Source organism: Coregonus lavaretus, assembly GCF_964263955.1.
Source record: "Coregonus lavaretus genome assembly, chromosome: 38".
NCBI classification, from domain to species: domain Eukaryota; kingdom Metazoa; phylum Chordata; class Actinopteri; order Salmoniformes; family Salmonidae; genus Coregonus; species Coregonus lavaretus.
The window spans coordinates 15471807-15543895 of NC_140025.1; the positions used below are offsets into that span (position 1 = coordinate 15471807).

General features: G+C 44.1%; 2 protein-coding genes across 2 annotated transcripts in view; both read right to left on the reverse strand.

Moving 5' to 3' along the window:
- Positions 1 to 1052, reverse strand: part of LOC311112547 (ATP-binding cassette sub-family B member 6-like) — a 37642-nt gene extending 36590 nt beyond the window's left edge. The window contains exon 1 of the mRNA XM_084155683.1: positions 805 to 1052. The gene's annotated coding sequence lies outside the window, so the exon portion shown is untranslated. The remainder of the gene's footprint in view (positions 1 to 804) is intronic.
- A 9926-nt stretch (positions 1053 to 10978) lies between these two features.
- On the reverse strand, positions 10979 to 54156 carry LOC311112548 (ATP-binding cassette sub-family B member 6-like). The gene is made up of 20 exons (XM_084155684.1): positions 53966 to 54156; positions 52140 to 52676; positions 49959 to 50102; positions 46974 to 47163; positions 46615 to 46707; positions 44852 to 45044; positions 34855 to 34976; positions 34501 to 34610; positions 34151 to 34216; positions 30748 to 30873; positions 22665 to 22741; positions 22336 to 22399; positions 21837 to 21922; positions 21601 to 21658; positions 21334 to 21438; positions 18890 to 19064; positions 16986 to 17098; positions 16519 to 16613; positions 14337 to 14405; positions 10979 to 13480 (listed from the first exon to the last, which is right to left on the reverse strand). The coding sequence occupies exons 2-20, from the start codon at positions 52662 to 52664 to the stop codon at positions 13321 to 13323; spliced, it is 2571 nt and encodes an 856-aa protein (XP_084011810.1). The 5' UTR covers positions 52665 to 52676; positions 53966 to 54156; the 3' UTR covers positions 10979 to 13320.
- Between the last annotated feature and the right edge of the window lie 17933 nt (positions 54157 to 72089).

Genomic DNA, 72089 nt, shown 5'->3' on the forward strand with positions numbered 1-72089 from the left:
CGTGTTGTACTATGAAGCAAAACACAGCAAGCATCTCTTCCTAGTCTATAATGATTCAACAGACTTGAATAGGCCTAAGAGATCCAGGCCAGCCCTGCTATATCAGGCTGTGAACTTTACAATATGGTTAGTGCTTCAGTCATGGCTCCTAACAGCACCCCAGCCAGTCAGGCGAATCCACAACCCATAGTGTCATCTGGAGTGGGCGAAGGACCAATTCTGATTCAGTCAAGGAAGTTATGACACATAATATTTCATCAACTGATATTCATTCAAAATATCACACTAGAATTAGGTTACAGTGGTATGCCGACACATGGCTAATGTACCATGGAGTAGCTTGGCATGTTGGAACGAAGCCCTCACAAGCTCCAGTTCAGAGAGAGGTCAGAATGCACATTGTAATTTCAACTAATACAATTATTCATTTGGATGTATATGATTTATCTTAATGAAAGAACAACTGTACCTTATTATCATAACCCCCCAAAACGATTAACCCCTACTACTCCATTGTTTATGTTTTCGTTGTCATATGATATGGAACTTTGTAAACAAATGTTTCAGAAGATGTTTTACAAAAAGGTTGTTGCTCTCATGGAATCATTTCTTGAGCACTACAGATATTATCATAGGAATCAAGATGCATTTGCCCCAGTGGAATTGTTTAGCCTATGTGTTTCTTAGTTGCCCGCTCTTTGACAGACAGAAGCTACCATTTGTGGCGTTTCTGTCTGACCTATCAAGATAGCTAGCTAGCTAAATTAGCTAGATTAGATCTGTTGCTGTTATTACAACACTCACCTTCTCAAGACAAGCTGGCGCTGGAAAGCGATTTAGTGAATTGAAACTCCCAACAAATAACCAATTTTACGCGAAGAGTTATTAAAAGTCAAAAATAACAATAATGGTAACGTTGTTGTATTAACTTGTAAATTGTCATTATTCTTCTTGCGGCATAAATGGAACAAAGTAATCCATGACTCGGCAATCGACACTTTCTTACAAAACTCTACTGCCTGAACCGGGTTAGCGCCCCATGGCTCACACGCATGTTCAAAACGAATGTTACGCAATCTCGTATATGGCCAGTAGATGATAGTATATACAAAGACATCATACCCGGTGGAAAATCATTTGTTACTATTAAATGAATACTAATAACTACATTATTTATGTTGCCATTTGTCATTATTATGTATTTTACTTTATTTGTATTGCTGTGTTATGCTGTATTATAATGTTGTATAATAATGTTGCATAATCACCTTCTGGTGTAAAAACCATGGAAATTAAAAAAAGTAGGCATTGGTCTGAAGCCGAAAAAGAAAGGAAATTGACATGAGCACCACAATGCGTACTCCAGCCACGCTCTACCAAGGTTTACAAGCACAAAGCTTGGAACTACTACAGTGGCTATGTTGGTCTATTGTACTTCAAACAATGTGTAGGCAGATTGCTTAGGATTCAAACCTTCTTCAGAGGGATAATGAACTTTACAGTGTCCTGCTATTAAAATAATGTATACAGCGCATTCGGAAAGTATTCAGACCCCTTGACTTTTTACACATTTAGTTACGTTACAGCCTTATTCTAAAATGGATTAAAGTAATGTATATCCCCATCAATCTACACACCATACCCCATAATGACAAAGCGAGAACACGTTTTTAGAATTTTTTGCAAATGCATTAAAAACAAAAAACAGAAATACCTTATTTACATAAGTATTCAGACCCTTTGCTATGAGACTCAAAATTGAGCTCAGATGCATCCTGTTTCCATTGATCATCCTTCAGATGTTTCTACAACTTGATTGGAGTACACCTGTGGTAAATTCAATTGATTGGACATGATTTGGAAAGGCACACACCTGTCTATATAAGGTCCCACAGTTGACAGCGCATGTCAGAGCAAAAATCAAGCCATGAGGTCGAAGGAATTGTCCATAGAGCTCCTAGACAGGATTGTGCCGAGGCAGAGATACGGGGAAGGTTAGCAAAACATTTCTACAGCATTGAAGGTCCCCAAGAACACAGTGGCCTCCATCATTCTTAAATGGAAGAAGTTTGGAACCACCAAGACTCTTCCTAGAGCTGGCTGCCCGGCCAAACTGAGCAATCGGGGGAGAAGGGCCTTGGTCAGGGAGGTGACCAAGAACCCGATGGTCACTCTGACAGAGCTCCAGAGTTCCTCTGTGGAGGTGCCAGAACCTTCCAGAAAGACAACCATCTCTGCAGCACTCCACCAATCAGGCCTTTATGGTAGTGGCCAGACAGAAGCCACTCCTCAGTAAAAGGCACATGACAGCCCACTTGGGCTTTGCCAAAAGGCACCTAAAGGACTCTCAGACCATGAGAAACAAGATTCTCTAGTCTGATGAAACCAAGTTGCCAAGCGTAACGTCTGGAGAAAACCTGGCACCATCCCTACGGTGAAGCATGGTGCCAGGTGAAGAGGCAACAGCACCTCTTCAAGCTAAGGAGGCTGAAGAAATTTGGCTTGGCACCGAAAACCCTCACAAACTTTTACAGATTTACAATTGAGAGCATCCTGTCGGGCTGTATCACCACCTGGTACGGCAACTGCACCGCCCGCAACCGCATGGCTCTCCAGAGGGTGGTGCGGTCTGCCCAATGCATCACCGGGGGCAAACTACCAGCCCTCCAGGACACCTACAGCACCCGATGTCACAGGAAGGCCAAAAAGATAATCAAGGAACACAACCACCCGTGCCACTGCCTGTTCACCCCGCTATCATCCAGAAGGCGAGGTCAGTACAGGTGCATCAAAGCTGGGACCGAGAGACTATCGCAAGGCCATCAGACTGTTAAATAGTCTCCACTAGCACATTAGAGGCTGCTGCCTATATACATAGAATAGAAATCACTGGCCACTTTAATAAATTGAACACTAGTCACTTTAATAATGTTTACATATCTTGCATTACTCATCTCATATGTGTATACTATATTCTATACTATTCTACTGTATCTTAGTCTATGCCGCTCTGATGTTGCTTGTCCATATATTTATTTATATATTCTTAATTCCGTTGCTTTACTTAGATTTGTGTGTATTGGGTATATGTTGTGAAATTGTTAGATATTACTTGTTAGATATTACTGCACTGTCGGAGCTAGAAACACAAGCATTTCGCTACATCCGCAATAACATCTGCTAAACACGTGTATGTGACCAATAATATTTGATTTGATTTGATTTGGTGGTGGCAGCATCATGCTGTGGGGATGTTTTTCAACGGCAGAGACTGGGAGACTAGTCAGAACTGAGGGAAAGATGAATGGAGCAAAGTACAGAGAGATCCTTAATGAAAACCTGCACCAGAGCACCAGGACCTCAGACTGAGGCGAAGTTTCACGGCCCTAAGCACACAGCCAAGACAACGCAGGAGTGGCTTCGGGACAAGTCTCTGAATGTCCTTGAGTGGCCCAGCCAAAACCCGATCGAACATCTCTGGAGAGACCTGAAAATAGCTGTGCAGTGGCGCGCCCCATCCAACCTCACAGAGCTTGAGAGGATCTGCAGAGAAGAATGGGAGAAACTTGTAGCTTGTAGCGTCATACCCAAGAAGACTCGAGGCTGTAATCGCTGCCAAAGGTGCTTCAACAAAGTACTGAGTAAAGGGTCTGAATACTTATGTAAATGTATATTTCAGTTTTTTATTTTTAATAAATTAGCAAACATTTCTAAAAACCAGTTTTTGCTTTGTCATTATGGGGTATTGTGTGTAGATCGATGAGGAAAAATAACAATTTAATCCATTTTAGAATAAGGCTGTAACGTAACAAAATGTGGCAAAAGTCAAGGGCTCTGAATGCACTGTATAGGCCAATATATAATAATAATAGGCCATTTAGCAGACGCTTTTATCCAAAGCGACTTACAGTCATGCGTGCATACATTTTTGTGTATGGGTGGTCCCGGGGATCGAACCCACTACCTTGGCATTACAAGCGCCGTGCTCTACCAGCTGAGCTACAGAGGACCACATATATATATATATATATACCAAACAAAAATATAAACGCAACATGCAACAATTTCATTGATTTTACTGAGTTACAGTTCATATGAGGAAATCAGTCAATTGAAATAAATTCATTAGGCCCTAATCTACGGATTTCACATGACTGGGAATACAGATATGCATCTGTTGGTCACAGATACCTTAACAAAATGGGCCTCACAATGCTCCTCAGGATCTCGTCACGGTATTTTTGTGCATTCAAATTACCATCAAAAGGGGCCTACCGAGTGGCGCAGCGGTCTAAGGCACTGCATTTCAGTGCTAGAGGCGTTACTACAGACCCGGGTTAATTCCCGGGCTGTGCCACAACCCGCCGTGGCCGGGAGTCCCATAGGATGGCGCACAATTGGCCCAGCGTCGTCCGGGTTAAGGGAGGGTTTGTCCGGTGGGGCTTTACTTGGCTCACCACGCTCTAGCGACTCCTTGTGGCAGGCCAGGTGCCTGCGGGCTGACCCTGGTCGCTAGTTGTACAGTGTTTCCTCCGACATATTGGTGTGGCAGGCTTCCGGGTTAAGCTGGTGGGTGTTAAGGAACGCGGTTAGGCGGGTCATGTTTTGGAGGACGGATGACTCCACCTTCGCTTCTCCTGAGCCAGTTGGGGAGTTGCAGCGATGAGACAAGATCGAGAAAAGGGGGGTAAAAAATAAATAATTGTTCATTGTCCGTAGCTTATGCCTGCCCATACCATAACCCCACAGCCACCATGGGGGACTCTGTTCACAACGTTGACATCAGCAAACAGCTCGCCCACACAGTGCCATACATGTCGTCTGTGGTTGTGAGGCCGGTTGGACGTACTGCCAAATTCTCTAAAATGACGTTGGAGGTGGCTTATGGTAGAGAAATGAACATTAAATTCTCTGGCAACAGCTCTGGTGGGCATTCCTGCAGTCAGCATGCCAATTGCACGCTCCCTCAAAACTTGAGACATCTGTGGAACTGTGTTGTGTGACAAAACTGCACATTTTAAAGTGGCCTTTTATTGTCCCCAGCACAACGTGCACCTGAGTTATTCTCATGCTGTTTAATCAGCTTCTTGATATGCCACACCTGTCAGGTGGATGGATTATCTTGACAAAGAAGAAATACTCACTGACAGGGATGTAAACAAAATTGTGCAAAAATTAGATAGAAATAAGCTTTTTGTGAGGATGAAACATTTCTGGGATCTTTTATTTCAGCTCATGAAACATGGGACACCAGTGTATGTACAGTGGCTTGCAAAAATATTCACCCCCCTTGGCATTTTTCCTATTTTGTTGCCTTACAACCTGGACTTAAATTGATTTTTGGGGGGTTTGTATCATTTGATTTACACAACATGCCTACCACTTAAACAAACAAGAAATAAGGCAAAAAAAAACAGAAAACCTGAGTGTGCATAACTATTCACCCCCCCCAAAAGTCAATACTTTGTAGAGCCACCTCTTTGGGTATGTCTCTATAAGCTTGGCACATCTAGCCACTGGGATTTTTGCCCATTCTTCAAGGCAAAATTGCTCCAGCTCCTTCAAGTTGGATGGGTTCCGCTGGTGTACAGCAATCTTTAAGTCATACCACAGATTCTCAATTGGATTGAGGTCTGGGCTTTGACTAGGCCATTCCAAGACATTTAAATGTTTCCCCTTAAACCACTCGAGTATTGCTTTAGCAGTATGCTTAGGGTCATTGTCCTGCTGGAAGGTGAACCTCCGTCCCAGTCTCAAATCTCTGGAAGACTGAAACAGTCTTCCAATTCTGACCAGTTTCCCAGTCCCTGCCGATGAAACACATCCCCACAGCATGATGCTGCCACCACGCTTCACTGTGGGGATGGTGTTCTCGGGTGATGAGAGGTGTTGGTTTTGCGCTAGACATAGCGTTTTCCTTGATGGCCAAAAAGCTCAATTTTAGTCTCATCTGACCAGAGTACCTTCTTCCATATGTTTGGGGAGTCTCCCATATGCCTTTTGGTGAACACCAAACGTGTTTTCGCTTATTTTTTTCTATAAGCAATGACTTTTTTCTGGCCACTCTTCTGTAAAGCCCAGCTCTGTGGAGTGTACGGCTTAAAGTGGTCCTATGGACAGATACTCCAATCTCCTCTGTGGAGCATTGCAGCTCCTTCAGGGTTATCTTTGGTATCTTTGTTGCATCTCTGATTAATGCCTTCTTGCCTGGTCCGTGAGTTTAGGTGGGTGGCCCTCTCTTGGCAGGTTTGTTGTGGTGCCAAATTCTTTCAATTTTTTTATAATGGATTTAATGGTGCTCCATGGGATGTTCAAAGTTTCTGATATTTTTTTATAACCCAACTCTGATCTGTACTTCTCCACAACTTTGTCCCTGACCTGTTTGGAGAGCTCCTTGGTCTTCATGGTGCCGCTTGCTTGGTGGTGCCGCTTGCTTGGTGGTGCCCCTTGCTTAGTGGTGTTGCAGACTCTGGGGCCTTTCAGAACAGGTGTATATATACTGAGATCATGTGACACTTAGATTGCACACAGGTGGACTTTATTTAACTAATTATGTGACTGCTGAAGGTAATTGGTTGCACCAGATCTTATTTAGGGGCTTCATAGCAAAGGGGGTGAATACATATGCATGCACCACTTTTCTGTTATAGATTTTTTAGAATTTCTTGAAACAAGTAATTTTTTTTCATTTCACTTCACAAATTTGGACTATTTTGTGTATGTCCATTACATGAAATCCAAATAAAAATCCATTTAAATTACAGGTTGTAATGCAACAAAATAGGAAAAACGCAAAGGGGGATGAATACTTTTGCAAGGCACTGTATATATCATTAGGCTGTATGTATTTTTAGATATAGGCCTATTGCAAATGGGTATTATTGTAGCGTCATCATCTTCTCTGCAAAAAGAAATACAATTACAAACATCACTTCAAGGTACATATTCATTTGACAGAGGTAATGAACTGTCCATTGGTCAGCACAGCAATTGATAAAACAGGAACATGTTTGCAAAACAAGTGGTTCTGAGCTTATGTCAATATTTGGTAAGCTAACGGTTACAGAAATCAGGAATGCAGACAGGCTAGCTCATTATATCTATATGAGTGCCTGTGATCAACACACCACCACCAGTTGTTATGATGGGCACCTACTGACAAAAAAAAAGGATGGTATTATAAAAAGAATGTCTCAGTGACATGTATTGCTAAAATAAAGGTTTAAGGAAATACAGACAGGCACAACATTACTACAAGATAAAACAGCTCACTTGAACAAGCCTGATGGTCTTGTAAGTATAAAAGAAAAGCTTACTTTGGTAGTGGAATGGGATAATGTCTTAGTGTGGTGTGTGAAGAATCCAATTGTATGCGGTACAAAATCACATTATTGTGAATTAGGCAGTTTTTTGTATTTAATAACCTTATAGTTTGGGTTATGATGATTGGGTAAGAAAGTTGTACTAAGCTCATGAGGCATTATATTCTATTATCTGGGTATATATCCTTATTTGAAATGACAAATCAAATGACGTGTAGGACATCTTCTAGATTGTTGCATTAGCAAAATTCCTTAAAATTAATTTTACATAGAAGTATTAACAAAATCCTTGAAAGCAATTTTACATATAAGTAACAAACTAATAACAAGAATCATTAAAAGCAATTTTACATAGAAGTAACACATTATTAAAGTAAAGTAACATTTTTCAAAGAAATGTTAAAATCTTTTTTCTCAGGTGGAGCTATTTTTAACAATTGGACCAATCAAAACTTACTCAATATCAATGCTTTATGTCTAAAACACCATCCAATATATATTCATAAGTGCAAACTCCAAAGACAAAGTCACTGTACAAGTTGCTTTGAACATACTTAAAATTACTTTCAAATGTATTTTTTGCACTAAGGTATAGCTGCCCTACGCAATTACATTAGCTATGTTACATGCACAAAAATATTAGCCAGAAGCTACTGAAAGTAAGAAAACAACCCGAATGTGCACTTTAAACCTGTCTGGATCAATTGAGCAAGTGAAAAAACAGATTAAAATGTTAAAGTCCTCTTTTCTCTTCCCTTAATTCACTCACCTCTCTCACTCTCCTCTTCCACTCTGCTGTTCTGCTACCAAACGTCTTGGCTGCAGACAATAATGTTCTTCAGGGAAGCCTGGTTTCTTCTACTGGTCTTCAGGGAAGCCTGGTCTCTTCTCCTGTTCTTCAGGTTCACAATGATCACAGCAAAGACCATCCCCAGCAGAGCACAGCCCAGCAGTCGACGCCAAACGGATATCTCTCCCCTTCGATCAAGAGGGTTGTAGTTATTGATAAACAGACCATGTTCTTCTGGTCAGAGATGAGAGCACACCAGTATTCCCCACTGTCCTCCAGTGAGAGGTTAGAGAGGACCAGAGAGAGGTAAGGGCGAAATACATTCATTCTGCCCTCCAAATCTTCACGGAATTGTATATACTTATCCATATATCTTGTGTCCAGAATAACATTGCCCACCTTTGTAGTCTTTCTGTACCACATAACCATGTCATACTCTGGGACATCAGAGCTGCATGTGAGGGCAACCTCCCCTCCCTCTGAGAATAACTCTTTGAGGGGCTCAGACTTAGGGCACATCATTAGACAATATGATATGATGACTCTTGATGGCGGCTTCTTCTGGCGATCATAAAACCCTGAGTGGTTGAGCATCAGTGATGGAATGACTAGGGAGTAATTTCCTCACAATCTTCCATCCACAAAATACAATGTCTGCTTCCCTTGATGACTGAGGATTCTCCTCCACCATGTCTTTGTCCCAGGGTTGAAACAGGGAAGCACAGCCTTCTCTCCCACATAATACTGACTATACAGTACGCTGTCTTATAGATCGCTAAGATGGTCTGACTGTAAACACAACACTGTCCCTCCACTACCAGGCATTAAATGTGAAGTTGGTCATATGGAGAGAGGATCCGTTGGCAGCCAGCAGCACTCGGCCCCTTTCTTCCTCCATGAAGGGCTTTGCGGATTCGTTCATGTCCCAAAAGTGTTTGCAGAGCCATCTGACCGTAAAGTTACCATCCCCCCAGGAATCTCCACACTGGTCTAATTTCACTCCCAAATGAGCATACATATAAACTGATGATACTGCAGACACTGAGGTTGATGCTTTTCTGGAGTTTCACTTTGCCAGATGTCCAGCACTCCGCCCTGTATTGTCCAGTGTCTGACAGAGAGGTTCTGGATCAGGACAGTTGAAATATTATGAATCAATTTCAGTTTCAGTCGATCCCTTAATTCTGCATTCAGTGTGGAATTTTCAGGTGAAGTGTTAGAAGTGTTCCACAAAAGCAGGCTCTCTTCAGCTTCGGATTTAAAGATCAAACTGTTGTCTTTTCCCACATTATTGTAAAAAGCATCATTTTCTCCTTCTGCTTTAATTTAATAGATTTCTTGGACAGCATGGATGGTTCCCATCAGAACAGCCAGTAGAATGTTCATCTTTGTGACAGAAGTCATTGTACACACCGTCTCTGCTGATGTGTTGTGACAAACCACTAGCTTTATATCTGCTTTTGCTCAGTTATCTTATGCCTCGATGTTGCAATACTGGTGACCCCATGATGTTGAGTGTAATATCTACTCATATCTTTCTCTGAAACGCTGAGGGCCTGACATGTCATTGAAGAGAGAGCAGAGTGCAGTGTTAAAGGTCACTGATAGGTCAAAATGCTGATAGTGGCAAAACCAGAGCCAAATGGTTCTTCGTAAACCATGGTTGCATTATGGGCCTGTCCCTGTCAACTGAAAGTTTCCACTTTCTTTAAACATTTGCCCAACACTTTATTTTAGTCTTACACAAAGAGATGTTGTTTAAGAAGTACACATGAACTATGATTGCATCATGGGACTGTTTCTTGCTTCAGTAGCACGTTTCATTTACATATCTAGAAAAGCCAGTAGCACTTTTCATATACAGTGCATTCGGAAAGTATTCAGACCCCTTGACTTTTTCCACATTTTGTTACGTTACAGCCTTATTCTAAAATGTATTAAATAGTTTTTTCCCCCTCAATCTACACACAATACCCCATAATGACAAAGCAAAAACAGTTTAGAAATAAACTGAAATACACATTTACATAAGTATTCAGACCCTTTACTCAGTACTTTGTTGAAGAACCTTTGACAGCGATTACAGCCACGAGTCTTCTTGGGTATGACGCTACAAGCGTGGCACACCTGTATTTGGGGAGTTTCTCCCATTCTTCTCTGCATATCACCTCAAGCTCTGTCAGGTTGAATGGGAAGCGTCGCTGCACAGCTATTTTCAGGTCTCTCCAGAAATGTTTGATCGGGTTCAAGACCGGGCTCTGGCTGGCCCACTCAAGGACATTCAGAGACTTGTCCCAAAGCCACTCCTGCGTTGTTGGCTGTGTGCTTATGGTCGTTGTCCTGTTGGAAGGTGAATCTTCGCCCCAGTCTGAGATCCTGAGAGCTGTCATAGTTAGCTAAATAACTAGCAAAAAACTAGCCAACTCAGCTAGCGTCAACGTAGCTAGCTAACTAGCCAGCTACTGTAGGCTCAATGACAGGCCAAGGCGAGTGAAAACATAACTTTCCTGAAAGTCAGAAAATGGAAATGTTCGTTCACTAAATAATTCGTTGAAATCCATGCTGTCTATCCAACATTAGCCAAATACTAGAAAGAGAGAACTCCAGCTGAATATCTATAAAACGGCACCTGGTCTTACTCAGGCTAGCTAGCTAGCACAGCATTAACCCCCATTGTGATGGCTGACAAGCCCGCTTAGAAACCAATCAACAGCTGAGATGAAGGAGGGAGGGAACAGTCTAGGGAACAATTATGCAATGTACTGTGTGCAATGCAATGTACTGTATGGCTACAAACAATTGTCTAATAATATAAAGCTAGCAATATGGTAAATTAGTAAAAAACAGAGCCCACTTTGTTATAATACACCTTTAATTATACCCTTTATTAACATATAAATACAAAGAAAAAACAAACCATTTATGTATTTGACATCCAGGCATGGACTGATGCCACAAACATTGGAAGAGTGACAAAGGCAAAGAACACACTAAAAACAAACTATGCTCCCAAATCACATACAAAACAATTTGACATTGTGTCAAAGCAGTTAATATCAAAACAAAAACGTTGCATTTCTTTAGATTTTGGTTGGGTGCATTTTTCTCTGTGTCAATCAGTGGAGGCTGCTGAGGGGAGGACGGCTCATAATAATGGCTGGAATGGCGTAAATTGAATGGCATCAAACACATGGAAACCAATTGTTTGATGTATTTGATACCATTCCACTTATTCCGCTCCAGTCATTACCACAAGCCCATCCTCCCCAATTAAGGTGCCACCAACCTCCTGTGGTGTCAATGTCACTCATTGACACAGAACGTTTTAAACTCATGGTGCATTAGTGTAAATAATTTGACTGCACCAGTTCACAGTCTGACATAACGCTTCATGATGTAAAGTCCGCTGTGCACTATACGGATGGTAAGAATGTCAGTTTTCACTTCCGATTCAACCCCAAACCCATAAACCTAGGGACTTCACGAAGATATAAAGTCTCCATTCTCTCTCAAATAACTAAAGTTCAGCTAAATGGCTAGATCTTCCCTTATGACTCTTTTTTAAATAAATGAAACAGAATTTGACAATATGTACTGTAAATGAAGTGTGATTATTATCAACAGATATTGACAAACTCCACACTGCCTTGGGAATGCAAGGCATAGATATTTACAAATTCAAATACAGACTAATTTCTTCCATTAAAATAAAGATACACTGACAGTAGTTCTTTACTCAAAACGGGTAGCAGCATAGACAGGGTTGAGAGTAGAGTTCATTCATAGATAAAGGTTTGCTTTTCCGCTGGGAATTTTGTCAACTCTATTGATTCTGTTCTCTTTAATATACAGCCAGTAGTTCTTATTGATCACCATTGGTGACAAATAAAAGTTACAGCCAGGATAATTTTGCATGTATCAGTCAACACCTAGACTGTACATGATAATGCCAGAGTCTGATTGGAGTAAAATTGATGCAGATTGGATGTGAAACGGACCAAATACAGACTAAATATCTGTTTTACTAATAACCAAATGTATATTTTCAAGTTGAAGTTCTCGTACACATACCTTTGTACTTTGTAACAATTAGAGTACAATTGATTTCTTTGTTAAACATTCAAAATCGGTCTGAATCTTTTCATTAAGTCTATAAAGTATAATGTAAGTCTATTGCTTGTATAGTAGATAACAAAATAAGGTTAGTGGGTATAGTAAAAACAAAAACTAATTTACAATGAACCTGTTCAATAAGACCATCTCTAGATGTTGTAAATAAAACTAATATTTACATTTCTCAACCCCTAAAAATTAGTCAACAATTCAAAGTGTTGTGAGACACTGTGCCTAACTGCCTATACCTGCGCTTAAGGGTAGGTATTCGTCTACTTTGGACTTCCTGCCATTTCTCTGGCCGGCTGCAGTCAATCAACTTCAGACAGCAAGAGGATGGATTATACTGAGTCCTAGGTCGTGTTAATTAGGCACTAATCTCTCGTGGACAGACGCATGTAACATAACTGGTATCGTAGTGTCTGTCAATGCGATAACAGCGAGGAACTTTGTTCCGGTGTACAGATTTTTTGCCACTGATCATTTGGAGAAATCATGACTTTGCAGGTGTTCACATTTTTCAAATATTGGAAGGTGAGGGGACATTTGGTCAATATACTAGCCCGTAACTTGCAGAGAGGGGTGGGGTCGGGGGGTAGGGGAGCTACTGCCCTGCTTCTGATACTCGTTGTAGTATCTTTTCCCACACGTCTCCCCCCAGAACTTTATCGAGCATCTGACTCAATTACATATTTGGGGGGTTCAGAGATTAATTATGTACTAAACGGATCAAAACAGACTGCAATAAGGAGGGACTACCTGAACAGACTGCAATAAGAAACACACATTTTAATTTTCCATTACAAAACGTTTTAAAACATTTTCTGTTAGTTGCCCTAATGAACACGATCCAGAATACACTTAAAAACAACTGGCCTGAGGCATTCATGGCACAAACATTTTGACTGAATGATCAAACATAAAATACCCAATAAATATGTGCTTAAAACTTCACTCATAACAGACTGAACCTCAATGGACGGATACCCTAAAAAAGTGCAGAAAAAACAGCCTTTTGAGGCATCTAATCCTCTCCCTGCATCCCTCGTCCACCTCCTCACAATATCTACATGTCCTTGACCTCTCACTCTATCCTCAGTGGCTCCTGTGGCCTGCAGTGGCTGATGGGGGCTGTAGTTTCTCAGACTTTCTGTCTTTGGCTTCTGTGTCAGAGGCTGAGTCCGAGTCCTGGGCCTGTTGCTGATTCATCCACATGTCACAGTACAACCCTCCCTTAGCCAGCAGCTCATCATGCCTGGGAGGGAGAAAGTGGAGAATATGTAGTTAAAATGGGGACATACAATCACCATTAACATCATCATCATGTACTATGCCGACATGTTCCCACATGGGCACTGAATGGTTTTGAGAATAGGACTATAGTGTGAGCAGTGGTGTAAAGTACTTAAGTAAAAATACTTTAAAGGACTACTTAAGTCGTGTTTTGGGGTATCTGTACTTCACTATTTATATTTTTGCCAACTTTTACTTCACTACATTCCTAAAGAAAATAATGCACTTTTTACACCATACATTTTCCCTGACACCCAAAAGTACTCGTTACATTTTGACAGGAAAATGTTCCAATTCACATACTTATCAAGAGAACATCACTGGTCATCCCTACTGCCTCTGATCAGGCGGACTCACTAAACACAAAATGCTTTGTTTGTAAATTATGTCTGAGTGTTGGAATGTGCCACTGGCTATTCCTCAATAAAGAAAAACAAGACAATTGTGCCATCTGGTTTGCTTAATATAAGGAATTTGACATTTTTACTTTTGATACTTAAGTACATTTTAGCAATTACATTTACTATTGATACTTAAGTATATTTAAAACCAAATACTTTTAGACTTTTACTCAAGTAGTATTTTACTGGGTGACTTTCACTTTTACTTTTATTTTCTATTAAGGTATCTTTACTTTTCAGTACTTTTTCCACCACTGAGTGTGAGAAGCATCATAAACATTGGTCTGTCCCATTTTTGGCGTTTACATACATTCTTTAGATGTTTGTTTCTTGAACAGCATAAAATAATATTTTGATTGGAATAGGCTTGTGGAGTGTGCAACAATAGAACAATCACTCTTTCAACCATTCACTCACCGTCCTCGCTCTGCAATCTGACCGTCACTTAGAACAAGAATCTGGTCGGCGCTGATGATGGTCGACAACCTGAAGACAGACAATTCACAATCAAACTACAGACCAGACAGATCCAAACCATACAAACTTAGCATTAGAGGGGAGAAATGTGTGTGTCCTAATCACAGGAGGTTGGTGGCACCTTAATGGGGGAGGACGGGCTCGTGGTAATGGCTGGAGAGGAATGGTATCCAATACATCATGATGCCATTCCATTCGCTCTGTTCTAGCCATTATTATGAGCCGTCCTCCCCTCAGCAGCCTCCACTGATCCTAATGTACAGTGGCTTGCGAAAGTATTCACCCCCCTTGGCATTTTTCCTATTTTATTGCCTTACAACCTTGAATTAAAATAGATTTTTGTTTGTATCATTTGATTTACACAACATGCCCACCACTTTGAAGAAGCAAAATATTTTTTATTGTGAAACAAACAAGAAATAAGACCAAAAAAAACAGAACTATTCACCCCCCCCCAAAGTCAATACTTTGTAGAGCCACCTTTTGCAGCAATTACAGCTAGCCACTGGGATTTTTGCCCATTCTTCAGGGCAAAACTGCTCCAGCTCCTTCAAGTTGGATGGGTTCCGCTGGTGTACAGCAATTTTTAAGTCATACCACAGATTCTCAATTGGATTGAGGTCTGGACTTTGACTAGGCCATTCCAAGACATCTAAATGTTTCCCCTTAAACCACTCGAGTGTTGCTTTAGCAGTATGCTTAGGGTCATTGTCCTGCTGGAAGGTGAACCGTCCCAGTCTCAAATCTCTGGAAGACTGAAACAGGTTTCCCTCAAGAATTTACCTGTATTTAGCGCCATCCATCATTCCTTCAATTCTGACCAGTTTTCCAGTCCCTGCCGATGAAAAACATCCCCACAGCATGATGCTGATGGTGTTCTCGGGGTGATGAGAGGTGTTGGGTTTGCGCCAGACATAGCGTTTTCCTTGTTGGCCAAAAAGCTAAATTTTAGCCTCATCTGACCAGAGTACCTTCTTCCATATGTTTGGGGAGTCTGAGTTCCATATGTTAGGTCTCCTGAGTGGCGCAGTGGTCTAAGGCGCCGCATCGCAGTGCTAACTGTGCCACTAGAGATCCTGGTTCGAATCCAGGCTCTGTCGCGACCGGGAGACTCATGGGCGGCGCACAATTGGCCCAGCGTCATCCAGGGTAGGGGAGGGAATGGCCGGCAGGGATGTAGCTCAGTTGATAGAGCATGGCGTTTGCAAAGCCAGGGTTGTGGGTTCGATTCCCACGGGGGGCCAGTATATAAAAAAAAAAAATGTATTCACTAACTGTAAGTCGCTCTGGATAAGAGCGTCTGCTAAATGACTAAAATGTAAATGTAAATGAGTCTCCCACAGGCCTTTTGGCGAACACCAAACGTGTTTGCTTATTTCTTTCTTTAAGCAATGGCTTTTTTCTGGCCACTCTTCCGTAAAGCCCAGCTCTGTGGAGTGTACGGCTTAAAGTGGTTCTATGGACAGATACTCCAATCTCCGCTGTGGAGCTTTGCAGCTCCTTCAGGGTTATCTTTGTTCTCTTTGTTGCCTCTGATTAATGCCCTCCTTGCCTGGTCCGTGAGTTTTGGTGGGCGGCCCTCTCTTGGCAGGTTTGTTGTGGTGCCATATTCTTTCAATTTTTTAATAATGGATTTAATGGTGCTCCGTGGGATGTTCAAAGTTTCTGATATTTTTTTATAACCCAACCCTGATCTGTACTTCTCCACAACTTTGTCCCTGACCTGTTTGGAGAGTTCCTTGATCTTCATGGTGGTGCCCCTTGCTTAGTGGTGTATGTGATCATGTGACACTTAGATTGCAGACAGGTGGACTTTATTTAACTAATTACTGCTGAAGGTAATTGGTTGCACCAGATATTATTTAGGGGCTTCATAGCAAAGGGGGTGAATACATATGCACGCACCAGTTTTCCGTTATAATTTTTTTGAAACAAGTTACTTTTTTCATTTCACTTCACCAATTTGGACTATTTTGTGTATGTCTATTACATGAAATCCAAATAAAAATCATTTTAAATTACAGGTTGTAAAACAACAAAATAGGAAAAACGCCAAGGGGGATGATTACTTTTGCAAGGCAATGTATGGGTACCCTCTATCCACCTGAGACCCATCCCTTACCTGTGAGCCACGACGATGGTGGTCCGATTGGAGCACACTTTGGTGAGCGACGCCTGAATGTTGCGCTCCGTCTGTGTGTCTAGAGCAGATGTGGCCTGTGCAGAGGGAAAGTTTTATGAGATAGGACACATGACTAAAATATTCAAGTTCAGTGAACTCGTATTAATCCACTGTAACACAATATGACAGGGGGATAAGTGGCGTGGGGGCAAACATTGGCCCTCTTCGAATACATCCTTCCTTCCTCTCATCCTTGAAGAAATATCTGATCTGACATGGCTGGACTGGTGAAAGCTAAGTGAAAGAGCTGTTGCTTTCACCTATCAATTTGTGACAGCTCAGCAATAACTTCAAGGAAAGGAGGGAGGAAGTGTGTGTTTTTAAAGTATTTGTCTAGGGGCATCTTCACCCTACACCTATTTGAACAAAGTCATTGACCCTCCTGGTGGCCCTTCCTGAAAGTTTACCTCATCCAGCAGGATGATGTGAGGGGCCTTGAGGATAGTCCGGGCGATAGCCACCCTCTGCTTCTCCCCCCCACTCAGCTTCAGACCCCTCTCTCCCACCTGGGTGTCATATCCTGGGAGGGGGACAGACAGAGACAACACAGAGACAAACGTCACTCACCTCATACAGTAACAATGCACCTGGCAGCTAATGTGTGACCTCTGCAAATATCACCACTTGTTTGAGGAGATTTAGATGTGCATGCCAAAATGCTTCGGCAGATGTGGTTGGCAAATAAAAAACACCTATACAAACCCTTAAAACAACAATAATAATATGCCATTTAGCAGATGCTTTTATCCAAAGCGACTTACAGTCATGTGTGCATACATTCTTACGTATGGGTGGTCCAGGGGATCGAACCCACTACCCTGGCGTTACAAGCGCCATGCTCTACCAATTGAGCTACACACGACCACAATATTGACACCCATAACATCTGAGATCCCCAGAGATTGGAAAGCTGCCGCGGTCATCCCCCTCTTCAAAAGGGGCTGACACTCTAGATCCAAACTGTTACAGACCTATATCCATCCTGCCCTGCCTTTCGAAAGTTTTTGAAAGCCAAGTTAACAAACAGATCACCGACCATTTCGAATCCCACCGTACCTTCTCCGCTATGCAATCCGGTTTCCGAGCTGGTCATGGGTGCACCTCAACCATGCTCAAGGTCCTAAAATATATTATAACCACGATTGATAATAGACAGTACTGTGCAGCAGTCTTCATCGACCTGGCCAAGGCTTTCGACTCTGTCAAACACCGCATTCTTATTGGCAGACTAAATAGCCTTGGTTTCTCAAATGACTGCCTCGCCTGGTTCACCAACTACTTCTCAGATAGAGTTCAATGTGTCAAATCGGAGGGCCTGTTGTCTGGACCTATGGCAGTCTCTATGGGGGTGCCACAGGGTTCAATTCTTGGTCCGACTCTTTTCTCTGTGTATATCAATGATGTCGCTCTTGCTGCTGGTGACTCTCAGATCCACCTCTACGCAGACGACACCATTTTGTATACATCTGGCCCGTCATTGGACACTGTGTTAACAAACCTCCAAACGAGCTTCAATGCCATACAACACTCCTTCCGTAACCTCCAACTGCTCTTAAACACTAGTAAAACTAAATGCATGCTCTTCAATCGAACGCTGCTGGCACCCGCCCACCCGACTAGAATCACTACTCTCGACGGGTCTGACCTAGAGTATGTGGACAACTACAAATACCTAGGTGTCTGGTTAGACTGTAAACTCTCCTTTCAGACTCACATCAAGCATCTCCAATCCAAAGTGAAATCTAGAATTGGCTTCCTATTTCTCAACAAAGCCAACTACCTCATCCCCATATTGTTATTTATTTTGCTCATTTGCACTCCAGTATCTCTATTTGCACATCATCTCTTGCACATCTATCATTCCAGTGTTAATACTAATTGTAATTATTTTGCACTATGGCCTATTTATTGCCTTACCTCCATAACTTGCTACATTTGCACACACTGTATATATATATTTTCTGTGGTATTTTTGACTTTATGTTTGTTTTACCCCATATGTAACTCTGTGTTGTTGTTTTTATCGCACTGCTTTGCTTTATCTTGGCCAGGTCGCAGTTGTAAATGAGAACTTGTTTTCAACTGGCTTACCTGGTTAAATAAAAGGTGAAAAATAAAAATAAAAAATAAGCCAACTTCAGGTTAACTACAGACAGAAATATAATGGCAACATACAGCTCTGTTTTCCAGTTACAGATTAAGCCTAGTCCTGGACTCAATGGAGAATCTCCATTTAAATAGTGTTTTAGTCTAGGACGAGGCTTAATCGGTGTCCAGGAAACCGTCAAAAGAGACGGTGGTATTTCCGTACCTTCTGGGAACGTCTGGATCTTCTCATGAATGTCTGCGGCGATAGCCGCCTCCTCCACTTCGTGGTCGCTGGCGGAGACGCGCCCGTAGCGGATGTTGTCACGGATGTTGTCGTTGAAGAGGACCGTGTCCTGGGGCACCACACCGATGTGGGCACGCAGAGACACCTGCTTAACCTGCACCCAGATACCAAGAGGCTCAGAATACACTATATTAATACAGGGTCAAGCTCATTAGGACATGCAACGGGAAAACGTTTTCAATCGTCCGGATAATAATTGTTTTTTCTTAATTTGGTGCCTAATGAACACGACCCAGGTGTATCATATTAACAATACTGTATAACTCAACCAGTAGACCACCAACGTATAACAAACCTAATGTTATATACAGTGTTAGGTTCGAACAAATACACAAAAAATGCACGGACAACTACGGAAAGCTCAAACCAAGTTTATTTGCCCAATGGGTCAGACAGCTGCACAGACAAAAAACATGTTCCAACCAACACATATACAGTGAGGGGAAAAAGTATTTGATCCCCTACTGATTTTGTACGTTTGCCCACTGACAAAGAAATGACCAGTCTATAATTTTAATGGTAGGTTTATTTGAACAGTGAGAGACAGAATAACAACACAAAAATCCAGAAAAACGCATGTCAAAAATGTTATAAATTGATTTGTATTTTAATGAGGGAAATAAGTATTTGACCCCCTCTCAATCAGAAAGACTTCTGGCTCCCAGGTGTCTTTTATACAGGTAACGAGCTGAGATTAGGAGCACACTTTTAAAGGGAGTGCTCCTAATCTCAGTTTGTTACCTGTATAAAAGACACCTGTCCACAGAAGCAATCAATCAATCAGATTCCAAACTCTCCACCATGGCCAAGACCAAAGAGCTCTCCAAGGATGTCAGGGACAAGATTGTACAACTACACAAGGCTGGAATGGGCTACAAGACCTTCGCCAAAGCAGCTTGGTGAGAAGGTGACAACAGTTGGTGCGATTATTCGCAAATGGAAGAAACACAAAAGAACTGTCAATCTCCATCGGCCTGGGGCTCCATGCAAGATCTCACCTCGTGGAGTTGCAATGATCATAAGAACGGTGAGGAATCAGCCCAGAACTACACGGGAGGATCTTGTCAATGATCTCAAGGCAGCTGGGACCATAGTCACCAAGAAAACAATTGGTAAGACACTACGCCGTGAAGGACTGAAATCCTGCAGCGCCCGCAAGGTCCCCCTGCTCAAGAAAGCACATATACAGGGCCGTCTGAAGTTTGCCAATGAACATCTGAATGATTCAGAGGAGAAATGGGTGAAAGTGTTGTGATCAGATGAGACCAAAATCGAGCTCTTTGGCATCAACTCAACTTGCGGTGTTTGGAGGAGGAGGAATGCTGCCTATAACCCCAAGAACACCATCCCCACCGTCAAACATGGAGGTGGAAACATTATGCTTTTGGGGTGTTTTTCTGCTAAGGGGACAGGACAACTTCACCGCATCAAAGGGACGATGGACGGGGCCATGTACCGTCAAATCTTGGGTGAGAACCTCCTTCCCTCAGCCAGGGCATTGAAAATGGGTCGTGGATGGGTATTCCAGCATGACAATGACCCAAAACACACGGCCAAGGCAACAAAAGAGTGGCTCAAGAAGAAGCACATTAAGGTCCTGGAGTGGCCTAGCCAGTCTCCAGACCTTAATCCCATAGAAAATCTGTGGAGGGAGCTGAAGGTTCGAGTTGCCAAATGTCAGCCTCCAAACCTTAATGACTTGGAGAAGATCTGCAAAGAGGAGTGGAACAAAATCCCTCCTGAGATGTGTGCAAACCTGGTGGCCAACTACAAGAAATGTCTGACCTCTGTGATTGCCAACACGGGTTTTGCCATCAAGTACTAAGTCATGTTTTGCAGAGGGATCAAATACTTATTTCCCTCATTAAAATGCAAATCAATTCATAAAATCTTTGACATGCGTTTTTCTGGATTTTTTTGTTGTTATTCTGTCTCTCACTGTTCAAATAAACCTACCATTAAAATTATAGACTGATCATGTCTTTGTCAGTGGGCAAACGTACAAAATCAGCAGGGGATCAAATACTTTTCCCCCTCACTGTATATATACACAGGTGAACTCCTCCTTTGCTCTAAACATTACATCTTTATTGCTAGGCAGGAAGTTAAGTGATGTGGGTAATAAACTGTTCCTTTACTCAGTACATTCTAAAGCCCCCTGGCTCCTATCCAACCTTAATTGACTCCACCATATACATTCCTCCTACAGATAACCTTTAACCAGACTATGGCACTCCTCCTTTCTAAAGGATAACTGATGATTAACAATATTTCAAGTTTAGAAGTCAGAATCCATCAACAGCATGTGCTAACAAGGCAGTTTGTCTGGGAACTATTTTCTTGCAACTGGGTAAATTACTCACCTTAGAGATGTCCTGGCCATCGATGCTGATGCATCCCCCCTGGACGTCATAGAAACGGAAGAGCAGGCGAAGGATGGTGCTCTTACCACACCCTGACGGGCCAACCTAGGGATGTCAACACAAACGCACAAACTGTTGAGAAGCAAGAAACATCTGTACTACACATGGTGCAGACACAAACCATCACATGACTGATAGAGAAATCAAACACTGCTCAAGTGTGCGTAACCTCTGGGTAATGCTTGGAAGCTTGGAATTCAATCTTACCAATGCAACAGTCTGGCCTGGCTGCACAGTGAATGATACGTTCTTAAGGATCTCCTTCCTTAAAAAAACACACAGAAGCACAAAATATATATTTAATCAAAGGAGAACGCTGGAACTACCACAACTATGATTATTCATCAAACTGTTTCTGAATCAGTATCCGTGTATAGCTTACACACAATTCATCAATACAAACAAGACCTACATATAAATAAATATAAAATCTTAGGACTTACCCATCAATGTAATTAAAGTACACATTCTCAAACTCCACTTTTCCCAGTTTATAAAGAAGGTTCCCTGCATTCACCACATCCTTCACCTGAAGAGAAATCAAGATAAAGCACATAAAAATATATAAATTACAGCAAAATAAATGTTTAAAGTGATAAAAAACAAAATTAGCTAGTTGTGCAAGACATTTTATAGATAAAAGGATAAGTAGTGTAGTGTATAGTTCTCCTTCGAGAAAACAAAAGCTGATTCAAAGGGATTTTAAAACACTTCCGTGCTACCTGCCGCAAGGATAATATTGTGCATCCTCTGTCGAAGTAGGTAATCGAGGATGGGAGAAGACTACCTACTTACAAATTGGCACTTCTCGATCACTCGACCACTTAACGGTTTATGGGTCACGGAGGACGGAGGAGTCAAGGAGAGGACAGACTTTTGCCCAATTGAAAAGCTCCCATACACACCAAAAAGCTGGTCATTGACAACCAATTTCAAAATTACCTCCTCTTCCTCTGTGAAGAGCTTAAACATGCTCTCCATGTCGATAAAGGAGTTCTGGATCATTCTGTGGAGGATGAGAACATATGTATTATACAGAGCCCATGTTGTGCATTATGGGTACTGTAGTACATTATAATATAAACAACACCTCTCATAGATGTGTCAATAGTCTAGCTTCATTTGCTTGTGTCTTTCCTGATCTAGTAAGACAATGTGGAAGCAATAGGGTGGAAACATATACAGTCCATTTAGCTATAAGTGATAGACATAAGAGACTAGGGAAGGATGCCAGGAAGTAGTATTGAAACCCAGCCCATAACAACTCTCACCTGTAGTAGGTTCCAAACCAGTTGAGAGGGGTGTAGAGCTGGATGATGTAGGTGCCAAAGAGGACAAAGTCTCCAACCTGGAAATAGAGTGCATTAGCCTGGTTAAACATGCCTGAACACTTGGCTCACTATTGTTTCATTCCATTCAGTTTGGTTTAACCAGGCTAAGCTTCACAGCAGCTGACTTGAATGTACAGTCGTGGTCAAACGTTTTGAGAATGACACAAGTATTGGTCTTCACAAAGTTCGCTGCTTCAGTGTTTTTAGATATTTTTGTCAGATGTTACTATGGTATATTGAAGTATAATTACAAGCATTCCATAAGTGTCAAAGGCTTTTATTGACAATTACATTAAGTTTATGCAAAGAGTCAATATTTGCAGTGTTGACCCTTCTTTTTCAAGACCTCTGCAATCCGCCCGGGCATGCTGTCAATTAACTTCTGGGCCACATCCTGACTGATGGCAGCCCATTCTTGCATAATCAACGCTTGGAGTTTGTCAGAATTTGTGGGTTTTTGTTTGTCCACCCGCCTGTTGAGGATCGACCACAAGTTCTCAACGGGATTAAGGTCTGGGGAGTTTCCTGGCCATGGACCCAAAATGTCAATGTTTTGTTCCCCGAGCCACTTAGTTATCACTTTTGCCTTATGGCAAGGTGCTCCATCATGCTGGAAAAGGCATTGGTCGTCACCAAACTGTTCTTGGATGGTTGGGAGAAGTTGCTCTCGGAGGATGTGTTGGTACCATTCTTTATTCATGGCTGTGTTCTTAGGCAAATTTGTGAGTGAGCCCACTCCCTTGGCTGAGAAGCAACCCCACACATGAATGGTCTCAGGATGCTTTACTGTTGGCATGACACAGGACTGATGGTAGTGCTCACCTTGTCTTCTCCGGACAAGGCGTTTTCCGGATGCCCCAAACAATCAGAAAGGTGATTCATCAGAGAAAATAACTTTAACCCAGGCCTCAGCAGTCCAATCCCTGTACCTTTTGCAGAATATCAGTCTGTCCCTGATGTTTTTCCTGGAGGGAAGTGGGTTCTTTGCTGCCCTTCTTGACACCAGGCCATCCTCCAAAAGTCTTCGCCTCACTGTGCGTGCAGATGCACTCACATCTGCCGGCTGCCATTCCTGAGCAAGCTCTGCACTGGTGGTGCCCCGATCCCGCAGCTGAATCAACTTTAGGAGACGGTCCTGGCACTTGCTGGACTTTCTTGGGCGACCTGACGCCTTCTTCACAACAATTGAACCTCTCTGCTTGAAGTTCTTGATGATCCGATAAAATGGTTGATTTAGGTACAATCTTACTAGCAGCAATATCCTTGCCTGTGAAGCCCTTTTTGTGCAAAGCAATGATGACGGCACGTATTTCCTTGCAGGTAACCATGGTTAACAGAGGAAGAACAATGATTTCAAGCACCACCCTCCTTTTAAAGCTTCCAGTCTGTTATTCTAACTCAATCAGCATGACAGAGTGATCTCCAGCCTTGTCCTCGTCAACACTCTCACCTGTGTTAACGAGAGAATCACTGACATGATGGCAGCTGGTCCTTTTGTGGCAGGGCTGAAATACAGTGGAAATGTTTTTTGGGAATTAAGTTCATTTTCATGGCAAAGAGGGACTTTGCAATTAATTGCAATTCATCTGATCACTCTTCATGACATTCTGGAGTATATGCAAATTGCCACCATCAAAACTGACGCAGCAGACTTTGTGAAAATTAGTATTTGTGTCATTCTCAAAACTTTTGACCACGACTGTACAGTACCAGTCAAAAGTTTGGACACACCTACTCATTCAAGGCTTTTTCTTTATTTTTACTATTTTCTACATTGTAGAATAATAGTGAAGACATCAAAACTATGAAATAACACATACGGAATCATGTAGTAACCAAGAAATTGTTAAACATACATTTGAGATTCTTCAAATAGCCACCCTTTGCCTTGATGACAGCTTTGCACACTCTTAGCATTCTCTCAACCAGCTTCACCTGGAATGCTTTTCCAACAGTATTGAAGGAGTTCCCACATATGCTGAGCACTTGTTGGCTGATTTTCCTTCACTCTGCGGTCCGACTCATCCCAATTGGAAGATTGTGGAGGCCAAGTCATCTGATGCAGCACTCCATCACTCTCCTTCTTGGTAAAATAGCCCTTACACAGCCTGGAGGTGTGTTGGGTCATTGTCCTGTTGAAAAACAAATGATAGTCCCACTAAGCCCAAACCAGATGGGATGGCATATCGCTGCAGAATGCTGTGGTAGCCATGCTGGTTAAGTGTGCCTTGAATTCTAAATAAATCACAGACAGTGTCACCAGCAAAGCACCCCCACACCATAACACCTCCTCCTCCATGCTTTACGGTGGGAACTATACATGCAGAGATAATCCGTTCACCCACACCACGTCTCACAAAGACACGGCGGTTGGAACCAAAAATCTCTAATTTGGACTACAGACCAAAGGACACATTTCCACCGGTCTAATGTCCATTGCTCGTGTTTCTTGGCCCAAGCAGGTCTCTTCTTCTTATTGGTGTCCTTTAGTAGTGGTTTCTTTGCAGCAATTCGACCATGAAGGCCTGATTCACACAGTCCCCTCTGAAAAGTTGTTGAGATGTGTCTGTGACTTGAACTCTGTGAAGCATTTATTTGGGCTGCAATTTCTGAGGCTGGTAACTCTAATGAACTTATCCTCTGCAGCAGAGGTAACTCTGGGTCTTCCATTCCTGTGGTGGTCATCATGAGAGCCAGTTTCATCATAGCGCTTGATGATTTTTGCGACTGCACTTGAAGAAACTTTCAAAGTTCTTGAAATTTTCCGTATTGACTGACCTTCATGTCTTAAAGTAATGATGGACTGTCGTTTCTCTTTGCTTATTTGAGCTGTTCTTGCCATAATATGGACCTGGTCTTTTACCAAATAGGACTATCTTCTGTATACCCCCCTACCTTGTCACAACACAACTGATTGGCTCAAACGCATTAAGAAGGAAAGAAATTCCACAAATTAACTTTTAAGATGGCACACCTGTTAATTGAAATGCATTCCAGGTGACTACCTCATGAAGCTGGTTGAGAGAATGCTAAGAGTGTGCAAAGCTGTCATCAAGGCAAAGGGTGGCTATTTGAAGAATCGCAAAGGGTGGCTATTTGAAGAATCTCAAATATAAAATATATTTTGATTTGTTTAACACTTTTTTGGTTACTACATGATTCCATATGTGTTATTTAATAGTTTTGATGTCTTCACTATTATTCTACAATGTAAAAAATAGTACAAATAAAGAAAAACCCTTGAATAAGTAGGTGTGTCCAAACATTTGACTGGTAACGTATATTAACACATCATACACCACATGTATTACTGAGAAAAACATGTAATACCACAACACTTTGTCAAAGGGATGTTTTTTAGCAAATGTTCAAACATGCATGAAAACATACATATTGTAGCAAGGCTGCATGGACTTATAGTGATGCAATGTCTATTTTGGTATTTTTTGTATTTTATTAGGATCCCCATTAGCTGTTGCAAAAGCAGCAGCTACTCTTCCTGGGGTCCACACAAAACATGAAACATGATATAATACAGAACATTAATAGACAAGTACAGCTCAAGGACAGAACTACATAAAACATTTTTAAAGGCACACGTAGCCTACATATCAATACATACACACAAACTATCTAGGTCAAATAGGAGAGAGGCGTTGTGCCATGAGGTGTTGCTTTATCTGTTTTTTTAAACCAGGTTTGCTGTTTATTTGAGCAATATGAGATGGAACGGAGTTCCATGCAATAATGGCTCTATATAATACTGTACGCTGTCTTGAATTTGTTCTGGATTTGGGGACTGTGAAAAGACCCCTGGTGGCATGTCTGGTGGGGTAAGTGTGTGTGTCAGAGCTGTGTGTAAGTTGACTATGCAAACAATTTGGGATTTTCAACACATTAATGTTTCTTATAAAAAGAAGAAGTGATGCAGTCAGTCTCTCCTCAACTCTTAGCCAAGAGAGACTGGCATGCATAGTATTTATATCAGCCCTCTGATTACAATGAAGAGCAAGATGTACCGCTCTGTTTTGGGCCAGCTCCAGCTTAACTAGGTCTTTCCTTGCAGCTCTGGACCACATGACTGGACAATAATTAAGATTAGACAAAACTAGAGCCTGCAGAACTTGCTTTTTGGAGTGTGGTGCCAAAAAACAGAGCATCTCTTTATTACGGACAGACCTCTCCCCATCTTTACAACCTTTGAATCTACAGTGGGGAGAACAAGTATTTGATACACTGCCGATTTTGCAGGTTTTCCTACTTACAAAGCATGTAGAGGTCTGTATCACATTGTATGATTTTTAAGTAATTAATTTGCATTCTATTGCATGACATAAGTATTTGATACATCAGAAAAGCAGAACTTAATATTTGGTACAGAAACCTTTGTTCGCAATTACAGAGATCATACGTTTCCTGTAGGTCTTGACCAGGTTTGCACACACTGCAGCAGAGATTTTGGCCCACTTCTCCATACAGACCTTCTCCAGATCCTTCAGGTTTCGGGGCTGTCGCTGGGCAATACGGACTTTCAGCTCCCTCCAAAGATTTTCTATTGGGTTCAGGTCTGGAGACTGGCTAGGCCACTCCAGGACCTTGAGATGCTTCTTACGGAGCCACTCCTTAGTTGCCCTGGCTGTGTGTTTCGGGTCGTTGTCATGCTGGAAGACCCAGCCACGACCCATCTTCAATGCACTTACTGAGGGAAGGAGGTTGTTGGCCAAGATCTCGCGATACATGGCCCCATCCATCCTCCCCTCAATACGGTGCAGTCGTCCTGTCCCCTTTACAGAAAAGCATCCCCAAATAATGATGTTTCCACCTCCATGCTTCACTGTTGGGATGGTGTTCTTGGGGTTGTACTCATCCTTCTTCTTCCTCCAAACACAGCGAGTGGAGTTTAGACCAAAACGCTATATTTTTGTCTCATCAGACCACATGACTTTCTCCCATTCCTCCTCTGGATCATCCAGATGGTCATTGGCAAACTTCAGACGGGCCTGGACATGCGCTGGCTTGAGCAGGGGGACCTTGCGTGCGCTGCAGGATTTTAATCCATGATGGCGTAGTGTGTTACTAATGGTTTTCTTTGAGACTGTGGTCCCAGCTCTCTTCAGGTCATTGACCAGGTCCTGCCGTGTAGTTCTGGGCTGATCCCTCACCTTCCTCATGATCATTGATGCCCTACGAGGTGAGATCTTGCATGGAGCCCCAGACCGAGGGTGATTGACCGTCATCTTGAACTTCTTCCATTTTCTAATAATTGCGCCAACAGTTGTTGCCTTCTCACCAAGCTGCTTGCCTATTGTCCTGTAGCCCATCCCAGCCTTGTGCAGGTCTACAATTGTATCCCTGATGTCCTTACACAGCTCTCTGGTCTTGGCTATTGTGGAGAGGTTGGAGTCTGTTTGATTGAGTGTGTGGACAGGTGTCTTTTATACAGGTAACAAGTTCAAACAGGTGCAGTTAATACAGGTAATGAGTGGAGAACAGGAGGGCTTCTTAAAGAAAAACTAAACAGGTCTGTGAGAGCCGGAATTCTTACTGGTTGGTAGGTGATCAAATACTTATGTCATGCAATAAAATGCAAATGAATTACTTAAAAATCATACAATGTGATTTTCTGGATTTTTGTTTTAGATTCCGTCTCTCACAGTTGAAGTGTACCTATGATAAAAATTACAGACCTCTACATGCTTTGTAAGTAGGAAAACCTGCAAAATCGACAGTGTATCAAATACTTGTTCTCCCCACTGTATATGTTTTGACCATGATAGATTGTAAACTAAGGTAACGCCAAGTAATTTAGTATCCTCAATTTGTTCAACAGCCACACCATTCATTACCAGATTCAGCTGAGGTCTAGAACATAGGGAATGATTTGTACCAAATACAATGCTCTTAGTTTTAGAGACCAGGACCAGTCAGGGACAAAGTTGTGGAGAAGTACAGATCAGGGTTGGGTTATAAAAAAATATCCGAAACTTTGAACATCCCACGGAGCATGCATGGTCAAGTTCTGTTTTTTTGTCTTATTTGTTGTGTTTCACAAAAAAAAAGTATTTTGCATCTGAATATATACAGCAGCACCTCCCCCATAAGCATTTCTGTCTCTTCTATAGATGTACTATTATTGTATTGCTACTGCTGTATCATCAAATGAATTATCTAAGTGAGTCTCAGAAATGGCTAATATATTAATGTTATCTGATGTTAGTAAGTTACTGATTTCATGAACCTTATTTCTAAGGCTACATATATTAATATGGGCTATTTTCAGCCCTTTCCTGTGTAGCTTATCAGAGATAAACATAATACTGAAAAGAGCAAACAAAGCAAGAGAAAAAAAAATACATTCAGCAGTCCATTAATCAATTGGTGTGTGTTTGTGTGTGTGTTCTGCGGGGTTGAAGCTATGAACCCATAGGCTTGGCTCTCTCATCCCTTCCAGGCTTCTGGGAGGGAGGGTGGACAATGAGCCTGCATTAGCGGATGTAAGCAATGCCCCTTGCACTCTGGCAGCTTTCATGGCTGGGCAAAGTTATTTCCTCTTCTGGCGCACAGCTTCAGGATAGTCCTCGTTGAGAAAGATATACATTCCTCTCACGTTCTTGGCTCTTTCCAGAACAGCTACCTTGTCGTTGAACCTCAGGAACTTGACCACTATCGGCCTGGGCCTGTCACCTGGGCCGGTGGTGGGTTTTCCAGTCCTGTGGGCGCGCTCCACCTCAATCTTCCTGTTGTCCATCTTCAATTTCTCAGAGATCATTTCCCTCACTTTGTCCTCAGACTCCGTCCAGGTCTCGTGTGGAGATTCTGCAATTCCATCTACAACCATGTTGTTACACTTTGATTGTCCCTCGAAATTGTTATCATGGATTCACACACAGAACTGATGTCCTCTCTTAATGACTTACAGATTGCTGTAATCTTGCCGTTCTCCTGTTTCAACTCATCGAGCTGACCATGAGAGAACTGCAAACTGTTCTTTAGGTCCTGGACCACTCTGGTCAGGTCGTCCATTATTTTATTAGTTGAATCCACCATTATTTGGACAAAGCACTTGAAGCTATTTTCTTGTTGTTGTAACAACTGCTTGTAGAACTCTTTTTGTTTGTTTAAAAGATCCTTCACGTGTGATAGAGAGACACCACTGTCCTCGACAACGGTACTCCCGCCGGTTTTAGTATTTTGTCATGGTAGCTAGCAACGTAGGTTACGCTGTTACTCCTTGCAGTTCCAGACAGGGCAGGTCACGGGGATGATTGAAAACAACAAACAGCAGGGATCTAGACAGCCACAAACCCGGAACAATCCGCAGTCCCAGCCACAATGGCTAACCGTGTCGCGGGCTGCGTTCAAGCCCTCAAGAAAACCCAGCTAGCTTGATATGCTGCTAGCGAGCAGCTAGGCTAGCTGCAACGCCAAATAGTGCCTCAGACCCGTCCTTGGTCGGCAGGATCACTGGACAGAGACTAGCAATAACAGCAACTGATGCCAACTGTGTCGCGGGATCCAAACTAAAAAGTTAGCTAGCTACTATGAACTTTGTATTTGTATTGACTGCTTTTGTCTGCAAGGCAAGCTGCAAAGAATTTACTTATTAGAGTACAATAAAGTTTTCTAATCTAATGTAGGACAAAACAACGTAGCCCTAGCATAGAAGATAGAAAAGTGGATGAGCGGAGAGAGTTTGAGGTGGGCCAATAGGGCTTTTTACACTACTGAGCCAAACTAAGCTGCACTGGTCAGGTTAGGCATCCAGACATTCACCATAAGGACAATAGTCGGCTCAATAGTGTGAAAAGGGTAGTAGAATGAGTATCTAGGCCTTTAACAGGGAACTTTTACAACTTCATGTTAAATGGTTTCTCACCCTGAAAGTGGCTCTTTAACAAAATCCAAACATGGATTATAGTTTGTCCTGGCTTATAGACTATTGTCAGGGTGAGGAACCATCTAACATTAATTTGTAAAATACTAAACTTCCCCTTTAAGCTAGTAAGGGCTCCGAGCTCAGTACCTTAAACTTGCCGTCCTGGACAAAGTAGGCACAGAGCAGTGACCCGGCCAGTAGGCCTGAGCCGATGATCAGGTTCTGGGTCTGGTTCAGGAAGGCTAGAGAGGCTTGTGTCTTCCATTCTGAGATCTAGGACGGGAGAGGACAGACAGACAAACAGGCAGCAAACGTAACATTACAATCAATAGAGTTATAGCCTGGTCCAAGATCTGTTTGTGCTGTCTGTTTGCACTGCTGAACAGACCTAGAACCAGGCTAATAGAGATGAAAAAGTTAAAGCAGTTTCTGCTGGTTGCAGTTCTAAAATCCTAGAACATCATCAAAGATGGCAAGCTCTATTTAACTATGCATCTCAGATGGTCAAACACATTTAGTATATATCTATTAATCCTGCTACTGGTCACTATTACTCCTGTTTACATGTATATATTATCATTAGTATATTACCATATTTCTGCTACAATCACTTTTCAGCCCTGTTTACATGTACTTCAGAAAGTATTCACACACCTTGACTTTTTCCACATTTTGTTGTGTTACAGCCTGAATTTAAAATGGATAAAATTGTGATTTTTGTCGCTGGCCTACACACAATACCCCATAATGTCAAAGTGGAATAATAATTTTTGAAATGTTTACAAATTAATAAAAAATGAAAAGCTGAAATGTCTTGCGTCAATAAGTATTTAACCCCTTTGTTAAGTCTAAATAAGTTCAGGAGTAAAAATGGGCTTAAAAAGTCACACAAGTTGCATGGACTCACTCTGTGTGCAATAAGTGTTTAACATGATTTTTGAATGACAACCTCATCGCTGTACTCCACACATACAATTATCTGTAAGGTCCCTCAGTCAAGCAGTGAATTTCAAACACAAATTAAAACGCAAAGACCAAGGAGATTTTCCAATGTCTCGCAAAGAAGGGCACCTATTTGTAGATGGGTAAAAATAAAAAAAGCTATTAACTACACTTTGGATGGTGTATCAATACACCAAGTCACTACAAAAATACAGGCATCCTTCCTAACTCAGTTGCCGGAGGAAGGAAACCGCTCAGGGATTTCACCATGGGGCCAATGGTGACTTTAAAACAGTTACAGAGTTTAATGGCTGTGATAGGAGAAAACTGAGGATGGATCGACAACATTCTAGTTACTCCACAATACTAATCTAATTGACAAAGTGAAATGAAGGAAGCCTGTACAGAATAAAAATATTCCAAAACATGCATCCTGTTTCCAACAAGGCACTAAAGTAATACTGCAAAACATCTGGCAAAGCAATTAACTGAGCACCGCATCTCTCCATATTTTCAAGCATAGTGGTGGCTGAATCATGTTATGGGTATGCTTGTAATCGTTAAGGACTGGGGTGTTTTTCAGGATCAAAAAAATCAATGGAATGGAACAGTCTGCTTTCCACCAGACACTGGGAGATAGATTTACATTTTACATTTGAGTCATTTAGCAGATGCTCTTCTCCAGAGCGACTTACAGGAGCAATTAGGGTTAAGTGCCTTGCTTAAGGGCACTTCGACAGATTTTTCACCTAGTCGGCTCGGGGATTAGAACCAGCGACCTTTCGGTTACTGGCACAACGCTCTTACCCACTAAGCTACCTGCCGCCCTGATGAATTCACTTTTCAGCAGGACAATAACCTAAAACACAAAGCCAAATCTACACTGGAGTTACTTACCAAGAAGACAGTGAATGTTCCTGAGTAGCTGAGATACAGTTTTGACTATGGTTCCAGTTAAATCTATGGCAAGACCTGAAAATAGTTGTCTAGCAATGATCAACAACCAATTTGACAGAGCTTGAAGAATAATACTTATTTAAAGAATAAATGGGCAAATGTTGCACAATCCAGGTGTGGAAGGTTCTTAGAGACTTAACCAAAAAGACTCACAGCTGTAATCACTGCCAAAAGTGCTCCTACAAAGAATTGACTGGGTGTGAATACTTAATGTAAATTAGATATTTCTGTATTTCATTTTCAATACATTTGTAAAAATGTCTAAAAACATGGTTTTCATTTTGTCATTATGGGGTATTGTGTGTAGATGGGTGAGATGTAAATTCGATTTCTGTATTTAATTTTCTATAAATTCGCAAATATTTAAAAACATGTTTTTTTTTACTTTGTCATTATGGGGTATTATGTGTGTTGATGGTTGAGAAAAAAAATCGATTTAATCAATTTTTAATTCAGGCTGTACAAACAAAATGTGGAATAAGTCAAGGGGTATGAATACTTTCTGAAGGCACTGTGTATCCATCCACCTGTGACGCCTACTGACCTCTTGCACACACATACTAACACTAATACCCACACACTTACATACACTCACCACCACGCACACACCCACATGCTGCTGGCATCCTGTTTACTATTACATTATTATTCATCATGCTACCAGTCACTTTCTCCTAATCCCTGCCTACATGTACATATATATACCTCAAATACTCCAGTATCCCTGCACATTGTACATTTACCCTGTATATAGCTTCCTCTCTTATTTGTCATGTTATTATATGTATTTTTCTTATTAGTTGCACTTTTTTGATAGGGCTTGCAAGTTAACTAAATGAGCCCCACAGTAATGCCTGCGTGATTTAGGACTTCTAACTCATTTTATAGATTGTTTGTTTGAGCTACAGACTTCTGGGTTGTAACATTGGATTTGTCTATTTCTTCTGCATCCATTAGCCTGTATGACGAACAGGGATTGAGCTAGAGCGGTTTTTGTGAGACAAGGGTGGATCTTGAAGGGGACCAGGGCAGGGTTTTTAAACAAATACATCTGTAGAGTCCGAATGGTTTGAGCTACAAACTATTAAAAGCTATATATGAAAAGCCGAGACTCCCACAAACACTCACAAGATACACAAGAGTCATTAGAAGGTAAGGGGTTCTTCTACATAGAAGATCATAGGAAATCCCAGGACATAATATGGTAATAAGCTCACATAGTTGCTGTCACAAACTCCACACAGTTGTCACTGACTAGTTGGATATTCATTTCCCAAAGAACAAAACACTTCTGTACTTCTGTAAATTCATTTTTTAATCAGGTTTTTGCTTTGGCTGGACTTTTGTCAATAAAACTCATGAATGCAACTGTTTATGTTAAATTGTTTTGTATTCTACTTGTAGCCTTGGTTGTCCTGAAAAGAAAACAGTAAAACACTTCCTTGTGAGGCTAAATATAAAAGGCTGGACAGATAAATGAAAGTCAGATAAATGAAAAGCCGATTTTTGCTGGGGTCTCGGGACTGTGCATGTGACAAATAAAACGTGAAACTTGAATTTACCTGAATAACCAAAGCAAGCACTCTGGTGTAACTTTAAACAGATCTACATTCTCAACTTTTCAGCGTTTGGCATCTATGGTCTAGATTACCTGATACTTCAGGATGGCGTCCTCAAAACGGTTCACCTCGTAATTCTCTGCGTTGTAGTACTTCACCTGTTGGAAAAACATTACAATCGCAGCCATGAAGCAACTTTGAAGCTGCAGAAATGCAATATGTTTGTGGGCAGCTTCATGTGCCACCATGGCAAGTGGGGATTCTGGGTCGTGTTCATTAGGCATCAAACAGACAAACTGGGAGGGACTGCCTGGACTTGTCCAATAAGAAACACAAATTTTTAGTTTCTCGTTGAATAATGTTTTTAAACATTTTCTGTTGCGTGCCCTAATGAAGACAATCCAAGTATTGAGGTTAAAGGTCAATGGGACCGTCTCGGTACCGTCTCAAAGTTGAGCAGGGAGTCCACCGCCTTGGACTTGGTGTTGTTGTCCTGGGTGTTCATGTCTCGCCTGTACTTGGTCCTCCATTCCGTGATGATGATGGTAAGGGCTGAAGAGATATATTGATAGACCATTATGAAATACATTGGTGTTACCAGAACTCAGTCGAATGCATATGTAAAATGCTTTCAAGTAGGTGTGCTTGAATTAGCTTGTAGTTGTTTTAATTTACACTTTTGGGACTATTCTATTGGTGCAGCTCAAGTCATTTGAAAGTATTTCACACATATCGGATTATTGTTACTTTATAAAAATAACTAAATTAGCTCTCGAAAAGGAGGCCTTGTACTCACTGAGATAGAGGAACATGCAGACGAATACGATGAGTCCGAACCAGGCGTTGAAGTAGGTGATGAAGTAGATGATGGAGATAATGATATCTGCGATGGTGGGGAAGATGCTGAATACGATGTAGCTGTGGAGAGAAATAGAGGGGTTTACCTCTGAATTCACACACAGAAACTCTACTGACTGTCTAGAGGTTAGGATGACACTAAGAAACTAAGACATACTACAGGGGGATCGCAGTTGGGTCACATTACACTGGTTGGTAGTGATGGAAGAAATGGAATGTAGACTAAATTTTCGACAATTGAGTAAACCCCTGAGGGAGCAGTCTATCTAAGCTTTGAGAATAAGATAATCAGACCTAGATCAAACATGTATTTTCAGTGTTTCCCCTATATTCATTTAGCACACAGCTGTACATTTTGATGAAACATGGTAAAGCCCCAAAATTGCCTACCCTGGAAGCCTGTGTTTCAGACATAAGGAAGTGGATGGCGGCAAATCTTTTACTTTTAAACTCGGACAAAACAGAGATGCTAGTTCTAGGTCCCAAGAAACAAAGAGATATGCTGTTGGATCTGACAATTAATCTTGATGGCTGTACAGTCGTCTCAAATAAAACTGTGAAGGACCTCAGCGTTACTCTGGACCCTGTTCTCTCTTTTGACGAACATATCAAGAATATTTCAAGGACAGCTTTTTTCAATCTTCGTAACATTGCAAAAATCAGACACTTTTTGTCCAAAAATGATGCAGAAAAGCTAATCCATGCTTTTGTCACTTCTAGATTAGACTACTGCAATGCTCTACTCTCCGGCTACCCGGATAAAGCACTAAATAAACTTCAGTTAGTGCTAAACACAGCTGCTAGAATCCTGACTAGAACCTACAAATTTGATCATATTTCTTCAGTGCTAGCCTCTCTACATTAGCTTCCTGTTAAGGCTAGGGCTGATTTCAAGGTTGTACTGCTAACCTACAAAGCATTACATGGCGTTGCTCCTACTTATCTCTCCGATTTGGTCCTGCCGTACATACCTACACATACGCTACGGTCACAAGACGCAGGCCTCCTTATTGTCCCTAGAATTTCTAAGCAAACAGCTGGAGGCAGGGCTTTCTCCTATAGATCTAAATTTTTATGGAATGGTCTGCCTATCCATGTGAGAGACGCAGACTCGGTCTCGACCTTTAAGTCTTTACTGAAGAGTCATCTCTTCAGTAGGTCCTATGATTGAGTGTAGTCTGGCCCAGGGGTGCAAAGGTGAACGGCAAGGCACTGGAGTGACGAACCGCCCTTGCTGTCTCTGCCTGGCCGGCTCCCCTATCTCCACTGGGATTCTCTGCCTCTGACCCTATTACGGGGGCTGAGTCACTGGCTTACTAGTGCTCTTCCATGCCGTCTCTAGGAGGGGTGCTTCACTTGAGTGGGTTGAGTCACAGATGTGATCTTCCTATCCGGTTTTGCGCCCCCTCGGGCTCGTGCGGTGGAGGAGATCTTCGTGGGCTATACTCAGCTTTGTCTCAGGGTAGTAAGTTGGTGGTCTGTTGATATCCCTCTAATGGTGTGGGGTCTGTGCTTTGGCAAAGTGGGTGGGGTTATATCCTGCCTGGTTGGCCCTGTCCGGGGGTATCGTCGGACGGGGCCACAGTGTCCCCTGACGCACCCGTCTCAGTCTCCAGTATCTATGCTGCAATAGTCTATGTGCCGGGGGGCTAGGGTCAGTCTGTTATATCTGGTGTAATTCTCCTGTCTTATCTGGTGTCCTGTGTGAATTTAAGTATGCTCCCTCTAATTCTCTCGCTCTCCCTCCCGGAGGACCTGAGCCCTAGGATCAGGACTACCTGGCCTGATGTCTCCTGGATGTCCCCAGTCCACCTAATCGTGCTGCTGCTCCAGTTTCAACTGTTCTGCCTGCGGCTAGGGAACCCTGATTTAATCACCGGACGTGCTACCTTGTCCCGGACCTGCTGTTTTCGACTCTCTCTACCACACCTGCTGTCTCGACCTCTGAATGCTCGGCTATGAAAAGCCAACTGACATTTACTCCTGAGGTACTGACCTGTTGCACCCACTACAACCACTGTGATTATTATTTGACCCTGCTGGTCATCTATGAACGTTTGATCATCTTGAAGAACAATCTGGCCTTAAATGGCCATGTACTCTTATAATCTCCACCCGGCACAGCCAGAAGAGGACTGGCCACCCCTCAGAGCCTGGTTCCTCTCTAGGTTTCTTCTTAGGTTTTCGTACGTATTTCCCTATCACACTTTTCATCCTTCTACTAAATATACCTTCCTGCAACCCGCCTCACTCAATGTGGAACGGATTCTATTATTGACTTAACTTTTATCTAGAATCTCCAGTTGAAACTAGCTAGCCAGCTAACTAGCTACTTGCTATTAGCCACCGTTAGCGGTATTCACCCAGAACGGAATAACTGAATCACTGGACATTAACACCGGATCGCAACTAGCTAGCCGCAACCGAATGGATGTTGCTGTTGGCTAATCACCACTGACCCCGAAGCAAGCACCAGTTAGCCTCGAGCCAGGCTCATATCCCGGCTATCTACCGCTCTGTCTACCGGACGGGAGTAGCCAGCTAACTAGCTACTTGCTATTAGCCACCGTTAGCGGTTTTTCATCATTGTCCGTGGCCTGCACTACCTACCAGCCAGCTCTAGCCTGGACTATTATCGGCCAGTCTGCACTGTCTGCACAGTGCGTTATCGACCCAGAACATATAGGTTTTTCTGTCGGAATCACTGGACCTTTAACACCGGATCATCGCAACTAGCTAGCTGCAACCAAATGGATGTTGTTGTTGGCTAATCAGACTTGAGCTAGCCTTGAGTCAGGCCCATCTCCCGGCTATCTACCTCTCTGTCAACCGGACGGGACCTCCTAGAGTCGACACGGAGCCCCGCCGATCCATCACGACTGGTCTGCCGACGTAATCGTCTGTGGTTTCAACAGGCTTCCCGTTGCGACGACCACGAAGATCCATCTGCTAGCCCCGGCCCGCTAGCACACACAAACAACAGCCGTGCTTCCTGCTAGCCTGTGCTGTAGCACCAATTCGAACTGCTCTCGGACTCACATATTGCTGTTCACTGGACCTTATGATCACTCAGCTGCACAGCTGATGCCTGCTGGACTGTTCCTTTACACGGTACCCTGTCCTATTTATCTGTTTAGCCTCAGCCCAAACTTTCATCGCCATTACCAGTTGTTGCTTAGCTCTCTCGAATAACACCTGGGATTGCTTTATGCCTCTTTCCCATGTCAATATGCCTTGCCTATTGCTGTTCGAGTTAGTTCTTATTATACAATTTCACTGTAGAGTCCCAAGTCCCTCTCAAACTGCCTCAAATAGTTCCTTTGTTCCACCCCCCATACACACGGAGACCGGCTCAATCGGTGCCTCCGGTGATGCTATCTCTTTCATTGTTACCCAACGCTTAGGTTTACCTCCACTGTACTCATATCCTTCCATATCCTTGTCTGTACATAATGCTCTGAATCTATTCTACAACGCCCAGAAAACTGCCCCCTTTATTCTCTGTACCCAACGCACTAGAAGACCAGTTCTTAAAGCCTTTAGCCGTATCCTTATTCTAGTCCTCCTCTGTTCCTCTGGTGATGTAGAGGTTAACCCAGGCCCTGCAGCCCCCAGTATCACTCCTACTCCCCAGGAGCTATCATTTGTTGACTTCTGTAACCGTAAAAGCATTGGATTTTTGCATGTTAACATCAGAAGCCTCCTCCCTAAGTTTGAGTTATTCACTGCGTTAGCACACTCCGCCAACCCTGATATTCTAGCAGTGTCTGAATCCTGGCTTAGGAAGGCCACCAAGAATTCAGAAATGTCCATCCCCAACTACAACATTTTCCGTCTAGATAGAACTGCCAAAGGGGGTGGAGTTGCAATCTACTGTAGAGATAGCCTGCAGAGCTCTATCATACTATCCAGGTCTGTGCCCAAACAGTTTGAGCTTCTACTTCTAAAAATCCACCTTTCCAGAAATAAGTCTCTCACTGTTGCCGCTTGCTACAGACCCCGCTCAGCCCCCAGCTGTGCCCTGGACACCATATGTGAATTGATTGCCCCCCATCTATCCTCAGAGTTCGTACTGCTTGGTGACCTAAACTGGGATATGCTTAATACACCGGCCATCCTACAATCCAAACTAGATGCCCTCAATCACACACAAATTATCAAGGAACCTACCGGGTACAACCCTAAATCCGTAAACATGGGCACCCTTATAGATATCATCCTGACTAACTTACCCTCTAAATACACCTCCGCTGTCTTCAACCAGGATCTAAGTGATCACTGCCTTATTGCCTGCATCCGTAACAGGTCCGCGGTCAAACGACCACCCCTCATCACTGTCAAACGCTCCCTAAAACACTTTAGCGAGCAGGCCCTCCTAATTGACCTGGCCCAGGTATCCTGGATGGATATCGATCTCATTCCGTCAGTAGAGGATGCCTGGTTGTTCTTTAAAAGTGCTTACCTCTCAATCTTAAATAAGCATGCCCCATTCAAAAAATTCAGAACTAAGAACAGATATAGCCCCTGGTTCTCCTCAGACTTGACTGCCGTTGACCAGCACAAAAACATCCTGTGGCGTACGGCATTTGCATCGAATAGCCCCCGCAATATGCAACTTTTCAGGGAAGTTAGGAACCAATATACATAAGCAGTTAGGAAAGCAAAGGCTAGCTTTTTCAAACAGAAATTTGCATCCTGTAGCACTAACTCCAAAAATGTTGGGCACTTCCTCCCAGCTGCCCACTGCACTGAGGCTAGGAAACACTATCACCACTGATAAATCTACAATAATCAAGAATTTCAACAAGCATTTTGCTACGGCTGGCCATGCTTTCCACCTGGCTACCACTACCCCAGTCACCAGCTCTGCACCCTCCGCTGCAACTTGCCCCCCCCCCCCCACTTCTCCTTCACACAAATTCAGACAGCTGATGTTCTGAAAGAGCTGCAAAATCTGGATCCCTACAAATCATCTGGGCTAGACAATCTGGACCCTTTCTTTCTAAAATTAGCTGCCGAAATTGTCGCAACTCCTATTACTAGCCTGTTCAACCTCTCTTTCGTAACATCTGAGATCCCCAGAGATTGGAAAGCTGCCACGGTCATTTGACACTCTAGATCCAAACTGTTACAGACCTACAGTGGGGAAAAAAAGTATTTAGTCAGCCACCAATGGTGCAAGTTCTCCCACTTAAAAAGATGAGAGAGGCCTGTAATTTTCATCATAGGTACACGTCAACTATGACAGACAAATTGAGGAAAAAAAATCCAGAAAATCACATTGTAGGATTTTTAATGAATTTATTTGCAAATGATGGTGGAAAATAAGTATTTGGTCACCTACAAACAAGCAAGATTTCTGGCTCTCACAGACCTGTAACTTCTTCTTTAAGAGGCTCCTCTGTCCTCCACTCGTTACCTGTATTAATGGCACCTGTTTGAACTTGTTATCAGTATAAAAGACACCTGTCCACAACCTCAAACAGTCACACTCCAAACTCCACTATGGCCAAGACCAAAGAGCTGTCAAAGGACACCAGAAACAAAATTGTAGACCTGCACCAGGCTGGGAAGACTGAATCTGCAATAGGTAAGCAGCTTGGTTTGAAGAAATCAACTGTGGGAGCAATTATTAGGAAATGGAAGACATACAAGACCACTGATAATCTCCCTCGATCTGGGGCTCCACGCAAGATCTCACCCCGTGGGGTCAAAATGATCACAAGAATGGTGAGCAAAAATCCCAGAACCACACGGGGGGACCTAGTGAATGACCTGCAGAGAGCTGGGACCAAAGTAACAAAGCCTACCATCAGTAACACACTACGCCGCCAGGGACTCAAATCCTGCAGTGCCAGACGTGTCCCCCTGCTTAAGCCAGTACATGTCCAGGCCCGTCTGAAGTTTGCTAGAGTGCATTTGGATGATCCAGAAGAGGATTGGGAGAATGTCATATGGTCAGATGAAACCAAAATAGAACTTTTAGGTAAAAACTCAACTCGTCGTGTTTGGAGGACAAAGAATGCTGAGTTGCACCATACCTACTGCGAAGCATGGGGGTGGAAACATCATGCTTTGGGGCTGTTTTTCTGCAAAGGGACCAGGACGACTGATCCGTGTAAAGGAAAGAATGAATGGGGCCATGTATCATGAGATTTTGAGTGAAAACCTCCTTCCATCAGCAAGGGCATTGAAGATGAAACGTGGCTGGGTCTTTCAGCATGACAATGATCCCAAACACACCGCCCGGGCAACGAAGGAGTGGCTTCGTAAGAAGCATTTCAAGGTCCTGGAGTGGCCTAGCCAGTCTCCAGATCTCAACCCCATAGAAAATCTTTGGCGGGAGTTGAAAGTCCGTATTGCCCAGCGACAGCCCCAAAACATCACTGCTCTAGAGGAGATCTGCATGGAGGAATGGGCCAAAATACCAGCAACAGTGTGTGAAAACCTTGTGAAGACTTACAGAAAACGTTTGACCTGTGCCATTGCCAACAAAGGGTATATAAGAAAGTATTAAGAAACTTTTGTTATTGACCAAATACTTATTTTCCACCATAATTTGCAAATAAATTCATTAAAAATCCTACAATGTGATTTTCTGGATTTTTTTTCCTCATTTTCTCTGTCATAGTTGACGTGTACCTATGATGAAAATTACAGGCCTCTCTCATCTTTTTAAGTGGGAGAACTTGCACAATTGGTGGCTGACTAAATACTTTTTTTCCCCACTGTATATCCATCCTGCCCTGCCTTTCGAAAGTTTTTGAAAGCCGAGTTAACAAACAGATCACCGACCATTTCGAATCACAACATACCTTCTCCGCTATGCAATCCGGTTTCCGAGCTGGTCATGGGTGCACCTCAGCCACGCTCAAGGTCCTAAACGATATTATAACCGCGATCGATAATAGACAGTACTGTGCAGCAGTCTTCATCGACCTGGCCAAGGCTTTCGACTCTGTCAACCACCGCATTCTTATTGGCAGACTAAATAGCCTTGGTTTCTCAAATGACTGCCTCGCCTGGTTCACAAACTACTTCTCAGATAGAGTTCAATGTGTCAAATCGGAGGGCCTGTTGTCTGGACCTACGTCAGTCTCTATGGGGGTGCCACAGGGTTCAATTCTTGGGCCGACTATTTTCTCTGTGTATATCAATGATGTCGCTCTTGCTGCTGGTGATTCTCAGATCCACCTCTACGCAGACGACACCATTTTGTATACATCTGGCCCTTCATTGGACACTGTGTTAACAAACCTCCAAACGAGCTTCAATGCCATACAACACTCCTTCCGTAGCCTCCAACTGCTCTTAAACACAAGTAAAACTAAATGCATGCTCTTCAATCGAACGCTGCTGGCACCCGGCCACCCGACTAGAATCACTACTCTCGACGGGTCTGACCTAGAGTATGTGGACAACTACAAATATCTAGGTGTCTGTAAACTCTCCTTCCAGACTCACATTAAGCATCTCCAATCCAAAGTTAAATCTAGAATCGGCTTCCTATTTCGCAACAAAGCCTCCTTCACTCATGCTGCCAAACATGCCCTCGTAAAACTGACTATCCTACCGATCCTTGACTTCGGCGATGTCATTTACAAAATAGCTTCCAACACTCTACGCAGCAAATTGGATGTAGTCTATCACAGTGCCATCCGTTTTGTCACCAAAGCCCCATATACTACCCACCAATGTGACCTATACGCTCTTGTTGGCTGGTCCTCACTACATATTCGTCGCCAAACCCACTGGCTCCAGGCCATCTATAAATCACTACTAGGCAAATCCCCGCCTTATCTTAGCTCATTGGTCACCATAGCAACACCCACCCGTAGTATGCGCTCCAGCAGGTATATCTCACTGGTCATCCCCAAAGCCAACACCTCCTTTGGCTGCCATTCCTTCCAGTTCTCTGCTGCCAATGACTGGAACGAACAGCAAAAATCTCTGAAGCTGGAGACACTGATCTCCCTCACTAACTTTAAGCATCAGTTGTCAGAGCACCTTACCGATCACTGCACCTGTACACAGCCCATCTGAAATTAGCCCACACAACTACCTCATCCCCATATTGTTATTTATTTTGCTCATTTGCACCCCAGTATCTCTATTTGCACATCATCTCTTGCACATCTATCATTCCAGTGTTAATACTAATTGTAATTATTTTGCACTATGGCCTATTTATTGCCTTACCTCCATAACTTGCTACATTTGCACACACTGTATATATATTTTCTGTTGTATTTTTGACTTTATGTTTGTTTTACCCCATATGTAACTCTGTGTTGTTGTTTTTATCGCACTGCTTTGCTTTATCTTGGCCAGGTCGCAGTTGTAAATGAGAACTTGTTCTCAACTGGCTTAACTGGTTAAATAAAGGTAAAAAAAAAAAAAAAGGTTCCTGCCTTTCTAGGGAGTTTTCCTAGCCACCGTGCTTCTACATCTGCATTGCTTGCTGCTTGGGGTTTTAGGCTGGGTTTCTGTATAGCACTTTGTGACATCTGCTGACGTAAAAAGTGCTTTATAAATACATTTGATTGATTTACTTATTCCACATTTTGATGTGTTACAGCCTGAATTCAAAATTGATTAAATATATTTTGTCCTCATCCATCTACACACACACACAATACCCCATAATGACAAAGTAACATAAATAAAATATTTGCTAATTTATAGAAAATTTAATACAGAAATCTTTTTTACATAACTATTCACACCCTGAGTCAATACATGTACATGTTAGAATCACCTGTGGCAGCGATTACAGCAGTGAGTCTTTCTGGGTAAGTCTCTAAGAGCTTTGTTCACCTGGATTGTACAATATTTGCGCATTATTCTTTTAAAATTCTTCAAGATAACTAGGCCACTCAGGAACATTCAATGTCTTCTTGGTAAGCAACCCCAGTTCAGATTTTGGCTTTGTGTTTTAGGTTATTGTCCTGCTGAAAGGGGAATTCATCTCCCAGTGTCTGGTGGAAAGCAGAAAGAACCAGGTTTTCCTCTAGGATTTTGCCTGTGCTTAGCACCATTCCATTTCTTTGTATCCTAAAAAAGTCCCTAGTCCTTGCCGATTACAAGCATGCCCATAACATGATGCAGTGGCACTGTAAGAACTGTAAAGCTGCTGGGTTTTTCACGCCCAACAGTTTCCTGTGTGTATCAAGAATGGTCCACCACCCAAAGGACATCCAGCCAACTAGACACAACTGTGGGAAGCATTGGAGTCAACATGAGCCTGCATCCCTGTGGAACGCTTTCGACCCCTTGTAGAGTCCATGCCCCGACGAATTGATGCTATTCTGAGGGCAAAAGGGGGTGTTGCAACTAATCATGTTAATGTTTTGTACACTCAGTGTATATTTGTAAACAATCTTTGAGAACTAACAACCACCAGAATGAAAACTAGACAGTCAGTGAGAATAAAACATTAAAAAAATGACATTGGGCTCCCATTGATGTTGTTATAATGTTTGAGTCACTCAGATAGCATGAGAACAAAATTTTTTTTTTTGAATTGCAGGAAATTATCTTTAAAACTAACCAAAAAGAATATCTGCGGCCAAGAGGAAGGCCATTGGCCACGCCATCACCCCCCCCCAAACCGACCTTAACTTTGCCACAGCTGCTGAAAATAATCCTAGGAGAAACACTGATATCAAATACTTTTAAACACTTGAGCTGCACTTGATACAGTTAGTCTGGTACAATGGAGCATATTAAATAAATGGAATAATCCCGAAAGTGCAAAGCAAATTTAAAGCACACCTCAGACAATTTCAAGTATTTGACATATTTGACCAGTGTCTGAAAGTAATCATTAGTAATCTACCGCAGGTAGACATAAAGCGCTTTGAGCATCTGGAAAAACGCTATATAACTTCAATCAACACACACACAAACGCACAATTTATTATTAGGAGACCCACCTGAGCAGGCTGTTGATGGAGGAGGTGCCGCGGTCGATGCTACGCAGGACATCCCCGGTGCGCCGGCCCAGGTGCCAGCGCAGCGACAATGAGTGCAGGTGGCCGAACAGACGCACCTGCACCACCCGGTTGGTGTACTGCTGCACGCGGATCCACAGGAAGGAGCGCAGGTTACTGACGAAGCCGGACGCACCTAGAGAGAGAGTGAGGTACAGGAAAGAGAAGAAGAGAGAGAGGGATAATGGGGGAGGGTAAGAGTGGGGTTGGGGAGAGTAGAGAGAGGGGGGAAGGCGAAAGGGGAGCGGAGATATAGAGAGCGAGGGAACAAGAGAGATAATTAAAATAACAGTACTCAAGGAGTCCAAGGAATGGGTGTAGCAGAGAAAGACAATATGGAGGTAAAATTCCCACTCACCCAGGGCTCTAAATTATTTTTATTTTTTTAATTGGTAGCACTGGTGTTCCCAACTTTAAAAAGTTAGGAGCACCACATGAAATTTAGGAGCACCAGAAAATCCGATTTTTAAAAAATTGATTAATATACAGCCTATATTGGGCCTATATGAATTATAGCTACTTTTGAAGCACATGTTGTGCCCTATAAACTAATATGTAACACTGTAAATACATTAGTTTATTATAAAAGCTAAAACGTTGATACAAATACCTGTCATTGAAATTACAAAGTCATCTGTGGAATATTAGGTTTCTACATTGTGTAAAAGCACTATTTTCCTATTGAGAGAGAAGGGTGTAACTGCAGACCGCAATTAGGGGCGTTTTCTGATATAGGCGTTTCTTGATATCACGATGCTCACCATTGGTCCGTGGCCATTTCTTTCGCGTCGGGACAACAGTTGTTGACAACTGTAGCATTGTAGCTAAGCCTAACCCTTTTCCTAACTTTAACCTCATTCTCCTAACCTGCCACGCTAATTCACCTAACACGTTAATAATCCTAACCTGCCACGTTACTGATCCTAACCTGCCACGTCAAATGATCCTAACCTGCCAAGTTAATGATCCTAACCTGCCACGTTAATGATCCTAACCTGCTATGTAAACAAATCATATTTGTTGAGAAACCATCCGTCTCGTAACACCAGAATTGACCAATGGCAGGCACCAATGGATGTTTCCTGATATCATGGAATGACCACATCAGGAAACGCCCCAAATTGCGGTCTGCAATTACACCATATTGTTTGAGATGCATTAGATAAAACATTTTACACTGTCTCTTTAAACGGTCAGGTTTGTGATGATGAAATGCAAGATATCTGTCATTCATTCATTGCTATGTTCATTGATCTCCTGAAGAAGCTATCCCTTTTCCTTTCTTTCTGTGCCCCCAAATGTTTGGATATACTGGTCAAGTTACCAGGTTGTTAGCTAGCTAGCCAATGCAGTAACATGACTGAACAAAGTGTCAACAAATGGTTAACGCGCGAGTAGTTTTAGAACAACCCACAACATGGTTTATGAATGTAAAATGTCGTCCCAGCTTTTCACTATAGGAAGATACAAATGTTGCGCCAGTAATATGGGTCAGATCTTTTGACCTGGTTGGGCTGGAAGCAAGCAGCTTTCGCTGTAGAAATGGTGCAACAATGACGCTAACGAATCTCCACTCGCTTGTTTCACTAGGGCACTCGGAAACAACGGTACGGCGAAGCCTTATCATTACAACCAAAATAAAACTCCTAGTCGCACAGCAAAATATTATTGACAAAATTGGTCGCACTTTAGAACCCTGCACTCACCTGCCCCTCCACCTTGCAGGAACTTGAGCAAGACGTAGACACACACAGTGGTGGCCAAGGTCGTCCAGCTGCTTCCATCAGTCAGCTCATTCACTGTGAGTGTGTGAGAGAGAGAGAGAGGTTTTGAAAAGGGTTGACAGTCCCAGGTCATCTTTTCTACAGTTTTGCTGGGCAGATTATCAGATGTCAGCCACAATGATATCCTAAAAAACTTCTGAGAATGTGCAGCGCAGCACCAATAAAGACAACCTGCAACGCAACCAATAAGGCTATGACAGCAACAAGTAGGAATTTAAAAAGGCATCCAGATAAAAGCTGGATCTAGGGGAGATGTTGTGAAACAAGGGATGCTCTCTCACCGATGTTCTTGTAGTAGATGGGCACAAAGACATTGATGACCCTCTCCAGACCCAGCAGGCACAGGCAGAGGACCACCAGGCCCTGTAACAGCATGCTGCCTTTGGGCCACATGTAGGGCACCAGCAGACGCACCTTCTGCCCAAAGTCCTGCCAGGTAGACAGGGATTCCTCTGCCCCATCCAACAGAGGCTGGGGTACAGATAAGAGATATTAGGGGTTATTATGGGCATACATATGCAGACCTACTGTAGAGGCATGTCGTGAACTTAATAAATATAGACAGACAGTATAGACTCATTACAAACTACTGTACGTTACACACCCAATCACACTGAAAAGATATATATTGGATATTGTACACACATAAACAACAACAAAAAAGGTTGTGGCCGGGGACTTTAATGCAGGCAAACTTAAATTGGTTTTAGCTCATTTCTACCAGCATGTCACATGTGCAACCAGAGGGGAAAAAACTCTAGACCACCTTTATTTCACACACAGAGATGCGTACAAAGCTCTCCCTCAATTTGGCAAATCTGACCATAATTCTATCCTCCTGATTCCTGCTTACAAGCAAAAACTAAAGCAGGTAGTACCAGTGACTTGCTCAATACGGAAGTGGTCAGATGACGTGGATGCTAAGCTACAGGACTGTTTTGCTAGCACAGACTGGAATATGTTCCGGGATTCATCCAATGGCATTGAGGAGTATATCACCTCCGTCACTGGCTTCATCAACAAGTGCATCGATGATGTCGTCCCCACAGTGACCGTACGTACATATCCCAACCAGAAGCCATGGAGTTGCCGCTTTCAAGGAGCGGGACACTAATCCGGACGTTTATAAGAAATCCTGCAATGACCTCAGACAAACCATCAAACAGGCAAAGCGTCAATACAGGACTAAGATTGAATCCTACCTTACCAGCTCTGATGCTCGTCGGATGTGGCAGGGCTTGCAAACTATTACAGACTACAAAGGGAAACCCAGCCGCGAGCTGCCCAGTGACGCGAGCCTAACAGACAGGCGAAATGCCTTTTATGCTCGCTTCGAGGCAAGCAACACTGAAGCAGGCATGAGAGCACCAGCTGTTCCGGATGACTGTGAGATCACTCTCTCCGTAGCCGATGTGAGCAAGACCTTTAAACAGGTCAACATTCACAAGGCCGTGGGGCCAGACAGATTACCAGGATGTGTACTCAGAGCATGCGCGGACCAACTGGCAAGTGTCTTCACAGACATTTTCAACCTCTCCCTGACCGAGTCTGTAATACCTACATGTTTCAAGCGGACCACCATAGTCCCTGTGCCCAAGAACTTCAAGGTAACCTGCCTAAATGACTACCGCCCAGTAGCACTCACGTCGGTAGCCATGAAGTGCTTTGAAAGGCTGGTCATGGCTCACATCAACACCATCATCCCAGAAACCCTAGACCCACTCCAATTCGCATACCGCCCCAACAGATCCACAGATGATGCAATCTCAATTGCACTCCACACTTTCCCACCTGGACAAAAGGAACACCTATGTGAGAATGCTGTTCATTGACTACAGCTCAGCGTTCAACACCACAGTGCCCACAAAGCTCATCACTAAGCTAAGGACCCTGGGACAAAACACCTCCCTCTGCAACTGGATCCTGGACTTCCTGATGGGCTGCCCCCAGGTGGTAAGGGTAGGCAACAACACATCTGCCACGCTGATCCTCAACACGGGGGCCCCTCAGGGGTGCGTGCTTAGTCCCCTCCTGTACTCCCTGTTCACCCACGACTATGTGGCCAAGCACGACTCCATCATTACGTTTTCTGACGACACAACGGTGGTAGGCCTGATCACCGACAACGATGAGACAGCCTATAGGGAGGAGGTCAGAGACCTGGCAGTGTGGTGCCAGGACAACAACCTCTCCCTCAACGTGAGCAAGACAAAGGAGCTGATCGTGGACTACAGGAAAAGGAGGGCCGAACACGCCCTCATTCACATCGACAGGGCTGTGGTGGAGCGGGTCGAGAGCTTCAAGTTCCTTGGTGTCCACATCACCAACAAACTAACATGGTCCAAACACACCAAGACAGTCGTGAAGAGTGCATGACAATGCCTATTCCCCCTCAGGAGACTGAAAAGATTTGGCAGTGGTCCCCAGAATCTTAAACATTTCTACAGCTGCACCATTGAGAGCATCCTGACCGGTTGCATCGCCGCCTGGTATGACAACTGCTCGGCATCCGACCGTAAAGTGCTACAGAGGGTAGTGCATACGGCCCAGTTCATCACTGGGGCCAAGCTTCCTGCCATCCAGGACTTCTATACTATGCAAGTGTCAGAAGGCCCAAAAAAAACTCCAGTCACCCAAGTCATAGACTGTTCTCTCTGCTACCGCACGGCAAGCGGTACCGGAGAGCCAAGTCTAGGTCCAAAAGGCTCCTTAACAGCTTCTACCCCACAGTCATAAGACTTCTGAACAATTAATCAAATGGCTACCCGGACTATTTGCATTTTATTTTTTTTACACTGAGGCTACTCGCTGTTTATTATTTATGAATAGTCACTTTACCCATACCTACATGTACATATTACCTCAATTACATTTACATTTTAGTCATTTAGCAGACGCTCTTATCCAGAGCGACTTACAGTTAGTGAGTGCATACATATTTTCATACTGGCCCCCCGTGGGAAACGAACCCACAACCCTGGCGTTACAAGCGCCATGCTCTACCAACTGAGCTACACGAGCTACTCGACTAACCTGTACCCACACACATTGACTCGGTACTGGTACCCCCTGTATTTAGCCTCGTTATTGTTATGTTATTATGTTACTTTTTAAAACATTAGTCTATTTAGTAAATATTTCTATATAACAATTTTTTCTTAAAACGGCATTGTTGGTTAAGGGCTTGTAAGTAAGCATTTCACGGTAAGGTCTACACCTGTTGTATGTGACAAATTACATATTATTTGATTTGATTACTAGGTTACCTGGCCAGTGCTGCCCTCCACGTCACGTTCGTCCTCGTTGATCAGGAGCATGTACGGTCTCCGTGGTAATCCCGGAGCCTTCAGGCCCAGGAAGAAGAGTGTTCCCGTGCCGACGTAGCGCATCAACCAAAGAGAAAATTCCACCTGAGGTAATGAATGAAAAATGCTAAGTCATGGGACACTAAAGTCAAATCTGCAGTTTTGGTAAAAAGCTGAGGGAATGGCCTGGTGAAATGGAACCACTCTCAAATACATAGACAGAGCAATGGATTCAAGGACTGACCATCCATCATATCAAAATTATAGCTTTAACCATGTTTTGAGGCTATACACTGTTTGTTTACATTTACAATGTTTATATTAAAGTAAAACAAGCTTATATTTTGGGTTGTGATGGGGTGTGACAGTTGAACTAAGCTCTTGAGGTATTTATAAGTTATAATCTTCAATAATCAATGGGTATATATCATTAGTCCAAAAATTGATGTAGCAATTGCAGATTGACTCTTTAAAGGAATACTACACTCATAAACTATATTTTAGTATGTTGTCCACTGTTAATTCAATTCCAATGGGACTCTTAATACAAGCCCATCACAATCCCAAATGGTGCATGTCAGCAGTCAAAATGTTTGTTTTTTTTTGAGTGTAGTATCCCTGCTGACTGACAAGCATAACTGCATAAAACACAGAAAAACCATATTTCAATACTTCATTCAACACATAACATTTGTCTTACATTTTCATTTGAGTAATTTAGCAGACTCTCTTATCCAGAGTGATTTACATGGTTAAGTGCCTTGCTCAAGGGCACATTGACAGATTTTTCACCTAGTCTGCTCTGGGATTCAAACTAGCGACCTTTCGGTTACTGGTCCAACGCTCTTAAACGGTGGTCTACCTGCTGCCCCAACTTCAATGTGAGGCCGAGGCTATCATTCAAAAAGTCATTTACTCAGGAGTTGTTGGATCATTCAGGATTGGAGGAGAGGTGAGTCAGTGGTTACAGTCAGACTAACTGTACAAAGTAAACTACTGTACACATTATGACACAAAGTAACCAGTGGACTGTGTCATATACTTTGTGGTATAACAACCCATTGGAAGAGCTAAGATGGTGAAAGCTTGGTAAAAAGCTAATGAAGATGCATTCAGAACGCATTAGTTGAATACAACTGGGAGACATACTAAACAGCCATACCTCAAGACTTGTACAACCTAAAGTCATGCTGAGTGGGACGACCAATGACAGCCACTGGGAGGGGCTAAGAAAAGGCGTGATCTGATTGGTTACAAAATGTATATTTGGGGGGCGTGGCCAGAGGGATGTAGACGGCAAGATGGGGCAATGACTCAGCACTTCTAGAGTTACTCAAAGCTGACTAATGATCATGGCTCCTCCCCCTTCCACTGCTGTGTCATGGTTGGAATGCCAGTTTCTATTTTAGCAGTCTTCTTGTGAGAAACTGCTTTGTAATATATTTTTTTTTTTTTACAATCACAACAGTCATGACGAAATGGGATTTAGAGGTTATTAAGTAGGTACTTAGGGTTGATAAGAAACATTAAACCTAGCCTATGTGTCCAATTTACACAGATACAGTATCACACCCTATGAGTAGACTGAGGTTGTTAAAACATTGACATATAATGTTACTGGCTTTTAGCATTAAACGTAACATTGCGTTTCAACGCTCCATTACACAAGTGTAGTAGTGGGCTTTCTTAAAAGTAAGTCAATCTACTCATAGTGTGTGATACTGTATCTGTGTAAATGGGACAAATAGGCTTGGTGAAACAACCGCGATGAAACTAGGGAGTGGGATGGCACTTCTTCCTCACTTAAGTTTGAGCTGTGGGGGTTCATTCAAAGAGGTGAAACGTTTGAAGTGATGCAGATAGAAACGCAAGGAACAGATCTAGCACCATTTCCAACTTAACCTGACAAACATGTTTATTCTACACCAATACATTTTTATCTGACGGTCCTCTAACGCTATACCCTCCTGAACAGACCCCAGTGCCACGTTCAATAGGTTGTGGAACATTCAGATATAAATACATTATGTAGAACAGACGTGTCTATTTGAGTGATATGTAGAGTGAGGAATCACGTCAGCTCTATTGGGGACATTCTACAATGTTACACCCTCCTCAACAATACCCCTGGTCCTATCTCACTTGCTGCTGTGTGTTCTCCAGGCCCCACCACCAGTAAGGGCTTGCCCAGGAGACGAAGGCCAGGTTCTCCGCCGAAAATGCCACAGCCCAGAAGAGCAGCAGCACCGTGCTGTGGCCCCGCGTCCGGTCCCTCACCAGAACCCTCCTCCTCTCCAGCCTTAGCAGGGCCACGGCCCAGACCCAGCCCAGCATGGACAGGCAGCCGTACAGCACCACGTAGCCAGGGAGTTCCCCTACCCCGCCTCCACCAGTCGCCCTCCACACCAGCCCCCCCAGGAACTGCAGCAGGAGGAGCAGGGAGACTGCCAGTTGGAGGCCATAGAGGCGCGAGCGCGGTATGAACTTGGGCTCCATCTCGGTGCCGTAGCGGCGGTAGCAGACGCAGTGGAAGGTGCCGAAGAAGAAGGAGAGGGTAAGCAGGACGGTGGGCACCAGGGTGAAGTAGAAGCAGGGTGAGATGCCGCCCTCCAGCCAGGCTTCGGAGATGGAAGCGCTGGCCTCACAGTAGCTTTGCACTGCCACCATGGTGGCTGGGAGCTGGGGAGACAGGGAGGGGGAAAGAGAGTACTCACTATTACAGACATATTCCTACCACATTAGGCCTACACATAGGGCTCAAGATCATCAGCCTGGTCCACATGGATGTTAAGAGATTTTAAAACGGCAGGACAGGCAAAGGAAATCATACAGTAGACTGCATGAAATTAGTTTTCAAAAATACATTCTGCACAGTATTTTCAGATTTGCACCGGACCTTATTTGTGTCCTATTATAAACTGCTATTCATGATGACATTCAACTAGTCTAACTTCTTCCATTGATAACTACACCAGCAGCGATCAAAAGTGAAGTTAGTCAACACAATGAACACGTGTTCATTATTTTGCAGGACAAACATGCTACCCTACGTATCAGGCTCAAGAGTTTATTGAATCTCCTTGAGGTGTATGTGTTGTACTATGAAGCAAAACACAACAAGCATCTCTTCCTAGTCTATAATCATTCAACAGACTTGAATAGGCCTAAGAGATCCAGGCCAGCCCTGCTATATCGGGCTGTGAACTTTAGGATATGGTTAGTGCTTCAGTCATGGCTCCTAACAGCACCCCAGCCAGTCAGGCGAATCCATAACCCATAGTGTCATCTGGGGTGGGCAGTGGACCACTTATAATTCAGTCAAGGCACTTAAGACACTAAAGACAACCAAAACACATCACATTTCATCAACTGATATTCATTAAAAATATCACACCAGCATTAGGTTACAGTGAAATGCCGACACATGTCTAATGTACCATGGAGTAGCTTGGCATGTTGGAACGAAGCCCTCACAAGCTCACAAGTTCAGAGAGAGGTCAGACTGCACGTTGTAATTTCAACCAATAAAATGATTCATTTGGATGTATATGATCTTAATTAAAGAACAACTGTACCTTATTATCATAACTCCCCAAAAACTATTAACCGCTAACGTTATTACTCCATTGTTTATGTTTTCGTTGTCATATGATATAGAACTTTGTAAACAAATGATTCAGATGATGTTTTACAAAAAAGTTGTTGCTCTCATGGAATTTCATGAGCACTACAAATATTATCATAGGAATCAAGACGCATTTGCCCCAGTGGAATTGTTTAGACTATGTGTTTATTGGTGGCCCACTCTTTGACAGACAGAGCCTATTTAAACAACGTGGCAACGACGACGACAGAGCGTCAGGCTAACCTTAGCAGTAAAGTTTTTCTCTAGCTACCATTTGTGGAGTAATCTATCTGACCTATCAAGATAGCTAGCTAAGATCTGTTGCTGTCATTACAACACTCACCTTCTCAGGACAAACTGGTGCTGGAAAGCGATTTAGTGAATTGAAGCACCCAACAAATAAACCGTTTTACGCGAAGAGATATTAGAAGTCGATGCCTCCAAAAATAACAATAATGCTCATCTTGTTGTATCAACTTGTAAATTGTCCTTATTCTTCTTGCGGCATGCATGTAGCGAAGTAATCCATGACTCGGCAATCGACACTTTCTTACAAAAGACTACTGCCTGAACCGGGTCCTAGCGCACCCATGTCTCACACGCATGTTCAAACTAATGTTATGCAATCTCATATATGGCCAGTAGATGACAGTATATACAAAGACATCATACCTCACACCAAAATGCCATCTGAACGCTGGGTCTCATCATACAGTCAGTCAGTATACCAACATCTTAGCTACAGAAGATTACAATGGATGAGAAAATACATGTGGCCTCCCGAGTGGCGCAGCGTTCTAAGGCACTGCATCACAGTGCTTGTAATGCATTGAAATTGCTACTCCTCAGACTGTGTTATAACCAGCAGTGACAGGGAGTCCCATAGGGCGGAGCACAATTGGCCCAGAGTCGTCCCGGTTTGGCAGGTGGGGCTTTTCTTGGCTCATCGCACTCTAGCGTCTCCTTGTGGTAGGCCGAGCACCTGCTGACTTCGGTCGTAAGTTGAACAGTGTCTCCTCCGACACGTTGGTGCAGCTGGCTTCCGGGTTAAGCTTGCGGGTGTTAAGAAGTGCGGTTAGGCAGGTCATGTTTCGGAGGACTCATGACTCGACCTTCGTCTCTCCCGAGCCCATTTGGGAGTTGCAACGATGAGACAAGATCGCAATTGGATATCACTAAATTGGGGGGGGAAAAAGGGGGTAAAATACACAAAATAACAAACTAAAAAAATACATTTGATCATTCCTACAAGTCCTATCAAAATGAGGAGTAGCAATTTCAATGCATTACAAATCAAATTGTATTTGTCATATGCTTTGTAAACAACATGTGCAGACAAACAGCGAAATGTTTACTTACGGCCCCTCCCAACAATGCAGAGAGAAGGAAAATAGAGAAATAATATAAAAGTAATAATAAATAGACAATGAGTAGCGATAACTTGGCTATATACTGTACACAGGGTACCAGTACTGAATTGATGTGCAGGGGCACGAGGTAATTGAGATATATATGTACATATAACTAGGAATAAAGTGACTAGTCAACAGGACAGATAATAAACAGTAGAAGCAGCGTATGTGATGAGTCAAAAAAGTGAGTTAAAAAGGGTCAATGCAGATAGTCCGGGTAGCTATTTTAAAAACTATTTAACTAACTATGTAGCATCCTTATGGCTTGGGGTAGAAGCTGTTCAGGGTCTTGTTGGTTCTAGACTTAGTGCATCGGTACTGCTTACCATGCGGTAGCAGAGAGAACAGTCTATGACTTGGGTGTCTGGAGTCTTTGCAAATTTTTAGGGCCTTCCTCTGACTCCGCCTGGTATAGAGGAACTGGATGGCAGGGAGCTCGGCCTACCCTCTGTAGCGCCTTGCGGTCGGATGCCAAGCAGTTGTCATACCAAGCAATGATGTAGCCATTCAAGATGCTCTCAATTGAGGATCTGAGGGCCCATGACAAATCTTTTCAGCCTCCTGAGGGCGAAGAGGTGTTGTCGTGCCCTCTTCACGACTGTGTTGGTGTGTATGGACCATGATAGATCCTTAGTGATGTGGACATCGAGGAACTTGAAGCTCTCGACCCGCTCCACTACAGTCCCTTCGATGTGAATGGGGGCGTGTTCGGCCCTCCTTTTCCTGTAGTCCACAATCAGCTCCTTTGTCTTGCTCACGTTGAGGGAGAGGTTGTTGTCCTGGCACCACACTGCCAGGGCTCTGACCTCCTCCCTATAAGCGGTCTCATCGTCATCGGTGATCAGCTCTCTTAATGATGGTGTTTGAGTTGTGCACGGCCACGCAGTCGTGGGTGAACAGGGAGTGCAGGAAAGGACTAAGCCACACCCCTGAGTGGCCCCAGTGTTGAGGATCAGCGTGGCAGATGTGTTGTTGCCTACCCTCACCACCTGGGGGCGGCCCGTCAGGAAGTCTAGGATCTAGATGCAGAGGGAGGTGTTCAGTCCCAGGGTCCTTACCTTAGTGATGAACTTGTAGGGCATTGTGGTATTGAACGCTGAGCTGTAGTCAATGATAAGCATTCTCACATAGGTGTTCCTCTTGTCCAGGTGGGAGAGGGTAGTGTGGATCTGTTCGGGCGGTATGCGAACTGGAGTGGGTCCAGGGTGTCTAGCATGGTGGTGTTGATGTGTGCCATGACCAGCCTTTCAAAGCCTTTTTATGAATACAGATGTGAGTACTAGTTACAGCGCTGTGAAAAAGTATTTGCCCACTTTCTAATTTTCCTTACTTTTGCATATTTTTTATACTGAATATTATCAGATCTTCAACCAAAACCTAGTATTAGATAAAGGAGAGCTGAGTTAACAAAGAACAACAATTACATACATATTTCATTTATTTCATGAACAAAGTCATGCAACACCCAATGCCCCTGTGTGAAAAAGTAATTGCCCCCTTACACTCAGTAACTGGTTGTGCCACCTTTAGCTGCAATGACTCCAACCAAACGCTTCCTGTAGTTGTTGATCAGTCTCTCACGTCGCTGTGGAGGAATTTTGACCCACTCTTCCATGCAGAAATGCTTTAACACAGTAACATTTGTGGGTTTGGTTTTTCACCAGGCATAATGGGACCCATGTCGTCCAGAAAGTTATACGTTTGACTCATCTGTCCATAGAACATTCTTCCAAGACTCTTGATGATCATCCAGGTGCTTCCAGGTACTTTTTGGCAAACTTGAGTCAACTTTTTGGACGAGATGGGTCCCACTATGTCTTGCGAAAACCAAACACTGAATTCCACGGAAGAACCTCATACCAACGGCAAGCATGGTGGTGATAATGTGATGGTTTGGGGATGCTTTGCTGCCTAAGGACCTGGACGACTTGCCTGAATTCTGTTCTGTATCAGAGAATTATACCGGAGAATGTCAGCCATCCGTCTGTGAGCTGAAGCTGAAGCGCAGCTAGGTCATGCAGCAAGACAATGATCCAAAACACACAATCAAGTCTATATAGGCCTCTTGTAGCTCAGTTGGTAGAGCATGGCGCTTGCAACGCCAGGGTTGTGGGTTCGATTCCCACGGGGGTCCAGTATGAAAAATGTATGCACTCATTAACTGTAAGTCGCTCTGGATAAGAGCGTCTGCTAAATGACGTAAATATATGAAAATAGTTAAAAAGCAACAAATTTGAAGTTTTGGAACGACCTAGTCAAAGTTAAAATGAGTAGTTCATGCTTGACAACCCACAAATGTCACTGAGTTAAAGCAGTTCTGCATGCAAGAGTGGGCCAAAATTCCTCCACAGCGATGTGAGAGACTGATCAACAACTACAGGAAGCATTTGGTTGCAGTCATTGCAGCTAATGGTGGCACAACCAGTTATTGAGTGTAAGGGCAATTACTTTTTCACACAGGGGAATTGGGTGTTGCATAACTTTGTTAATTAAATAAATAAATAAAGTATACTTTTTGTGGGTTATTTGTAAACTCAGGTTCCCTGTATCTAATATTTGGTTTTGTTTGAAGATCTGATAACATTCAGTATGAAAAATATGCAAAAATAAAGAAAATCAGAAAAGGGGCAAATACTTTTCACGACACTGTATTTAGACAGGTTACCTTGGCATTCTTGGGCACAGGGACTATGGTGGTTTGCTTGAAACATGTAGGTATTACAGGGTCAGGGAGAGGTTGAAAATGTCAGTGAAGACACTTGCCAGCTGGTCAGCGCATGCTCTGAGTACGTGTCCTGGTAATCGTTCTAAATGTTAACCTGTTGAAAGGTCTTACTCACATCGGCTACAGAGAGCACGATCACGCAGTCATCTGGAACAGCTGGTGCTCTTATGCATGGTTCAGTGTTGCTTGCCTCGAAGCGAGCATAGAAGGCATTTAGCTCGTCTGGTAGGCTTGCGTCAATGGGCAGCTGGTGGCTTGTTTTACCTTTGTAATCTGTGATAGTTTGCATGCACTGCCAAATCCGACGAGCGTCAGAGCCAGCGTAATAGGATTCGATCTTAGTCCTGTATTGACGCTTTGCCTGTTTGATGGGATTTCTTATAAGCATCCAGGTGAGTGTCCTGCTCCTTGAAAGCAGCAGCTCTAGCCTTTAGCTCAGTGCGGATGTTGCCTGTAATCCATGGCTTCTGGTTGGGATAAGTACGTACGGTCAGTGTGGGGATGACGTCGTTGATGCACTTATTAATGAAGCCAGTGACTGATGTGGTAAACTCCTCAATGCCATCGGATAAATCCCGGAACATATTCCAGTCTGTGCTAGCGAAACAGTCATGTAGCTTAGCATCTTCATCAGACCACTTCCGTATTGAGCTGGTACTTCCTATTCAGATTTGCAAAATGGAGGGCGAGGGAGAGCTTTGTATGCGTTTTTGTGTGTGGAGTAAAGGTGATGTAGAGTTTTTTCACCTCTAGTTGCACAGGTGACATGCTGGTGTAAATAAGATAAGACAGATTTCAGTATTCCTGCATTACAATCACCGGCACTAGGAGCGTCGCCTCTGGATGAGCATTTTCTTGTTTGCTTATGGCCCTTTACAGCTAGTTGAGTGCGGTCTTAGTGCCAGCATCGGTTTGTGGTGGTAAATAGACAGCTACGAAAATAGTATGGTCTACACGGGCCCGTGTAGCTCAGTTGGTAGAGCATGGCGCTTGCAACACCAGGGTTGTGGGTTCGTTTCCCACCGGGGGCCAGTATGAAAATGTATGCACTCACTGACTGTAAGTCGCTCTGGACAAGAGCATCTGCTAAATGACTAAAATGTAAAAAATGTACAGGTTAGCATGAGGTATTCTAACTCAGGTGAGCAGAACCTCGAGAGATCGCACACCAGCTGTTGTTAACATAGACACACACCTCCCCCTTGAGCTTACCCAACACTGCTGTTCTGTCCTGCCGATGCATAGAAAAACCAGCCAGATATTATCCATGTCCTTGTTCAGCCACGAGTCCGAGAAACATAGGACAATATAGTTCTTCAGGTCCCGTTGATAGGATAGTCTTGAACGGAGTTTGTTCTCCAGAGATTATACCTTTGCCAATAGAATGTAGAGGCGGTTTATGTACTCGCCGACGTCGTTTCGTCAGGATGCCTGCATGTCGGCCTCTCATGCACCTGAAAAAGAAAAGGAAAGCCGCACACTCTAGGAGCTCAGATGCAATAATTGAATATCCTAATAACCAACGTCTTCATCAGAGTATAATCATTTATTTCGCCTTTATATGGCCTCTCTTGCACCGTCTTTATATTTTGCTAGTCTTGGGAATTGGGGCCTGGTCAGGGGTGAGCAGTATGTCCTGCCCCTCCGACTCATTTAAGTAGAAATCTTCATCCAAATCGAGGTTAGTGATCGCTGTTCTGGTGTCCAGAAGCTATTTTCGGTCATAGGAAACGATGTCGGAAACATTATGTACCAAAAAAGTTACAATCAGCACAAACCCCCCCACAAAATAGCAGAATTGGTCAGGAGCCCGTAAAACGGCAGCTATCCATTGCAGTGCCATTCTTTCAATCACATGTTCATAATATAGCTGTGGTCTACATGTAAAAATAAATCTACATCTATATCAGGGGTTTCAATTCAATACATAGGCTAATGTGTCGGAGAGATCGGAAAATCTTTCAAACCAATTCAACTAGCATCCACATGACACATGAAGCATGCAACCTTGCAAACATTACAATCTTATCAGATTTAGCTAATCATCTGAATGAAACTCTTTGATTGGGAAACATAGGCCAACATTTCACATCTTTCATGTCTCTGCTCTGCAAAAATTAACGTTGTTGTGATTCAGAGACACCTCACCCAAAACATTAAAAATGAACTATTTACATACATTATTGACTGTCACATAAGGTGGCTCGGAGGGCAAGGCATGAAATGACACAAACTGCTCGGTGTTCTGCGCCAGCAGAGGACCTGTGCTACTTATCCCCCTGACATCCTAGTCATCCACCTCAGTGGAAACGACTTGGGATACACACCAAGGATACAGCCGGGATATACCAAGGGGACGACACTGGTGCGGCAGATGCATGCAGCTTTAGAGATGGTTATTCAAATGTTCCCCAGGACAACGTTATTGCGCAGTGGAGGAGCTGGATGTCCCAGTGGGACCAGAATATATGCAAAGAGAGAGCCCCGAGCTCCATCAATCAGCTGGTGTACGCATTTCTCGGTGACAGGGAACACAATCCGCCACCCTGCCATTAAGCAGTGTGTCCCTGGGGTGTAACGTAGGGAAGGAGTGCATCTGTCAGATGAGGGCAACTACATATTCCTTGAGAGTTGGTCTCTCAACCGTTCTCTACTCTGTAGTAGCAAGACGCGCGCAGTAGTACACAAATCACACTGCCTGTCCATTGCCACTCAACGATGCTCAAAGAACCCAAGGGCTATTTTAAGAGCCACCTACTAATTTAAAAGTCAGGACTGGAGAAGGGGGTGTCAACGCTATACACAAAAAGAACGGTCAAAATGTCCCATCTGGACAGTCTGGTAATGCCAGAAAGCTTTCGTTGCATAATGTTTTTGTTTATTTATCTTGCTTGTTTAAAACAAAATGTTGATGTGTTAAAAACTGTCTCATTTAATCACATAGCTAACCAAGTTAGCAAGCATGGCGTTTTCTTTTGACTGTGCAAATGTTGTGCGAGCAAGCAATGATGTTGGTGTTGTTTAACCTGGGTGCACCTGCACCCCCTGGCTACTTTTTACTTGGATGCCGACTTCAGGTATATGGGAACACGTTGAAAAGTAACTTGTTTTTCTGTCCTCAAAGGCTATTTTAACCTTAGGGGTTAGGGTTATAATTATGGTTAGGTGGTAGGGGGTAGGTTCATGGTTAGGCGTTAGGTTTAGAGGTAGAGGTAAGGGTTAGGGATAGGGGTTAGGGAAAATAAGATTTTTTAAGGAAATCAATTGTAAGTCCCCACAAGGATAGAAAAACAAGTGTGTGTGTGTGTGTGTGCGTGTGCCTATGTGTGGGTGTATGTGTATGGATGCGTGCGTGCGTGCGTGCGCATATATGTACAGTATGTGTTTGTGTGTGTGTGTTTACCTACAGTACCAGTCAAAAGTTTGGACACACCTACTCATTCCAGGGTTTTTCTTAATTTTTTTATATTTTCTACATTGTAGAATAATAGTGAAGACATCAAAACTATGAAATAACACATATGGAATCATGTAGTAACCAAAAAAGTGTTACATCAAAATATATTTTTTCTCTCAACCAGCTTCATGAGGTAGTCACCTGGAATGCATTTCAATTAACAGGTGTGCCTTGTTAAAATTTAATTTGTGGAATTTCTTTCCTTCTTAATGCGTTTGAGCCAAACACTCTATCCTCCTGATTCCTGGTTATAAGCAACCACTAAAGCAGGAAGCACAAGTGACTTGGATAATAAAAAAGTGGTCAGATGACGCAGATGCTAAGCTACAGGACTGTTTTCCTAGCACAGACTGGAATATGTTCCGGGATTCTTCCTATAGCATTGAGGAGTACACCACATCAGTCACTGGCTTCATCAATAAGTGCATCGATGACGTCGTCCCCACAGTGACCATACGTACATACCCCAACCAGAAGCCATGGATTATAGGCAACATCCGCACTGAGCTAAAGGGCAGAGCTGCCGCGTTCAAGGAACGGAACTCTAGCCCGGACACTTATAAGAAATCCTGCAATGCCCTCCAACAAACCATCAAACAGGCAAAGAGTCAATACAGGACTAAGATTGAATCGTACTACACCGGCTCTGACGCTCGTCGGATGTGGCAGGGCTTGAAAACTATTACAGACTACAAAGGGAAGCACAGCCGCGAGCTGCCCAGTGACACAAGCCTACCAGACGAGCTAAATCACTTCTATGCTTGCTTCGAGGCAGGCAACACTGAAGCATGCATGAGAGCATCAGCTGTTCCGGATGACTATGTGATCACGCTCCCCCGAGCATGCGCTGACCAACTGGCAAGTGTCTTCACTGACATTTTCAACATGTCCCTGACTGAGTCTGTAATACCAACATGTTTCAAGCAGACCACCATAGTCCCTGTGCCCAAGAACACTAAGATAACCTGCCTAAATGACTACTGACCCGTAGCACTCACGTCGGTAGCCATGAAGTGCTTTGAAAGGCTGGTCATGGCTCACATCAACACCATTATCCCAGAAACCCTAGACCCACTCCAATTTGCATATCACCCCAACAGATCCACAGATGATGCAATCTCTTTTGCACTCCACACTGCCCTTTCCCACCTGGACAAGAGGAACACCTACGTGAGAATGCTATTCATTGACTACTGCTCAGCGTTCAACACCATAATGCCCTCAAAGCTCATCACTAAGCTAAGGTCCCTGGGACTAAACACCTCCCTCTGCAACTGGATCCTGGACTTCCTGACGGGCCACCCCCAGGTGGTAAGGGTAGGTAACAACACATCTGCCACGCTGATCCTCAACACGGGGGCCCCTCAGGGGTGCGTGCTCAGTCCCCTCCTGTACTCCCTGTTCACCCATGACTGCATGGCCAAGCACGACTCCAACACCATCATTATGTTTTCCGACGACACAACAGTGATAGGCCTGATCACCGACAACGATGAGACAGCCTATAGGGAGGAGGTCAGAGACCTGGCCGTGTGGTGCCAGGATAACAACCTCTCCCTCAATGTGATCAAGACTACAGGAAAAAACGGGGCTGTAGTGGAACAGGTTGAGAGTTTCAAGTTCCTTGCTGTCCACATCACCAACAAATGATCATGGTCCAAACACACCAAGACAGTAGTGAAGAGGACACGACAAAGCTTATTCCCCCTCAGGAGACTGAAAAGATTTGTCATGGGTCCTCAGATCCTCCAAATGTTCTACAGCTGCACCATCGAGAGTATCCTTACTGGTTGCATCACCGCCTGGTATGGCAACTGCTCGGCCTCCGACCGCAAGGCACTACAAAGGGTAGTGTGTACGGCCCAGTACATCACTGGGGCCAAGCTTCTTGCCATCCAGGACCTCTATACCAGGCGGTGTCAGAGGAAGGCCCTAAAAATTGTCAAAGTCTCCAGCCACCCTAGTCATAGACTGTTCTCTCTCTGCTACTGCACGGCAAGCGGTACCGGAGCGCCAAGTCTAGGTCCAAAAGTGTTCTTAACAGCTTCTACTCCCAAGATATAAGACTCCTGAACTGCTAATCATTTGATTTGATCAGTTGTATTGTGACAATGTAGGGTTGGTATACAGAAGATAGCCATGTTTGGTAAATGTCCATATTATGGCAAGAACAGCTCAAATAAGCAAAGAGAAACGACAGGCCATCATTACTTTAAGACATGAAGGTCAGTCAATACGTAAAATGTCAAGAACTTTGAACGTTTCTTCAAGTGCAGTCGCAAAAACCATCAAGCGCTATGATGAAACTGGCTCTCATGAGGACCGCCACAGGAAAGGAAGACGCAGAGTTACCTCTGCTGCAGAGGATATGTTCATTAGAGTTAACTGCACCTCAGATTGCAGCCCAAATAAATGCTTCACAGAGTTCAAGTAACAGACACATCTCAACATCAACTGTTCAGAGGAGACTGCGTGAATCTGACCTTCATGGTCGAATTACTGCAAAGAAACCACTACTAAAGGACACCTATAAGAAGAAGAGACTTGCTTGGGCCAAGAAACACGAGCAATGGACATTAGACTGCTGGAAATTAGTCTAGAGTCCAAATTTGAGATTATTGGTTCCAAACGCTGTGTCTTTGTGAGACGCAGAGTAGGTGAACGGATGATCTCCGCATGTGTGGTTCCCACTGTGAAGCATGGAGGAGGAGGTGTGATGGTGTGGGGGTGCTGGTGACACTGTCAGTGATTTATTTAGAATTCAAGGCACACTTAACCTGAGTGGCTACCACAACATTCTGCAGTGATACGCCATCCCATCTGGTTTGCACTTAGTGGGACTATCATTTGTTTTTCAACAGGACAATAACCCACAACACCTCCAGGCTGTGTAAGGGCTATTTGACCAAGGAGAGTGATGGACTACTGCATAAGATGACCTGGCCTCCACAAGCCCCCGACCTAAACCCAATTGAGATGGTTTGGGATGAGTTGGACCGCAGAGTGAAGGAAAAGCAGCCAACAAGTGCTCAGCATATGTGGGCACTCCTTCAAGATTGTTGGAAAAGCATTCCTCATGAAGCTGGTTGAGAGAATGACAAGAGTGTGCAAAGCTGTCATAAAGGCAAAGGGTGGCTACTTTGAAGAATCTCAAATATCAAAATTTGTAGAACACTTTTTTGGTTACTACATGATTCCATATGTGTTATTTCATAGTTTTGATGTCTTCACTATTATTGTGGTCCTCTGTAGCTCAGCTGGTAGAGCACGGCGCTTGTAACGCCAAGGTAGTGGGTTCGAACCCCGGGACCACCCATACACAAAAAAATGTATGCACGCATGACTGTAAGTCGCTTTGGATAAAAGCGTCTGCTAAATGGCATATTATTCTACAATGTAGAATAATAGTACAAATAAAGAAAAACCCTTGAATGAGTAGGTGTGTCCAAACCTTTGACTGGTACTGTATGTGCAATGTGATTTCAGATATAAATAGCCCTCTTAATGGGTACATGTTGATAATTTGTTGGGGATTTTTGTTCAAGTTTACGCCATATTGTCTTAAATAGGTAATACTCCATATTGGCTTAAATGCGTACTCCACCCATGGTCTACCAAGGTTTACAAGTGCCAATCTTTGAACTACTACAGTGGCTATGTTGGTCTATTGTACATCAAACAATGAGTAGGCAGTTTGCTTAGGATTCAAACCTTCTTCAGAGGGATAATGAATTTTCAGTGTCCTGTTATTAAAATTATGTATATACTGAACAAAAATATAAATGTAACATGCAACAATTTCAATGATTTACTAAGTTACAGTTCATATGTGAGAGGAGATTTGAAGGAGTCAGGCGCAGGAGGGTAAATCACAGAATACAGAGTTTATTCCGTAGTACAGAGTTACGCTGGAGAGCGTCAAACAGTCCAGTGGGCAAAACAGGCGCACTGGAACAAAACAGGCACACAGGGAAGATATACCCCGACAATATAAAATACACGTAGCTCAACCGAACTACTCTCTCCTCACATTAAACAATCACCCACAAGGACAAGGGGGCAGAGGGAACACTTATACATGTACTAATGAGGGGATATGAACCAGGTGTGTGTAATAGACAAGACAAAACAAATGGAATGATCACAGACAAGAGCAGGCACGTACTGCAGCCCAGCTGGACACTGAGGTGCTCTATATCCGTGTCCATCACCCATTCTACTGGCGCCACAATGCAGGAGGCTGGGAGTATGGGGATGTTGTCTCTGGGCCTCTCCTCTGTGTCATACAGCCGTGACAGTGCGTCTGCCTTCACATTCTTCGTACCCGGGATGTATGATAGTGTGAAATCAAACCGGGTGAAGAATAATGCCCACCTGGCCTGGCGAGGATTCAGCCTCCTTGCTGCCCGGATGTACTCCAGGTTACGGTGGTCCGTCCAGACGAGGAAACGGTGTTTCGCCCCTTCGAGCAAGTGCCTCCACACGGTCAGGGCTCGGACAACAGCCAACAGCTCCCGATCACCAACGTTGTAGTTCTGCTCTGCCGGGCTGAGCTTCTTGGAAAAGAAGGCACAGGGTCGGAGCTTGGGTGGCGGGCCCGAGCATTGAGATAGGACAGCGCCTATCCCTACCTCGGACGCATCCACCTCCACTACGAACAGTAGTGAAGGATCGGGTTGGGCCAGTACCGGGGCTGAGGTGAACAGACCCGTCAGTTTACTGAAGGCCCTGTCAGCCTCAGCAGACCAGCGGAGCCGGGATGGCCCACCCTTCAACAGAGATGTAATGGGAGCTGCGATCTTGCCAAAGCCCCGGATAAACCTCCGATAGTAGTTGGCAAAGCCAATAAAGCGCTGCACCTTCTTAACCGTGGTTGGAGTCGGGCCAATTACGCACGGCTGAAATGCGATCTCCCTCGATCTCCACACCTGAGGTGGTAATGCGGTATCCGAGGAAGGAGACGGACTGCTGGAAAAACAGACACTTTTCTGCCTTGGCATAAAGGTCATTTTCCAACAGTCGGGCCAGCACTTTGCCAACCAGGGACACATGCTCGGCGCGCGTAGTGGAATACGCCAGAATGTCATCGATGTAGACCACTACACCGCGACCAAGCATGTCCCGAAACACCTCGTTCACAAAGGACTGGAAAACGGATGGAGCATTCATCAAACCGTAGGGCATCACAAGGTATTCATAATGCCCTGTGGGTTTGCTGAATGCTGTCTTCCACTCATCCCCCTCTCGGACACGCACCAGGTTGTACGCACTCCGGAGATCTAATTTGGTGAAGAAGCGCGCCCCATGCATTGACTCGATCACTGAAGGAATGAGGGGGAGAGGATAACTAAATCGTATCGTCTCCTTGTTCAGTGATCGATAATCAATGCAAAGGCGCAGACCGCCGTCTTTCTTCTTCACAAAAAGAAACTTGAGGAGGCGGGTGAAGTGGAGGGATGTATAAACCCCTGGCGCAGGGACTCGGTGATGTATATTTCCATAGCCTCCATTTCAGCCTGTGACAGGGGATACACATGACTCCTGGGAGGCACAGCGTCCAGGGCGAAGTCCTGCGCAGTCCTCGTCCCCTACCTCAGGTGGACCAGCCGCTCGCCCGCCTCTCGACCCTCGGGCGGGTGATCAAAGACAGCCCGAAAGAGGCGAGCGAACTCCCCGTAGTTGTCCAACGCGGCTCCTCCTTTGTTCCAGACCGCATTTGCCCACTCCAGGGCTTTCCCCGAGAGGCAGGAGACGAGGGCGGACACCTTCTCCCGCTTCAATGGGGCCGGGCTGATGCTGGAATAATAGAGCTCTAGTTGGAGGTGGAATCCCTTGCAGAGAGCAGCCGTCTCGTCGAACTCCCGTGGCAGGGATATATGGATCCCTCTGGGTGCTGGGGTGTGGGTGGCTGGATCCGGTCAGCCAGCTGGTCTCGACAGATCGAGTTCTCTCCTCTCCAGGCCTTGGACGATCTGGAGAACCCGATCCATCGCTTCTCCCAAGCTGGCCAGCATCGTCGAATGCTCCTAGACCCGTGCCATGACTCCAGGCATGCGCTCCTCTCCCGCTGACTCCATAGTTGGGTGGGTGATTCTGTGAGAGGTGATTTGAAGGAGTCAGGCGCAGGAGGGTAAATCACAGAATACAGAGTTTATTCCATAGTACAGAGTTGGAGAGCGTCAAACAGTCCGAACGAAACAGGCACACGAGGAAGATATACCCCGGCAATACATTTACGTTTACATTTACGTCATTTAGCAGACGCTCTTATCCAGAGCGACTTACAAATTGGTGCATTCACCTTATAGCCAGTGGGATAACCAATTTACAAAGTTTTTTTTGGGGGGGTGGTGGGGTGGGGTAAGGGGGGGGGGGATAGAAGGATTACTTTATCCTATCCCAGGTATTCCTTAAAGAGGTGGGGTTTCAAGTGTCTCCGGAAGGTGGTGAGTGACTCCGCTGTCCTGGCGTCGTGAGGGAGCTTGTTCCACCATTGGGGTGCCAGAGCAGCGAACAGTTTTGACTGGGCTGAGTGGGAACTGTGCTTCCGCAGAGGTAGGGGGGCCAGCAGGCCAGAGGTGGATGAACGCAATGCCCTCGTTTGGGTGTAGGGACTGATCAGAGCCTGAAGGTACGGAGGTGCCGTTCCCCTCACAGCTCCGTAGGCAAGCACCATGGTCTTGTAGCAGATGCGAGCCTCAACTGGAAGCCAGTGGAGTGTGCGGAGGAGCGGGGTGACGTGAGAGAACTTGGGAAGGTAGAACACCAGACGGGCTGCGGCATTCTGGATGAGTTGTAGGGGTTTAATGGCACAGGCAGGGAGCCCAGCCAACAGCGAGTTGCAGTAATCCAGACGGGAGATGACAAGTGCCTGGATTAGGACCTGTGCCGCTTCCTGTGTAAGGCAGGGTCGTACTCTCGAATGTTGTAGAGCATGAACCTACAGGATCGGGTCACCGCCTTGATGTTAGCGGAGAACGACAGGGTGTTGTCCAGGATCACGCCAAGGCTCTTCAAACTCTGGGAGGAGGACACAACGGAGTTGTCAACCGTGATGGCGAGATCATGGAACGGGCAGTCCTTCCCCGGGAGGAAGAGCAGCTCCGTCTTGCCAAGGTTCAGCTTGAGGTGGTGATCCGTCATCCACACTGATATGTCTGCCAGACATGCAGTGATGCGATTCGCCACCTGGTTATCAGAAGGGGGAAAGGAGAAGATTAGTTGTGTGTCGTCTGCGTAGCAATGATAGGAGAGGCCATGTGAGGATATGACAGAGCCAAGTGACTTGGTGTATAGCGAGAATAGGAGAGGGCCTAGAACTGAGCCCTGGGGGACACCAGCGGTGAGAGCATGTGGTGCGGAGACAGCTTCTCGCCACGCCACTTGGTAGGAGCGACCGGTCAGGTAGGACGCAATCCAAGAGTGAGCCGCGCCGGAGATGTCCAGCTCGGAGAGGGTGGAGAGGAGGATCTGATGGTTCACAGTATCAAAGGCAGCAGACAGGTCTAGAAAGACAAGAGCAGAGGAGAGAGAGTTAGCTTTAGCAGTGCAGAGAGCCTCCGTGACACAGAGAAGAGCAGTCTCAGTTGAATGACCAGTCTTGAAACCTGACTGGTTTTGATCAAGAAGGTCATTCTGAGAGAGATAGCAAGAGAGTTGGCTAAAGACGGCACGCTCAAGAGTTTTGGAGAGAAAAGAAAGAAGGGATACTGGTCTGTAGTTGTTGACATCAGAGGGATCGAGTGTTGGTTTTTTGAGAAGGGGTGCAACTCTCGCTCTCTTGAAGACGGAAGGGACATAGCCAGCGGTCAAGGATGAGTTGATCAGCGAGGTGAGGTAAGGGAGAAGGTCACCGGAGATGGTCTGGAGAAGAGAGGAGGGGATAGGGTCAAGCGAGCAGGTTGTTGGGCAGCCGGCCGTCACAAGTCGCAAGATTTTATCTGGAGAGAGAGGGGAGAAAGAAGTCAAAGCATAGGGTAGGGCAGTGTGCGCAGGACCAGCAGTGTCATTTGACTTAACAAACGAGGATCGGATGTCGTCAACCTTCTTTTCAAAATGGTTGACGAAGTCATCCACAGAGAGGGAGGAGGGGGTGGGGGGAGGAGGATTCAGCAGGGAGGAGAAGGTGGCAAAGTGCTTCCTAGGGTTAGAGGCAGATGCTTGGAATTTAGAGTGGTAGAAAGTGGCTTTAGCAGCAGAAACAGATGAAGAAAATGTAGAGAGGAGGGAGTGAAAAGATGCCAGGTCCGCAGGGAGTCTAGTTTTCCTCCATTTCCGCTCGGCTGCCCGGAGCCCTGTTCTGTGAGCTCGCAATGAGTCATCAAGCCACGGAGCTGGAGGGGAGGACCGAGCCGGCCGGGAGGATAGGGGACATAGAGAGTCAAAGGATGCAGAAAGGGAGGAGAGAAGGGTTGAGGAGGCAGAATCAGGAGATTGGAGGGAGAAGGATTGAGCAGAGGGAAGAGATGATAGGATGGAAGAGGAGAGAGTAGCGGGAGAGAGAAAGCGAAGGTTGCGACGGCGCATTACCATCTGAGTAGGGGCAGAGTGAGTAGTGTTGGAGGAGAGCGAGAGAGAAAAGGATACAAAGTAGTGGTCGGAGACATGGAGGGGAGTTGCAGTGGGATTAGTAGAAGAACAGCATCTAGTAAAGATGAGGTCAAGCGTATTGCCTGCCTTGTGAGTAGGGGGGGACGGTGAGAGGGTGAGGTCAAAAGAGGAGAGGAGTGGAAAGAAGGAGGCAGAGAGAAATTAGTCAAAGGTAGACGTAGGGAGGTTGAAGTCCCCCAGAACTGTGAGGGGTGAGCCATCCTCAGGAAAGGAACGTATCAAGGCGTCAAGCTCATTGATGAACTCTCCAAGGGAACCTGGAGGGCGATAAATGACAAGGATGTTAAGCTTAAATGGGCTAGTGACTGTGACAGCATGGAATTCAAATGAGGAGATAGACAGATGGGTCAGGTGAAAAATAGAGAATGTCCACTTGGGAGAGATGAGAATTCCTGTGCCACCACCCCGCTGACCAGATGCTCTCGGGGTATGCGAGAACACATGGTCAGACGAGGAGAGAGCAGTAGGAGTAGCAGTGTTTTCAGTGGTAATCCATGTTTCCGTCAGCACCAAGAAGTCGAGGGACTGGAGGGTAGCATAGGCTGAGATGAACTCAGCCTTGTTGGCAGCAGAATGGCAGTTCTAGAGGCTGCCTGAGACCTGGAACTCCACGTGGGTGGTGCGTGCAGGGACCACCAGGTTAGAGAGGCAGCAGCCACGCGGTGTGAGGCGTTTGTATAGCCTGTGCGGAGAGGAGAGAACAGGGATAGACAGAGGCATAGTTGACAGGCTACAGAAAATGGCTACAATAATGCAAAGGAGATCGGAATTAAATGAACTAAACATCTGGGAAAGGAGAGAGCGGGGCCTCCCTCACCACAACACCCAAATATAACTCTCCCAACTTCCACCTCAGAAACTATAATTGTTGTAAACTACAGCGGTTCAATGTTTTCTAGGAATAGACTAACTTAGTTTATTCAGCTAGCTAACTTGGTACAGTATTCTTCCGTGAAAATCGTCCAGGGCACCTAGTCATAAGACGCCACAGCCAGCTAGCATGCCGGACTCCAACAACACGGTTTAGCACCAATACTCGGCCACAACAAACCACCAGTGTGTCAACACGCCAAGCAGATCATTTGTGTCCGTGTCTAACGTTGTGGGTTAGTCCCGACAGCTTGAGCGAGTCCGTCGTCAACTTATTCAGCCAGTTAGTTAGCTAGAATAGTTAGGATACTAGCTAGCCATTGCTTTCAGACAAAGAAGAAACCCCTCCTTTCACGGCACGAACACACAGAGAGAGCCAAGCTAACATTAACTATTCACCCATGTCCCAAATTCCCTTGAACGACTCTGGCTACCAATATGTAAAAACAAAACACAAATGTAGGTTATAACTTACCCCTAGCAGCTACTGTTAGCTAGCCAAGTGCAAAGCTATCCACTGAATTGACTCAGCCAGTTCGCGTCTGTTCGCTAGGTCGTTCCAGCTATTGTTTACTAGTAGCTATCCAGGTAGCAACAAGCTAGCTAAATTTCAAGCACAGTAGCCACTTACTACCTAACGTTAACGCTTCAGACAATGAGGTTAGAAAACAGCTGAATGGTAGGCATTATTGTATGTAATTATTGTAGGCAGCCAGCTGGCGTAATTACAGGCACTCTCAGGCGTGAAACAACTATCCACCGTTGCTAATAGTTGCCAGTAGCTACCCGCTAGCTAGTCCAGGTAGTGGGTTAGCTAGCTAGCTTAGTGCTTCACCGGAACGAATACAAAATACACGTAGCTCAAACGAGCTACTCTCTCCTCACATTAAACAATCACCCACAAGGACAAGGGGGCAGAGGGAACACTTATACATGTACTAATGAGGGGATATTAACCAGGTGTGTGTAATAGAGAAGACAAAACAAATGGAATGATGAGATATGGAGCGGCAGTGGCTAGAAGGCCGGTGACGACGAACGCTGAAGCCTGCCCGAACAAGGAGAGGAGGCAGCTTCGGAGGAAGTCGTGACATCATATGAGGAAATCAGTCAAATGAAATAAATGAATTAGGTCCAAATCTATCGATTTCACATGACTTGGTCACAGATACCTTTAAAAAAAATGGGCCACACAATAGGCCTCAGGATCTCGTCACAGTATTTTTGTGCATTCAAATTGCCATCGATTAAATGCTATTGTGTTTGTTGTCAGTAGTTTATGCCTGCCTATACCATAACCCCACCGCCACTATGGGGCACTCTGTTCACCAGGTTGACATCAGCAAACCATTTGCCCACACGACGCCATACATGTGGTCTGCGGTTGTGAAGC

Coding starts and splice junctions, on each gene's coding strand:
- LOC311112548 (XM_084155684.1), bottom strand. CDS start 52,664: ATGGTGGCAGTGCAAAGCTACTGTGAGGCCAGCGCTTCCATCTCCGAA. Junction 22,400..22,664: donor TGGTTTGGAACCTACTACAG/GTGAGAGTTGTT, acceptor CATCCTCCACAG/AATGATCCAGAACTCCTTTA. Junction 13,481..14,336: donor CAGATTGCAGAGCGAGGACG/GTGAGTGAATGG, acceptor TCTCCCTCCCAG/GCATGATGAGCTGCTGGCTA.